This window comes from Salmo trutta, chromosome 18 (genome assembly GCF_901001165.1).
Source record: "Salmo trutta chromosome 18, fSalTru1.1, whole genome shotgun sequence".
NCBI lineage: Eukaryota > Metazoa > Chordata > Actinopteri > Salmoniformes > Salmonidae > Salmo > Salmo trutta.
Window position 1 is genome coordinate 35784996 of NC_042974.1, and position 72089 is coordinate 35857084.

The window sequence follows — 72089 nt, forward strand, 5'->3', positions numbered from 1 at the left end:
ATATTTTTTAAATACATATTCTATGATGTGCTCAAGTTATTCATGAATAAATTATGGACATATATGTAAATACATGTTGAATTCTCCCGCATATATGTACATATATTATAACACATAATATTGACTTCCTTAGCCACCAGCTTAGGATTTCAACTGCCTTGCTTTACTGTGTAGGGCGCTGTCCCTGGTGATGATATAGCGCAGCGTAGACTTAGTGCCAACCTGTCACTTCTTGGTTAAAACACTCAATGGTCTTGGCATTTGAACTTTGATGTTTGTTGTGATATAGCGTGACATAAACAAAATGTAATATAATTCCAATACAAGAATCCAAGTATAGCTACATATTGGTATGTTTCAACATAGAAATAGATACATTCTGTTATGGTTTTCTTGGTAGCCTATTTGTTTTCGTTGTTGTAAATGGAACTGTATTTACTGGAAATGTGTTTATGGAAGGCTGGCATTGCTTAATTGATTACATGTGTTGAATTCGATCCACAAAAGTATATTGTGCCATATCACAACATGAGCGGCATGATTTTCCATGTTTGAAGCAGGCCTATAGGCCTATTTATTTGGCAAGGCAGCTGTGCATAACTGCATCTCACTGTAGTAGACTGTATGCTTTGTTTTGGTTATTTAGATATCCATTTGTCTTTTGTTTACTGTGTTTGTTTACTGTTAATGTAACTAGCCTAAATATATCATGCCTTTATCGAGCTGATATTTTGTTTACTAGGCCTACTTGGTTTTGTTCTGTTCGCATTCATTCGTTCACATTCACAGTTGTGTCGCTATTCTAAACCAAACTACTTTTCAGTATTTTTGTTTGAATGCATGAATAACCAGGCTACTACTTTCGGCATTTAGTTTGCATTATTTTGGTAAGACAGCTGTGTGTACTGCTGCATTCACATAGGCTGTTTGTAATAGGTGAATTACCCTATCTTGTAGTCTGTATTCATTACCAAAACAACCTTGCTTTAGTGTGTAGGGCGCGGTCCATTGTGCTGACAATGCAGCGGAGATAAACTACAGGTTATGCATGATCCTTTCAGTTCAAAAGCACTTAATCAATTGTCTCGGAGTCTCGGCATTTGAACTTGATGTTTATTGTGGTTCAGCCTAATTCCAATACAAGTGCCTCTCAAAATTGTGCCCCCTCACCGGTTTCAACTGCCACCTTAGTCTTTTTATCCTGGTGCCAGGATTGTTTTTATAAGCTTAATATGCTTCTCTGCATATCTGCTAAAATCTGGGTAAAAGATTGAAAGGAATGTGCCTCCACAAATGGTTCCTGAGTTAATTAAGCAAGTAACATCCCTTCATGCTAAGGGTCATGTATTAAAATGCTGGGCAGGCCATTATTTTGTCTACCATAGCTATGCCCCATAGGATGAAAATGTCCCCATTCACAGGGCACGAGTGGTCACTGAATGGTTTGATGAGCATGAAAACGATGTAAACCATATGCAATGGTGGTCTTAGTCACCAGTTCTCAACCCAATTGAACACTTATGGGAGATTTTGGAGTGGTGCCCGAGACATCATTTTCCACCACTATCAACAGAACACCAAATTATGGAATTTCTTGTGGAAGAATGGTGCTGCACCCCTCCAATAGAGTTCTAGACACTTGCAGAATCTATGCCAAAGTGTATTGGATCTCTTCTGGCCCAAAGCCCTATTAAGACACTTTATGTTAGGTTCCTTTATTTTGGCAGTTACCTGTAGTTCGACAAGCTAGCTACTCTTACTCAGTGAGTCGGCAGGTAGCCTAGTGCTTAGAGCTTTGATGCCAGTTACCGAAAGGTTACTGGATCGAATCCCAGAGCTGACGTCTTCCCTGTGGCTAGGTTGGTAGAGCATGGTGTTTGCAACGCCAGCATGGTGTGTGCAACGCCAGGGTTGTGGGTTCGATTCCCATGGGGGGCCGGTACAAAAAAAAAAGAAATGTATGAATTGTATGCATTCACTACTGTAAGTTGCTCTGGATAAGAGTGTCTGCTAAATGACTAAAATGTAAAAAAAATAAAAATAAAAATGTACAAAAAATGACAAGGTTAAAAATCTGTTGTTCTGCTCCTTAGCAAGGCAGTTAACCCACTGTTCTCCAGGTGCTGTGAATGTCAATTAAGACAGCCCCCCCCCCAGCACCTCTCTGATTCAGAGGGGTTGGGTTAAATGTGGAAGACGCATTTCAGTTGAAGGCAATCAGTTATACAACTGGCTAGGTATCCCCCTTTCCCTCACTACTTTTTGGTAGATAGTTATGCGGTTGAGAGATTGGGAATTCCTAGGTGGCTAGTAGTATTACAGAGGAACAACAACATTCTTTTAAAAATTATGTACAGGACAAATCACGTGCCCCTGTGACCCCTATGGGTATCACACCTCTGTTTTCTCTGAGTACCATTTAACATAGAAATGCTCTTTCAACAGGATTCCCCAAATAACTACATTTGAATGAAAGGGGTTTATAACTCATAGAATTTTGCTATAGAAAAAATTATTCTGGTATTTGCATTGAAAGACAATATTCAAAACATCTGAGTGCAATGGTGATGCCTGTTCCTAGGCAACCAGGACCCCAAGACCAAAGGAGGATTTTTATGATAGAGATTGGCAGTAGTTGGCTAAAATTATAGCTTCGCTTGGTGTGCATAATGTTCATTAAAACTCATTAGAAGCATATTTCTCAAAATAAACTGCTTTTTTTTTTTAAGAAATAGCCTCAAGGGCCTCTGTGGTTCAAAATGAATTTTCCAGATTATTCTTCTTTATTCATTGTATTATCCTTATTCTTTTTAATTATGGACCATTGCGAATGTGTGCCCTGAAAAAGTTATTGCCAATGGACACACATTGTAATTTGATGCTATGCAATTCTCTGACAGCATCATACATACTACCGTGTCTTTGATGGCAGTTTTCTATGATATAACATCAACTGATCCACTGAATGAAACTTTAACAATCGGTTTTAAATCAAAGACACTTTGATTGCACAACTTCAAGCTGGCCACTGAATAAAACATAATTTTAGTTTTTCATATACATGCATCACTGCTGGACAGAAAGGTGACAAAAATCACATAGAACCTTGCAGTAGCCATCACTTTGGCTACCATTGTGTTGCACACTGAATGATGACAATGATGTCTGAAGCCCTGAAAACATATCCCACTAGCTTGTAACATATTAAGAAAGTGCTCCCTGCCAGTGAGTGTTTAGAGAAACTCTGGATACTGATGTAAATGATTGTGGGAGCTACAGTATTTTTGCTGTCCATGGTGCTAGTTTGGTCAACTGATGTGTGTGTATGCTGCTTGCAGAGTTCTACTTTGTGTGCATGTTGCTTGTATAGTTTGTGAGGTGCTGTCTATTGTGCTGATTTACTTAGACAAGCTAAAGAGGCATTTAGTAAACTCCTTTAAGGAAAGAAAAAACAATGGTCTTATGGATTGTTTGTCTCAACACGGATATATGTCTTATGGTTCAGGTATAAATATAGATAAGAGTCAGGAAAAGCCAAATAATGATAATGATAATTGCATATGAATCAATCCTATTTAGGGACTGCTCTGCTGTATGTATAATTCTCCTCCGACGTCACATAAACAATTTTTTTTATCAAAAACTACTGATTTCAGCACCTAAAGAAAAGCCCGCAATTACACACAACATTGTTCATTGTAATTGCGGGCTATTCTTTGGGTGCTGACATCAGTTGTTTTTTAACAAAACATAATTTTATGTGACGTCAGAGTCCCAGTCCGTCCACACTACTCGCCGCTCAACTCCATCATAAATCATGGAGTTGAGTTGAATCGGCTAGTCAGGTTCAAGACTGGCTATTCGCCAGTGATGATACATAATATTCTCTTACAAATCTACCCCTTGTGTGTGATGAACTTCATCTAATTGCTGAGCCAGGAGAACAAAGAAGTATCATCCAGCACTAATTAACTTTCATACGCAGAGTACCAGAGGAAATGACTACCAGGAAAACAGTCAGACTTCCATAACACTACTCCACTACTTCCTTGTTGCTTCTTCTGCACGCTATAAATTGAGACAGATATTTGGAGATTGAGTGGAAACTCTCATCAATGATTCTTTAGTACAATCTGTTGTTCTCAGCTGAGCTGCACTAAGCAGATCCTCAGTGACAGGTCTTAGAAACCATTCTACTGGATTTTGCACACATATTCCTCACAGCAGTTGTATCTTTGAGCAGATAATCAATGTTCCACAATCATTCATCTGCTACAGGAGAAGAGAGAGAGAGTGAGAGTAAGAGAGAGACAGAGAGTGGCAGAATGACGCAAAATCATACTCTTCAAACAGAACCATGATGTTTATGTGCAGATAAGTTCATAAAATATCTTGTATAATGACCATTTATATTATACTACTCCAGTCACAACAGTACTGTCTAATATACATGTCTAAGACGTATCTCACTCTCACATTCATCATGCTCTGATGATGAAGCTGCGAGGGTCAGCTCACAACAATCATCACAAATATCATAACATTTGGCCCAACCAGCAGTATAGTGTAAACAGGAGTATGTTATACTCTAGATGACGATACATGCATTAGACAAAAAAAAATGATCTGCACTCTACTTCTGCTCTTGTTTTGTTGAGATCTCTAAGTGAAAGTAAGCTGTAACATAAATCTTCAGACTTTAGACCTAGAGTAAATTGGTTTGTTGGAGCTCTGCCATTATATCAACTTCACTGTGGATCACTCCAGAAGGCCTAAAGGATGTCAGAGAGGTGGTATATTGAGCTCACATGGATGTGCCAGATTAAGTAACAATAATTTAATTTGGATTAAAGATAACATCTTTACACATGAGAAAACTACAATTCAATGATGGAGCATTGTGTGTTTGTGTGTGCTTGCATATGTACAGTGTGTGCGTGTCTGCCTGCCTGTGTATGTGAGATGTGCACTAGTTTGTATAATGTCATAAAATACAAAGATATTGTGTGTGAAGATGATACAGCATCTTCTCTTGCAAATCTACCTCTGGTGTGTGATGAACTTCCTCTAATTGCTGAGCTAGGAGAACAAAGAGGTGTCATCCAGCAGTAATTAACGTTCATATGCGGAGTACCACAGGAAATGATTACCAAGAAAACAGTCAGACTTCCATACCACCACTATAGCACACAAACTTTTATGACAACTTTAGTTTAATTAGTTATATTTTTATGCTGAACTACATGGATTCCCTTATAATTGGAATAGTCTGGAGTCTGATCATGATCATAAATAATGGCTTGAAGGAGATTTAAAGTAGGAGCAACAGAGCAGCATCAAGTCGTGATAAATAAAAAGTGTAATGTTGTTCACAAAAAACCACATATGCCTTTCCTTTCTGATCTAATGTAGTCAGCAAAGAAGAGAGTGGACTGATCTAATTTAGTCTGCAATGAGGAGAGTGGACTGATCTAATGTGGTCTGCAATGAGGAGAGTGGACTGATCTAATGTGGTCTGCACTGAGGAGAGTGGACTGATCTAATGTGGTCTGCACTGAGGAGAGTGGACTGATCTAATGTGGTCCGCAATGAGGTGAGTGGACTGATCTAATGCAGTCCGCAATGAGGAGACTGGACTGATCTAATGTAGTCCTCAATGAGGAGAGTGGACTGATCTAATCTAGTCTGCAATGAGGAGAATGGACTTGTATCTGACATAGAGTACCACCATCTCACCAGTCTCCATCAATCCAATGATGCATTCCTATTCTGAGAAGGAGTGGGGATGAAAGCTATTCTCCTCACCCTGTGCAGCTCTGCTATGACATTATCTCTCATAGACTCTGAAGGTAAAGTTACTCGTAACCAGATTAGAGAAAGACGCAGGCACTCAAGTGAAGGAACATCCTGTGTTGAGAGCTTCACCTGAGAACATGATATAAAGCACTTCATTTCGTTCAGGAAAGGTTGTGATGCTCATTCAGGCAAAAATACCTACTATATAATTCAATCAAACTGAGTTAGTGAGTTTCAGGCATACAGTGCATTCAGAAAGTATTCAGACCTCGTCCCTTTTTCCATATTTTGTTATGTTACAGACTTATTCTATAATAGATATAATATAATTTTTTACTCATCAATCTACAGACTATATCCCATAATGACAAAACGAAAACAGGTTTTCAGATATTTTAAGACATTTCTTAAAAATAAAAAACAGAAATACCTTATTTACATAAGTATTCAGACCCTTTGCTATGAGAATCGAAATTGAGTTCAGGTGCATCCTGTTTCCATTGATCATCCTTGAGATGTTTCTACAACTTGAATGGAATCCACCTTTAGTAAACTCAATTGATTGGACATGATTTGGAAAGGCACACACCTTTATATATAAGGTCCCACAGTTGACAGTGCATGTCAGAGCAAAAACCAAGCCATGTGTTCGAAGGAATTGTCCGTAGAGCTCCAAGACAGGATTGGGTCGAGGTACACATCTGGGGAAGGGTACCAAAAAATATCTGCAGCATTGAAGGTCCCCAAGAACACAGTGGCCCCCATCATTCTTAAATGGACGAAATTTGGAACCTTCCTGGAGCTGGCTGCCCGGCCAAACTGAGCAATCGGGGGAGAAGGGCCTTGGTCAGGGAGGTGATCAAGAAACCAATGGTCACTCTGACAGAGCTCCAGAGTTCCTCTGTGGAGATCTGAGAACCTTTCAGAAGGACAATAATCTCTGCAGTACTCCACCAATCAGGCCTTTATGGTAGAGTGGCCAGACGGAAGCCACTCCTTAGTAAAAGGCACATGACAGCCCACTTTTCCAAAAGGCACCTAAAGGACTCTCAGACCATGAGAAACAAGATTCTCTGGTCTGATGAAACCAAGATTGAACTCTTTGGCCAGAATGCCAAGCGTCACGTCTGGAAGAAACCTGGCACCATCCCTACGGTGAAGTATGGTGGTGGCAGCATCATTCTGTGGGGATGTTTTTCAGCGGCAGGGACTGGGAGACTAGTCAGGATAGAGGGAAAGATGAACGGAGTCAAGTACAGAGAGATCCTTGATGAAAACCTGCTCCAGAGCACTGAGGACCTAGGGCTGGGGCGAAGGTTCACCTTCCAACAGAACAATGACCCTAAGCACACAGCTAAGACAATGCAGGAGTGTCTTTGGGACAAGTATGTGAATGTCCTTGAGTGGCCCAGCCAGAGCCCAGACTTGAACCCGATCAAATATCTCTGGAGAGACCTGAAAATAGCTGTGCAACGACGCTCCCCATCCAACCTGACAGAGCTTGGGAGGATCTGCAGAGGAGAATGGATGAAACTCGCCAAATACAAGTGTGACTCGCTGCCAAATGTGCTTCAATAACGTACTGAGTAAAGGGTCTGAATAAGGTATTTATGTTCTATATTTTTAATACTGTTTTGTCATTATGGGGTATTGTGTGTAGATTAAAGAGAAAAAAAAATATTTAATCAATTTTAGAATAAGGCTGTAACATAACAACATGTGGAAGAAGGGAAGGGGTGTCACGTCCTGACCAGTATAGAGTATATTTGGTTATTGTAGTTTGGTCAGGACGTGGCAGAGGGGAGTTGTTGTATGTTTATGGGGTTTGTCACTGGTCTATGTCTGTGTGTCTATGTCTAGTTAATTGGGGTTGGACTCTCAATTGAAGGCAGGTGTGTTGAGTTGCCTTTGATTGGGAGTCCTATATAGTGGGGTGTGTTTGTCTTTGTGTTTCGTGGGTAGTTGATTTTGCACTGCTATACCTGAGTACCTAGCCTGTAAAACTGTCGGTCTGTTGTTCTCTTTTGTTTATTGTTTTTCTTCGTCTTTACGTGTATGGAATAAATGATCATGATGAACATGCAACCCGCTGCGCCTTGGTCTTCTCTCCAGTACGACAACTGTTACAGAACTACCCACCAAACTCGGACCAAGCAGCGGAGGAATATTTTTTTTGGGGGGGGGGCACAAGGGCAGTTTTGCGGGGCGAGGATGGAGCCCCAGGCCAGCTCCCCGCACTAGCCCTGAGGTGCGTCAGCCCAGTCTGCCAGTCAGGAGTCGCCCGCCAGTCAGGAGTCGCCAGAGCCGCCCGTCTGCCCGGAGCTGCCAGAGTGGCCCGTCTGCCCGAAGCTGCCAGAGTGGCCCGTCTGCCCGGGGCTGCCAGAGTGGCCCGTCTGCCCGGAGCTGCCAGAGTGGCCCGTCGTGCCGGATCTGCCAGAGTGGCCCGCCGCGCCGGATCTGCCAGAGTGGCCCGCCTCGCCGGATCTGCCAGAGTGGCCCGCCGCGCCGGATCTGCCAGTGGGCCCGCCTCGCAGGATCTGCCAGAGTGGCCCGCCGCGCCGGATCTGCCAGAGTGGCCCGCCGCGCCGGATCTGCCAGAGTGGCCGCCGCGCCGGATCTGCCAGAGTGGCCCGCCGTGCAGCTATCGCCGCCCGCCAGCCGGGCGCAGCAAGGGTTGCTCGCCAGCCGGGCGCAGCAAGGGTCGCCCGCCAGCTGGGCGCAGCATGAGACACCCGCCAGCCGGTCGCGGCAAGAATCGCCCGCCAGTCGGGCGAGGTCAGGGGCTCCATTTAAGTGGACTGCGTCAGGGATGGAGCGGAGTCCACGTCCCGCACCTGAGCCGCCTCCCATATAGGTGGGTTGGGGAGGGGGGGTGTAGCACTGTGCCGTCGTTGACGGCAGCCACCCTCACTTCCCTCCCTTTTTGTTTAGGGGATTTTTGTTGTTGTTGTTGTTTTGTTTTGTTTTTCTGTGTTTTGTGTAGGTGCATTCCGGGGTCTGCACCTTTGAGGGGGGGTACTGTCACGTCCTGACCAGTATAGAGTATATTTGGTTATTGTAGTTTGGTCAGGACGTGGCAGAGGGGAGTTGTTGTATGTTTATGGGGTTTGTCGCTGGTCTATGTCTGTGTGTCTATGTCTAGTTAATTGGGGTTGGACTCTCAATTGAAGGCAGGTGTGTTGAGTTGCCTTTGATTGGGAGTCCTATATAGTGGGGTGTGTTTGTCTTTGTGTTTCGTGGGTAGTTGATTTTGCACTGCTATACGTGAGTACCTAGCCTGTAAAACTGTCAGTCTGTCGTTCTCTTTTGTTTATTGTTTTTTTTCGTGTTCACGTGTATGGAATAAATGATCATGATGAACATGCAACCCGCTGCGCCTTGGTCTTCTCTCCAGTACGACAACTGTTACAAGGGCTCTGAATACATTTTCCGATTGCACTGTAAGTCCTAAACATTCTTCTTCCTGTTCTGCGAGAATTGGATTTAACAAATGCATGTTTTCACTGCTTAACAAAAATGTACTCAGCTGCAACTCAAACATTTTTAATTTATACATTTTTTATTTCACCTTTATTTAACCAGGTAGGCAAGTTGAGAACAAGTTCTCATTTACAATTGCAACCTGGCCAAGATAAAGCAAAGCAGTTCGACACATACAACAACACAGAGTTACACATGGAGTAAAACAAACATACAGTCAATAATACAGTAGAAAAATAGGTCTATATACAATGTGAGCAAATGAGGTGAGATAAGGGAGGTAAAAGCAAAAAAGGCCATGGTGGCAAAGTAAATACAATATAGCAAGTAAAACACTGGAATGGTAGATTTGTAGTGGAAGAAAGTGCAAAGTAGAAATAGAAATAATGGGGTGCAAAGGAGCAAAATAAATAAATACAGTAGGGGAATAGGAAGTTGTTTGGGCTAAATTATAGATGGGCTATGTACATGTGCAGTGATCTGTGAGCTGCTCTGACAGCTGGTGCTTAAAGCAAGTGAGGGAGATAAGTGTTTCCAGTTTCAGAGATTTTTGTAGTTCGTTCCAGTCATTGGCAGCAGAGAACTGGAAAGAGAGACAAAGGAGGAATTGGCTTTGGGGGTGACCAGAGAGATATACCTGCTGGAGCACGTGCTACAGGTGGGTGCTGCTATGGTGACCAGTGAGCGGAGATAAGGGGGGACTTTACCTAGTAGGGTCTTATAGATAACCTGGAGCCAGTGGGTTTGGCGACGAGTATGAAGCGAGGGCCAGCCAACGAGAGCATACAGGTCGCAGTGGTGGGTAGTATATTGGGGTTTGGTGACAAAACGAATGGCACTGTGATAGACTGCATCCAGTTTATTGAGTAGGGTATTGGAGGCTATTTTGTAAATGACATCGCCGAAGTCGAGGATCGGTAGGATGGTCAGTTTTATGAGGGTATGTTTGGCAGCATGAGTGAAGGATGCTTTGTTGCGAAATAGGAAGCCAATTCTACATTTAACTTTTGATTGGAGATGTTTGATGTGGGTCTGGAAGGAGAGCTTACGGTCTAACCAGACACCTAGGTATTTGTAGTTGTCCACATATTCTAAGTCAGAACCGTCCAGAGTAGTGATGCTGGACGGGCGGGCAGGTGCAGGCAGCGATCGGTTGAAGAGCATGCATTTAGTTTTACTTGTATTTAAGAGCAGTTGGAGGTCACGGAAGGAGAGTTGTATGGCATCGAAGCTCATCTGGAGGTTAGTTAACACAGTGTCCAAAGAAAGGCCAGAAGTATACAGAATGGTGTCGTCTGCGTCGAGGTGGATCAGAGACTCACCAGCAGCAAGAGCGACATCATTGATGTATACAGAGAAAAGAGTTGGCCCAATAATTGAACCCTGTGGCACCCCCATAGAGACTACCAGAGGCCAGCTCTATTGCTATGCTCTATTGCTAATTTAAAAGGTTTATTCAATTATAAACACAGGATCAGATTCACCCTCAAACAAACCAAAATGTAACTTTTAGTGGAAAAGTACCAAAACACCTCTGCATTCCTTATTGTGAACATAGCAAAAGAATCAAACAAACATTGTCCTTAAAAGCAGAGCACATTGCGATAGTTTTTGCAAAGGGAGACTATGCACCGTCCCATGCCACAGAGGTTCAGATCATCTGTCTCATTTTCTAAGTGTAGAGCTAGCCAGAGACAGGAATGGCTGTTGACACAGCTGAGGTAGTAAACAACGCCGTGGTTGTAAGACTATAATGAGTCCATCTGAGGCAGAATCTCTCACCAGAGACCATTACAGTGCTTCCCCACACCCCAAGGACACCAACGCTGTCATCACTGTTGTGAGTGCAGAAGAATGACTGTAACATCAACACTGATATCAGATCTATGGCCAGGGCTATGGAGACACGTGTCTATATGCAGGAACAGGAATTTTACCTGACCAGGAAAAGGCTTCAACAAGGGTTCAGAGTTTTTCTTATTCAGGTCCCATAGTCAGGGAAACCTCTATACTGGTTTGTATCACTGCATAAATCATCATGGCAAAAAGCCATTGCTATCAGATCGGAGCTTTTAACCACCAAAATGAAGATTGGACGGTAATTTTACAGTTTCTGATGTGGCACAGTTTCCACAAACGAGTTACTGTGTAAGTGTTTCTTCTTGTTTGTTTAAGCAGATAATCATTCCTCAAATGTTTACTCCATAAATCTAAACACTAAGTCTGTGTTCATATTCTAATCAGCTCTCCTTGTTCTGCACTAGTGGAATCCTTTAAATTAGTATAATAACAAAGTCCAACAGCATACCGCGCTGACAAACCTGAGCCTTGATCCTTACTCCTTGATGAGGAACATGACACTAGCATGATGAATAGGCGGACTGACTCCTCTGTGCGTAGATTTACAGTGCCTTCAGAAAGTATTCAAACCTCCGCCTGAATTTAAAATGTATTAAATTGAGATAATTTGGCACTGGCCTACACATAATACCCCACAATGTCATTTTTTCCAAATGTTTACTAATTTATTAAAAATGAAAGCTGGAATGCCTTGAGTCTATTAGTATTCAACCCCTTTGTTATGGCAAACCTAAATAAGTTCAGGAGTAAAAATGTGCTTAACAAGTCACATAATAAGTTGCATGGACTTACTCTGTGTGCAATAATAGTGTTTAACATGATTTTTGAATGACTACCTGATCTCTGTGCCCCAATTGTCTGTAAGGTCCCTCAGTTGAGCAGTGAATTTCAAACACAGATTCAACCACAAACACCAGGGAGCTTTTCCAATGCCTCGCAAAGAAGGGCACCTGTTGGTGCCCACAAAACTGCAATTTAATCAATTTTAAATTCAGGCTGTAAAAACAAAATGTGACTTTTTTCAGGGAACTAGGTAAAAAAGGTAAACATTTGTTTTTTTATCAAAATGAGTTTTTGAGCACAAATGCCTTCTGGAACATATGAACTTTCATGTGCCTTAATAACAAACGTGTATCTCATCTGTAAATATGAAAACAACTATTAAATTACGAGCCAAGTTGGTTTAGCCACGGAAAAAGAAGGGAACCTTCCCGCTAGCCAGGATTAGCTGAGATAACGGATGGGCTGAACATGCCGAGAGATGAGTTTGGCCATGAAGCACACTTCTGTTTATAACATGAGCTGCTCAGTATGTGTATGTAGTCCTTTCTAACGCAGCTTTATATATATATATTAGCAACACTTGCTAATGCTCTCCACTTTCTGGAGGACAGAGTTTTTAAATCAAATCAAATCCAATCAAATGTTATTTGTCACATGCGCCAAATACAACAGGTGTAGAACTTACAGTGAAATGCTTACTTACAAGCCCTTAACCAACAATGCAGTTTTAAGAAAATACCCCCCCCCCCACAAAAGGTAAGAGATAAGAATAACAAATAATTAAAGAGCAGCAGTGAATAACAATAACGGGGCTATATACAGGTGGTACCGGTACAGAGTCAATGTGTCAATGTGTGGGGCACCGGTGTCGAGATAATTGAGGTAATTATGTACATGTAGGTAGAGTTAATAAAATGACTGTGTATAGATAATAACAGGGAGTAGCAGCAGCGTGGGGGGGGCAATGCAAATAGTCTGGGTAGCCATTTGAGTCTTATGGCTTGGGGGTAGAAGCTGTTTAGAAGCCTCTTGGACCTAGACTGTTTAGAAGCCTCTTGGTACCCCTTGCCATGCGGTTGCAGAGAGGACAGTCTATGACTAGGGTGGCTGGAGTCTTTGACAATTTTTAGGGCCTTCCTCTGACACCGCCTGGTATACAGGTCCTTGATAGCAGGAAGCTTGGCCCTGGTGATGTACTGGGCCATACGCACTACGCTCTGTAGTGCCTTGCGGTCGGAGGCCGAGCAGTTGCCATACCAGGCAGTGATACAACCTGTCATGATGCCCCCGACCTTTCATTGACCTGTCAGTGGAATGCCCGGTGGAAGCAGAGTATGATAGCTACGTAGGTGGAGAAAATGTTGGAGTTTGATTGCAAATATGCGGAGGGAGTCAAAAAGAGAACACACTGAAGAAGGCTGTTGCATAAAACACCTGTCTCCGGATTACATCTTCAAACTAAGGGCAAACATGGCATCCGTGACAGAGAGGGAGAAGCGTTCACCCATGTATATGGGTAAGAGTGTCTAGATACATTTTCAGATATAGGTTTCTACATTTTTCATGAAGTTGTTTTCATTACAAGTTAAAGCGTGCTGTTAGCTAGCTAGCTAGCCATCGCTAGCTGGCTGGCTCACTTACTAACATTCCGTGTATGATCCAGATGAAGACAGTTTTGAAGTAACACAAGTTTATTACAGAAACAGGGGGGCAGGCAAATGACAGGTCAAGGGCAAGCAGAGGACAGTAGTCCAGAGCAGAGTCCAGAAGGTACAGAACGGCAGGCAGGCTCAGGGTCAGGGCAGGCAGAATGGTCAAAAACTTGGAAAGCTAGAAAACAGGAACTAGAGAAAGACAGAAGCACAGGAAAAATGCTGCTAGGCTTGACAAAACAAACAAACTGGGAATAGACAAACAGAGAACACAGATATAAGTACACTGTGGATAATGGGGAAGATGGGCAACACCTGGAGGGGGGTGGAGACAAGCACAAAGACAGGTCAAACAGATCAGGGTGTGACACTCAGAGGCATTTGCATTGCTAGTTATAACCTAATGTTAGCTAGCTAACATTGGATCTAGTCGGTTAGATTTAGCTACCTGCATATTCATGCAGGGTAGTAATGTTATAAATTGAGATTATGGTTAATTGTTTAGCTTGCTAGCTAGCTACATGCCTAAACAAAAGACTCCAGTATGCAAGTCACCATTTCACTGTACCCTTTACACTTTCTGTATCCTGTACATGTGACAAATAAACATTGATTTTATTTATATAGTGTGTGTTTACCAGAGACAGTAATGTGAAGAACATGACCTGCACCAAAGTCAAATTAGGATATAATGTTAGGCCAATGAGAGGGTTCCAAGTTCTCCAGTAGAATGCCCTAATTTAATTTCATCACACTCACAACTGTAAGCAGCGCCCCATTAACTTGTAAATAATGATCTTGTTGAGAGTTTATTTTCCTGTAATTCCTGAATACAAATTAGCTAAAGTTAAGATGTCAGCTATATGATATGATCATCCTTATTAGAGTGCAGTACAACTGCAGTATGCTGCAAATACTGCGTTCAACATAAAACATTTTACTGCAGTAATTTTGCAGTGTAACTGCAGTTAGAGTGCAGAATAACTGCAGTTCAAGTGCAGTATAACTGCAGTTCAAGTGCAGTACACTGCAGTTATTCTGTAATCACTGCGTCCAAAATATCACAGTTGAGTGCAGTTACTGCACTTTTACTGCAGTTTCAAAATTGCAATATTTTTTTGTGAGGGATGTCATGCAGCATGTCATTTTTGTGTTTATACTTTTCATAACGACAATGACAAGTTTGATGTCGGACGACAATACAATGTTAATGATGACACTGCAACAACTGTCTACAGACATATTGATAGATGTAATATAAAGTAAAGGTAGTAGGCTGAAGAAATTCAGCTTGGGCCCTAAGACCCTCACAAATTTTTACAGATATACAATTGAGAACATCCTGTCGGGCTGTATCACCGCCTCGAATGGCAACTGCACCGCCCGCAACCGCAGGGCTGTCCAAAGGGGGAATTAATCTGCCCAACGCATCACCGGGGGCACACCATGCCTGCCCTCCAGGACACCTACAGCACCGATGTCACAGGAAGCCAAAAAGGTAATCAAGGAAATCAACCACCTAAGCCACAGCCTGTTCACCCTGCTATCATCCAGAAGGCGAGGTCAGTACAGGTGCATCAAAGCTGGGACCGAGACACTGAAAAAGAGCTTCTATCTCAAGCACATCAGACTGTTAAATAGCCATCACTAGCCGGCTACCACCCGGTTACTCAACCCTGCACCTAAGAGGCTGCTACACTATATACATAGACATGAAATCTCTGGTCACTTTAAATTTAACACTAGTCACTTTAATAATGTTTACATACTGTTTTACTAATTTCATATCCTACAATCTAAACTTGATGCCCTCAATCTCACACAAATTATCAATGAACCTACCAGCTACAACCCCAAATCCGTAAACACGGGCACCTTCATAGATGTCATCCTAACTAACTTGCTCTCCAAATACACCTTTGCTGTTTTCAATCAAGATCTCAGCGATCACTGCCTCATTGCCTGCATCCGTAATGGGTCTGCGACCAAACGATCACCCCTCATCACTGTCAAACGCTCCTTAAAACACTTCTGCGGGCAGGCCTTTCTAATTGACCTGGCCGGGGTATCCTGGAATGACATTGACCTCATCCCGTCAGTAGATGATGCCTGGCTATTCTTTAAAAGTGCCTTCCTCACCATCTTAAATAATCATGCCCCACTCAAGAAATGTAGAACTAGGAATAGATATAGTCCTTGGTTCACTCCAGACCTGTCTGCCCTTGACCAGCACAAAAACATCCTGTGGTGTTCTGCATTAGCATCGAATAGCCCCCGTGATATGCAACTTTTCAGGGAAGTTAGGATTAAATATACACAGGCAGTTAGAAAAGCTAAGGCTAGCTTTTTCAAACAGAAATTTGCATCCTGTAGTACTAACTCAAAAAAGTTCTGGGACACTGTAAAGTCCATGGAGAATAAGAGCATCTCCTCCCAGCTGCCCACTGCTCTGAGGCTAGGAAACACTGTTACCACCGATAAATCCACTATAATTGAGAATTTCAATAAGCATTTCTCTACGGCTGGCCATGCTTTCCACCTGGCTACTCCTACCGCGGTCAACTGCCCGGCACCCTCCACAGCAACCCGCCAAAGCCCCCACCATTTCTCCTTCAACCAAATCCAGATAGCTGATGTTCTGAAAGAGCTGCAATATCTGGACCCATACAAATCAGCCGGGCTAGACAATCTGGACCCTCTCTTTCTAAAATTATCTGCCGAAATTGTTGCATCCCCTATTACTAGCCTGTTCAACCTCTCTTTCGTATTGTCTGAGATTCCCAAAGATTGGAAAGCTGCCGCGGTCATCCCCCTCTTCAAAGGGGGTGACACTCTAGACCCAAGCTGCTACAGACCTATATCTATCCTACCCTGTCTTTCTAAGTTCTTCGAAAGCCAAGTTAACAAACAGATTACCGACTATTTCGAATCCCACCGTACCTCCTCTGCTATGCAATCTGGTTTCAGAGCTGGTCATGGGTGCACCTCAGCCACGCTCAAGGTCCTAAACGAAATCATAACCGCCATCGATAAGAGACATTACTGTGCAGCCATATTCATCGGACTGGCCAAGGCTTTCGACTCTGTCAATCACCACATTCTTATTGGCAGACTCGACAGCCTTGGTTTCTCAAATGATTGCCTCGTCTGGTTTACCAACTACTTCTCTGATAGAGTTCAGTGTGCCAAATCGGAGGGCCTGTTGTCCGGACCTCTGGCAGTCTCTATGGGTGTGCCACAGTTCAATTCTTGGGCCAACTCTCTTCTCTGTATACATCAATGATGTTGCTCTTGTTGCTGGTGATTCTCTGATCCACCTCTACGCAGACGACACCATTCTGTATACTTCTGGCCCTTCTTTGGACACTGTGTTAACTAACCTCAAGACGAGCTTCAATGCCATACAACTCTCCTTCCGTGACCTCCAACTGCTCTTAAACGCAAGTAAAACTAAATGCATGCTATTCAATCGATCACTGCCTGCACCTGCTCGCCCGTCCAGAGTAGAATACGTGGACAACTACAAATACCTGGGTGTCTGGTTAGACTGTAAACTCTCCTTCCAGACTCACATTAAGCATCTCCAAACCAAAATTAAATCTAGAATCGGCTTCCTATATCGCAACAAAGCATCCTTCACTCATGCTGCCAAACATATCCTCGTAAAACTGACCATCTTACCGATCCTCGACTTCGGTGATGTCATCTATAAAATAGCCTCCGACACTCTACTCAACAAACTGGATGCAGTCTATCACAGTGCCATCCGTTTTGTCACCAAAGCCCCATATACTACCCACCATTGCGACCTGTATGCTCTCGTTGGCTGGCCCTCGCTTCATATTCATCGCCAAACCCACTGGCTCCAGGTCATCTATAAGTCTTTGCTAGGTAAAGCCCCGCCTTATCTCAGCTCACTGGTTACCATAGCAGCACCCACTCGTAGCACGTGCTCCAGCAGGTATATCTCACTGGTCACCCCCAAAGCCAATTCCTTTTTTGGTCATCTTTCCTTCCAGTTCTCTGCTGCCAATGACTGGAACGAACTGCAAAAATCTCTGAAGCTGGAGACTCATATCTCCCTCATTAGCTTTAAGCACCAGCTGTCAGAGCAGCTCACAGATCACTGCACCTGTACATAGCCCATCTGTAAACAGCCCATCTATCTACCTACCTCATCCCCATACTGTATTTATTTATCTTGCTTCTTTGCACCACAGTATCTCTACTTGCACATTCATCTTCTGCACATCTACCATTCCAGTGTTTAATTGCTTTATTGTAATTACTTCGCCACCATGGCCTATTTATTGCCTTAACTTACCTCATTTGCACTCACTGTATGTAGACTTTTTGTTTCCTTTTGTTCAACTGTATTATTGACTGTATGTTTCGTTCATTCCATGTGTAACTCTGTGATGTTGTATGTGACGAATTGCTATGCTTTATCTTGGCCAGGTCGCAGTTGCAAATGAGAACTTGTTCTCAACTAGCCTACCTGGTTAAATAAAGGTGAAATAAAAAAATAAAATAAAAATATGTATATACTGTATTCTACTGTATTTTAGTCAATGTCACCTGTACATCGCTGGTCTTAATATTTATATATTTCTTAATTTCATTATTTTCTTTTAGATTTGTGTGTATTGTTGTGAATTGTGAGATACAACTGCAATGTTGGACCTTGGAACACAAGCATTTCGCTACACCTGCAATAACATCTTCTAAATGTTTATGTGACCAATACAATTTGATTTGATATTGGTTGCCCTTATTTTGAAGATGAAATATGGAGACAGGTGTTTCATACAACAGCTTTCTATGTGTTTTCTTTTCGATTCCCTCCGCATATTTGCAATCAAAGCCAGATTTTTTTGTCATCTCCTTAGTTATCAGACTCTGCTTCCACTGGGCATTCCACTGATTTCAAAACTCTGTCCTCCAGAAAGTAGAGAGAAACACTTATTCGTGATATCTTTCAAAAACGCCATACACATACTGAGCAGCCCTTAGTTATAGATTGAAGCTAGCTATGGCAGAGCAGTCCCAACTCATCTCTCGGCATGTCCAGCCCATCCGTTTTCTCAGCCAATCATGGCTAGCGGGAAGGTTCCTGACTTTTTCCATGGCTAAACCAACTAGGCTCATAATTTAACAATTTTATCCGTATTTACAGATGGGATACAAGTTTGTTATTAAGGCACATGAAAGTTCACATCTTCCAGAAGGCATTTCTACCAACAACAAAAAAGATTTTGATTCAAATGCCTCGCCTGTGAAGCAGTGATGCGTGACATACACCTTGTTTCCTGAAACGAGTCGCATATGATGATCTTATGAATCCTTATTACATACTTTAAAAGTTGTTTATAAATGTGTGAATAACTAGCCTACTAACATTAACAAAGTGGGAGTAATGATTTATAAATGATGAATAAACTATTTACTAATCCATTATAAATGCTTTATTACGTTGAAAAAAATAATAAGAAAGTGTTACCCCCCTTGGAGTGAATAGGTTGGTGTAGGGGATAACTTAAAGGAGTAGTTCACTATTTTACAACATGATGTTAGATGGTACCTCATCCTGAAAGTAGGCTATGGCCCAGGATTAAGTTTTCTTTATTAACACTGCAGTGGGCTAAATCAGGGTCACAGAGAATGTTTCTTGGTAGTCTTCAACAAATCTACTTTGAAACAAAAGTGTACACCTCACACAGATGGTTATGGCCTTAAACAAGAAGGCACCTGTACCATGTCAGATAGAGAGTTGAATGTATTCAATTTTGAGTTTGCATCCCAATATTACACAATTTAAATAGATCACAGAAGACTGAAAAATAACAAAACTGTTTGACACAGAAACACTAGATAAAAAAGTGTATTAATTATGAGGCTGAGGAAACATGTAATATCATGTTGTAAAATAGTGAACAACTCCTTTAAATTAAAAACACAATTTCATGAAAATTGCATTTCATTCCATGTTTCTGACAAACACAGCCTGTTGACCTCAAATTATACATATCTACATTTTACATTTTACAAATTTACCAGATGCGCTTAACAGCAGGGTAACGTGCCTTGCTCAAGGGCACAGACAGATTCTTCACCTAGTCGGCTTGGGGATTCGAACCAGCTATCTTTCGGTTACTGGCCTCTCGTCTGTTACCATAAATAAACATTATAATTAATTAAAAATACACTTTTTATTTGCTCTGGTCCCCAACCTCTTAAGGATATGGCATACCCATGACATACCCAAATATAACTGCCTGTAGCTCAGACATTGAAGCAAGGATATGCATATTCTTGATATCATTTGAAAGGAAACACTTTTAAGTTTGTGGAAATGTGAAAGGAATGTAGGAGAGTATAACACATTAGATCTGGTAAAAGAAAATACAAAGAAAAAACCAAACATTTTTTTTGTATTGTTTTTGTACCATCATCTTTGAAATGCAAGAGAAAGGCCATAATGTATTATTCCAGCCCAGGCACAATTTAGATTTTGGCCACTAGATGGCAGCAGTGTATGTGCAAAGTTTTAGACTGAACCAATGAACCATTGTATTTCTGTTCAAAATGTTGTATCATGACTGCCCAAATGTGCCTAATTTGTATTTAAATACATTTTCGCGTTCATAACTGTGCACTCTCCTCAAACAATAGCATGGTATTCTTTCACTGTAATTGCTACTGTAAATTGGACAGTGCAGTTAGATTAACAAAAATGTAAGCTTTCTGACAATATCAGATATGTCTATGTCCTGGGAAATGTTCTTGTTACTTAGAAATTCATGCTAATCGCATTAACCAACATTAGCTCAATCGTCCCGTGGGGGACCCACCGATCCTGAAGAAGTTTTTTAATAACAACATAGGAAAAATGAATAATTTAGATAGAATTATAAATATTTCACCTAGGGATGTACATCTGAGAGATGCACTTGACAGCATACTTCCTCTCCTCTGAGCCTTTGAAGAGCGGAAAATTAACTGCCAAAACAAGTGGAATAAACACAATAACGTTGGCTACTGAACCTCAACAGAGTCCTCTCGCTCCCTAACTTCCCCTTATAATGTGCAAATACATGTTCCCTGTTCTCTGTAACCAGCTAAATGAGATCACTTTACAGTCAGTGTGTGCAGTGGCCTCCAAGGCGCAAACAGTCCCTGTGGGAATCTGACCATGAACAGTAAGACATACACTCACTATCCAGCCCTTGGCAGATCAATAAGTGGAGTGGAAGAGGGAAGAAGAGAGGGATATTCCTCCTTTCCTCCCGCTTGACTTTGAGTTGTTCCGATCATTAAACCTAGTCAATTTTATCTGGGCTTCAGGCTGATTGGGAGATCTGTTTCTGGGAGCGAGAGAGCAGAGCTTAACAAGTATTCCATGGTGTGGCGTAGTCAGGAAACATACAATTAAAGTCCAGGTAGCAGATAATGGACCCTATCAGATATTTATGTAGTTGGTGCTGTACAGTAACTAATATACATGGGTTCTAACTTGAAAACCACAAAGACTGACGGAAGGCCCTAAACGCAAGATCATAATTTCTTTGACAAGGTGGAAGAACAGATTGCCTGTAGTCTACTGTACATGGTAAACTGGTGCGCACCAAGTGGCACTTCCTTTTTAGTATGGGAACTGGCTGTGGAAATTTTTTGACAATATTCACAACATATTGACACAGGTACAACCTTTATAGAATATCAATTCATCAATTACATGTGGAACAACTTATTTCAGTGAACATTAGCAAGCCAGCAGCAGATGAAACAGAAAGTGAATTATCTCCTCCCTCTCTCCCTGGTTTTAGTTTGTGGCTATCAGTGGCTGGCTAGGTTTAGGATATTTACTAGCCCATACCAGTGACAAACTTTGGTATGTTATGGACTTATATGGCAGTACACAAACAAAACCTAGCTCACTTATTTTGCCAGCTAGAAAGAAATAGCCACACTAGCTATTATTACCAACTGCTCTTCAAGCAAATCACAAGTGGTACCATTAGTATGACAAGATAATAATACAGATCCTTCAGAAAGTATTCAGACCCCTTGACTTTGTCCACATTTTGATACGTTACAGCCTGATTCTAAAATGTATTGAATAAAACATTTTCCTCAGCAATGTACACACAATATACCATAATACAAAGCAACAACAGGATTTAGACATTTTTGCAAATGTATTAAAAATAAAAAATTGAAATTCCTTATTTACACAAGTATTCAGACCCTTTGCTTTGAGACAAAAAATGTTGCTCAGGTGTATCCTGTTTCCATTGGTCATCCGTGAGATGTTTCTACAACTGAATTGAAGTCCACCTGTGGTATATTCAATTGATTGGACATGATTTAGAAAGGCACACACCTGTCTATATAAAGCCCCACAGTTGACAGTGTATGTCAGAGCAAAACCAAGCAATGAGGTCGAAGGAGTAGAGCTCCGAGACAGGATTGTGTTGTCCTGACTACACATGAGGATCACATTGGGTCAGATCAGCTTGGCAAGGGCTGACAATCACCAGACCCTCTCCCACCCGCAAAGGGGAGGAGGGAATGGTGGAGTTTTTTGACACCTCCACACACTGGTCGTACATTTTATGCAGCAGAGGACTCCCTGGCTCTCTAGTATTGGGATGGGAATGTCTTTGTCTAGAGAGAGTTTTGCCAGCCCAAAACTCTTTTATCCAAAAAGTGAACGTTGGAACAATATTTCTAACATAAAGAATGTGGGAAATGGTCAGTGGGGACTTAAAGAATAATAATGTTGCTTTTCATTTTTTGATGTTATTAAAAACTGTATGAACCAAATACGGTAACTTAGGAAGGACACCCCCTCTAGCTGTCAAGTTTCCATCCAATATGTTTTCTATGTGATATGACAATTAATATAACTATTTTTTGTAAGATAGGAATGTGATTTTAGGAGTCATAAGAGATAACTTCTAATCATATCCTTTGCACATTAAGTAGCCACGCCCCGAATGAGGTCAGAGAGTTTGTCAGCGTGATGGAACTGCCCTTTTCGACCATAGTGCTTGACTAAGAATTAACAAATCATACCAGAAGACGTGAGACCGTGGTCCACACGTTGAAATGGTTAGAAACTCTGAAACTCTGAACCTCAACACTAGATAAGAAGATAACCTCACCTACCAGACCAGGAAACGTGGAGTGTTAGCTACATGTGGAAATAGTTGAAACAACACAAGGTGAAAAAGATAAACTCACCAGACTATACCCGAACATGAACAGATTGCAGCTGTCTGTGTAATGGGGTTAAAACTCTGACTATCCACACATGCTAAGAACAAGTTCTGAACAAAAACAGCCCATTGGAGACCAGGTAACTAAGAAGAATGACATTGTGACATCTGTTGGACAATCAGAGCATTGTACAAGTGGCATGTACAACGGCATTCAAACACGTAAATACATTCATTGCTTCTTATTCCAAAATGGGCGGTGGTTCGTGTGCAAAGTATATGATTAATGTGAAGAAAGTCCTAGAATGTATCCACGATAAATGTCCCTTTTTCTCCATCTCTCTATTTTACTCACCCCCCTTCTCCATCTCTGTGTAAAAAGCTGTCATATCTTGGTAGTCCACTAGGGACTTTTGTCTCATTTAAGTGTGTATGTGTATTCTGTGTTATTATTTAGTTAGTAAATAAATGATTAAACCAATTTGTGTAGTACTGAATGATGAGCAACGGTTGGGGTTCTTGCAGATCCAAGAAGGTTACGACTGTTCAGAATGAGACTGATATGAGGTAATTATTAATAAGTGACTGCTAGTGATACAAAACGTATATACATGTCTTCTAGAGTTTAATTTGGGAACTCGTTAAATAACTTTTTCTGTGGTGCCCCAAATGCCTAATGAGTTAATAGTTACATGGTTAATTGAATCGGGAAATAATTAAACATAGTTAGTGGATTAAATAAATATCAGATTAACGTAAGTCATATCACGACAGTGTCAAGGCACAGATATGGAGAAGGGTACCAAAACATTTTTGCAGCATTAAAGGTCCACAAGAACTCAGTGGCCTCCATCATTCTTAAATGGAAGAAGTTTGGAACCACCAAGACTCTTCCTAGAGCTGGACGCCCCGTCAAACTGAGCAATCGGTGGAGGGAGAAGGGCCTTGGTCAGGGAGGTGACCAAGAACCCGGTGGTCACTCTGACAGAGCTCTAAAGTTCCTCTGTGGAGATGGGAGAACCTTCCAGAAGGACAACCATCTCTGCAGTACTCCACCAATCAGGCCTTTATGGTAGAGTGGCCAGACGGAAGCCACTCCTCAGTAAAAGGCACATGACACCCCACTTGGAGTTTGCCAAAAGGCACCTAAAGACTCTCAGACCATGAGAAAAAAAATTCTCTGGTCTGATGAAACCAAGATTGAATTCTTTGGCCTGAAGTTGATTTAATCAATTTAATCAATTTTAGAATAAGGCTGTATTGTAACAAAATGTGGAAAAGCCAAGGGGTCTGAATACTTTCTGAAGGCACTGTATTCATTCAGAAACGGAGGAAGAGAATATCTAGCTTTTTACAACGGGTGGGTATAATCCTGAATTCTGATTGGTTAAAACTGCATTCCTGTCGGTGTCACGTTGGTATAAATGGGTCGGGAGACAGGCGCAGGAATGCGTAATAGGGGTTTTTATTTCCCAAATTACAGCGAGCCGTGTAAAGGCATGGGGACGAAGACCAAACAAACATGTTTACAAAACAGGGTAGAAACCCAAACAAAAGAGCGAGGAGTACCTCGAATAAATACACAATCGCACAATGATTATCACACGGGACGAGACCCGTAATCATCTGCACAATATACGTGGCATGAAAGCCAAAACAACATAGCACAGGTACTCACACGACCAACGGACATTGTAACAATAATCGAAAGGACAATGGTGAACAAAGGTCACATTTATACAATTACTAATCGATGAGAATAGGGGCCAGGTGTGCGTAATGAAAGGTCCGGAGGGATACGTGACAGTCGGTGTGTATTCTACAAGTTACCACCGGCTAAATCTATGACGTTAAAATGCCTATTTACTCTGTTCCATCTGACTGTGCAATCCACTGTCTCATCAGCCCAGCCAAGCAATGTATAAACTTAATCTACACTATAGAAAGTATCTAGACATTATCTCACATTTATTTTAGATGGGCAGGTAGCATTTCTCAGCCAGTTGAAATCATGAAATAGCTGGCATCAGTTTAATGGATATATACAAATAAATGTAAATTGAAAAAAGGTAACTCGAAATGAACTCCAGCTAGTTTGCAGTCTTTCCACCTTCAGTTTGAAGTAATTGAGTCAACTGTGTTGTTGGCTAGCTCCTCTGAACAATGAGCAAATTTTCTATGCCAGGCGACATCACGCTCATTGTTATGGATGTATCCAAATACAGTAAATGTCACAAGAAAACAGCGTGACTGTAATTTAGCCATAGTTGGCTAGCTAGCATGCAAGGGATAAGAACGTTGCATCCATAGATACAGAACAAAAAGACTGAACGACTGGGTCGCGTCTCTAGCAACAAAACCGAACAAATGACCAGCCGACTTGGGTTGCAACCCTAGATTTGTGTCGGGACTATATATAATAATAAATTCCTCAAAATAATGTTTTTAATGAAAATATGTCAATCATTATTTGAATATGTTGGTAACCCATTGTATAAAAGTGATAATGCACTGGAAGACAACACCCGTGCCAATACATCCTCCAAACACCGGCTTCGAGGGCATTATCACTTAATTATCAAGCTAACGTTAGCTGCTGTCTCATCAACAAGAAGCAACTGTGACAACATTAATCCTAACATTTAAAAAAAATAAAGGTTCCAATTGAGCAAAATCCACAATATACCCTTCCAAAGAAGGCCTGAGAAGCCCAGGAGCCAGGATATGGATCCACAATCGGATCTATGGCCTAAGTGTGGCATTTCAGTTTAGCCTGCACTTTGCAGGCTGTATAGAAAACTCCCCTTGAGCAACAGAATGGACGAATTACCTCAACGTGCAGCCCCAGTATATTCCATATTCTGTTGCTAAAATCTGCCATCAGTCCTGTGTAGGGAATATCTTTGAGATGCCCTAACGCATAGCAGATGTCTGCTGGAGATGTTGCATCAATCCACCAGACGAGCTATATCCACACACACAGTTTTGGCCCCAGCCATTGGGCTCTATACAGTAACATTGACCTCCGTAGCAGCCAAAAATACTCTTTCCCATCTTGTACTATCTAGAATATGACAGCACCAGCAATTAGCTATCGACAGCTGGCAGACATGTCGACATTTGGTTAGTTTTATCTGTCTTACTTAGATGGAAGACATGAGCTAAATGCGGTAGCTCTATAGCTAGTTAACTTTAGCATCGAGGTACCAAGCTACCTCTTTCACATACCCTTATCACTTCCATGCTCACTGAAGCCCGTGATCATTCTCATTTTCTGCTGGTGCAGCTGGCTGTTTGAGATGCTTTAGAAGCCACATTGATGGTAGGGACAACATCTACTTTGATAAGCAACTTCTTGTTGAAGCCCTCCTTTCATTGTTGATGACTGTGAAAGTTCTCAGGGATGAAATGTGCCCCTCAGATTGATGAGTAGATGCCCAATTTGCCCGCCTCATTCTCACACATTTTAAAGAATCTTTTCATTCACTGTGTGACGTTCACCACGGGGCATTGTGGGATTGTTTCCCGAAGTTAGTGCTGATTTGGAGAAAACCTCAAACCCAACTTTTAGAACAACATTACTATATTATAACAATTGATTTAAGAGTTTGTCATTTGTTAATGTTATCTTTGGGTGCTCTAAGTTACTATTATATGGATTTCTGGCATTGAGAAATAGGTGCTACACTCCCTTTAAATCAATAAGACAGCAGTCAGCAGATTACCATTCCACCTCCCCCTCAGCTCTTTGCAAGACAAACATTATTTGGAAAGCTTTTCTGCAGGTTGCTTACTCAAGCAAAGCACAGGCAAACTTTTAGTCACATTGGCTGAGAGCTCTCACAGCAGCCACATGTGGTGCCTTAGTGTCTCATTTCTGCTGTATTTCAATGTTGTTGTGCTGTAGCTTACACAGCAGAGGAAAACAAAACATACAATGGTGGAGGATTTTATTGTTTTGAAGATCCTTTCCAATCACATATCACCATCTTGATATATCACATATCACCCTCATGATATGCACACCACATTTCACTGCACAATATCTAGCGTGTATCACTGCCAACTGAGTTAAGTATTTCACAACCCACAGACAGAATGGAAGTATTGCCTGTGCACTGACCTTGAATGCAGAGAAAAATAATAGAACACTTTGCACCAATCAAAAACTCAAAGGGAGATGGGCTTTGATATACTGTAGGCGTTGTTTTTCTTGCTAGTATATGCAAATCCCAGTAATATGGTAACACAGCTGCAAGTCAAGTTCTCTTTGTGAGGTCAGCGATCAGCAGTAGACATGCAGAGTTGGATACAATTTATTAATTCTCCTTTTGTGTCCACATCTCTTCCTCTCTTGTTCTCTCCTTCCAGACTACAAACTAATACTCTCTCAACTCCTCTCTCTCCCCCAACGTTTCCTCTCCCTCTTTTTCTTCCTTCCCCCTCTGTCTCTTCTCTTCTCCTTTCACAAACAGGGTGTCAGATATCTAAAAGTAACGAGGGAAGGAAACATCCAATTAAAAACACAATGCATTATTATTTCAGAGCCTTCCCCACGGCATCTGGGAAGCCGTTCAGCCCCTCTGCCAGCTCAGAGGACATGATAAGGGGGTTTTTACTGTTAATGCATGAGCTCACCAGCTGTGGCAACTATGGACTTTCCCCAGCAGCTTGCGCTTTCCCCCTCTCTCACCCTCCCTAGCTCTCATCCTCCCTCTTTCCCCCTAACTCACCCTCCCTAGCTCTCATCCTCCCTCTTTCCCTCTCTCTTGCTCTCTCTCTCTCTCTCTCTCTCTCACTCACAAACACGCACACTCCCAAATGCACAGGGATTGCAGCAGCAGCGTGAGATGGAGATCTCCGTTGCGTGTACTGTACGAGTGCCTATTGCCGGTGAGTGCAGGAGCGGCAGCGGACGAGTGTCAGTGATGCTTGAATGAGATGAAAGAGAGAGAGAGTCAGACAGAGAGAGAGAAGTAGGGAGGACTTCATTGTGGACCTTATGGGGTTGGAGGCAGTTTTTTTTCTATCCTGAACCTTTGCCGATGTGCCACAACTATCCAGCTGTCACTGCAGTGGCTGTCTCTTTGGTACCCTATCCTCTCTCTGGACGGAGCTCTCTATGCTACTACATGAATGGATATGCACCGGCTCAGTGGGAGATCTCTGCTTTCTCATCCTTTGCTCCACTGATTTGTTTCTCAAGGTAAGTGTTTAACACTTAAGTCTGTATAGTAATAATGATAGGAAGTTAATGTAGAAACATAGGAGAATCTGCACTTAGTGTCAGTTTATCAGCTTTGATTTGTCAAGATACAGCAGGTGCCTGAGTGGTTTGAATGTCTTTACTGTATTTGCTCTGATATACTGTAGTGGTGTATGTTTGGTTGCTTTATTGTCTAGACGCTGATATGTGGAGGATTCAATGGGGGCATTCTAGCCAAGCAGTAAAAGGCTCACGATTTATCTGGAGAACGCAATGATGTTGTCTTTATGTTATCTGTTTCACTTTTGGCTGATACTATCTGATTTCCTGTTTAGAAAGTGTAATGAACAGATTACTGAACAAGGAAATGTTCAGATGAATATTCAGTTAGAATTTACATATTGATTTAGTCTTGTAGCATTGATCAATTGCACTTAAGGGTTGACCATTATTGCTCTTTTTCAATGGGTTAACACGTGATCATTGGCATTATATAATTTTTAGGGATATCAATGATAGTGCTCAAGTGCTTGTGACAGTGAGATGTAATTGGAGTTCAGTGTTGAACACATACCATAGCTACAGTAGTGCTGCTGAAAGTACAGTATCATGAGCGATGGATGTGTTCCTCAAGGCTTCATGTGACGAGGAGACAAGGATCCCACCTGGGACTCGCAACTTATCATGAGTAATGACGTGTGATCTTGATGCTCCCGGCAGAGCACTGCATCACATAGAGGGCAGATCAGATTTTCTCTCTCTCCTCTCTCTGTCTATTAAATACTGTTTCATAGTCATCCCACCCTTCTCTCTCTATAGCCCCGTTTATACCTGGTGCTAATATGCGTCCTTTGTCCTGATCTTGTCCACATTCTGATTGTGCCCAACTTTTTGGGCAGGTGTAGATGATTAAAAGACGCATTGTGATCTGATTGTGATGAGATCTTCCTGACCACCTCCGGAGGTAATCAGGGATCCAATATATCCAGATATTGATCAAGTGTAAACAAGGCTGGATGGTCAAGCCATTTAAATCATTATGCAAGCCTCTAAATTAATTGGCAGGTAGCACCACTGATGTATTGCATCAATAATTGTCAATAATTCATTTTCAAAATAATTACAGGGAGGCAAGAGGAAATCTGGCCACAATGCAGACATAGTGGACGGATAAGAGACACATTTTAATACCATGTGCTGATGTGACACTGATTGGATCATATTGATTAGATCACAAAATCCACATTAGCGCAAGGTGCAAACGAAGCTTCTGAAACCAGTTCAGAGAGTTTGTTCTCCCCCTGCCTCATTTCAAACCCATCTCTGTCTCTACAGAAACCTCTATCTTAGAAACCAGCTTATGGTGTGCCCAAACCATCTTCCATCCTAGGCCCCCACCTCTGTCCACATCAGTCTAATCAAATATTGTATTCTCCCTCGCCTCTGTTTATGAGAAACCACCCACTTAGTTCCTTCATCCTTTTCTGTTGTTGGAGCAATTCAAATGATCTTACTCTTTCTTTGAAACGTCAGCAGCCATACCCTCGTCAGTGAGTGAGTAAAAAGGGTGGCTCACAGTAACCTGTAAATATGGTACAATTGTGCAAGGAACAGCTACTGTAAGGCATGGGAACATAAACCAATCTGCCATCTCACTCTCCCCTGCTTCCGGGAAACACCCCTCAGTTCCTCACAGCTCTCCCTTGTAACCATGTCAATGCGTCAGGTATAATGCACTTCTCCTTGTCATGGCGATGCTAAACTTACTCTTCGGAAGATCCATTTCATAGCACTGGCTTTCAGTGAGCAGATGAGAAAATTGAGGCCTTTTTAAAAGCTCCCCTACTCCTCTGTAAAAGAAAGTGCTGTGCAGTGATGAATATTTTAACCCAATGCCATAAAGCACACTGTCTCAGGTGTATCCTGCAGCCCAGCAAGTTACTAAGAATTCACCAGACAGACAGAACCGAGATATGAGGATGTGCATTACTGGAGGATACCTAGCCAATAACTTGGGGGGAGTGTCAAAAAATATATAGTAAGTACCACACATATACTACAGTGTGTAGTATAGTATTCTACAGTATACAAAAAAATAATATAGCAAGTACTAAACATGATCGAGGGATACTGCAGTGTGGAGTATAGTATTCTACAGTATACTACAATTTGCTACAGAATTCTATAGTAAGTACTATAATATTCTATAGTAAACTGTAGTATTTCTTCATGTGGGGAAGGCCAGTATGATAATGATAAGAAAACCAATTCTTACAGATGTCCCCACATCACTCACATTATTCTCAAATCACATATTGTGCAATGGATGGCGAAGTGCTTCTGCTTAGGTAAACTTGCATGATCAAAGAGTAGATACAAAGTACCCAACAAAGAGTTATGGCCCCTCCTCTTTTGGCATCCTAGATGGGCTTAAAAAAGGGTGCCAATATGCTATGCAACACACACATCTGGCGTGTGTCCTCAGATATTCCCAATTATAAACTGGGTGGTTCGAGCCCTGAATGCTGATTGGCTGAAAGCCGTGGTACTGTATATCAGACCGTATACCAAGGGTGGACAAAACATTTATTTTTACTGCTCTAATTACATTGGTAACCAGTTTATAATAGCAATAAGGTACCTTGGGGGTTTGTGGTATATGGCCAATATACCTCAACTAAGTGCTATATCCAGACACACTGCGATGCGTCATGCGTAAGAACAGCCCTTAGCTGTGGTATATTAGCCTTATACCACACCATCTCAGGCCTTTTTTCTTAATTATCTCTCTCTGTATAATGGGTTTTTCCAAGATGGTGTCATGGGGGAATTGGTGCGTTGGGGCAGTCGAGGCTCCTCAGAGGAGCAAGGGGAGGACCATCATCCTCAGTGAATCAAATAAATAAATAGTGAAACATTAAAAAAGTTATATTTTTTTGATAATATTGAGAAACACCCTAGGTTTACAAGTAGCTTTTCCTTTTACCATTTAATTACCTTTAATTACCTGTCATAATTACCTGTCATACATATCATATTCTGCGATTAGGTTCTTCAGTATATAATGCTAATGATCTTTAATCCACAAATATAGTTGTGAAGTACTGTATGTTATATAAATGAACTTTGTTGTGAAAATAACACTTTCATGGTGCTGTGAGCAGTGCTCTGACTGTGCCATACACACTCAGTAAAAAGGGTATGGTTAGAGTACAGTATTGTTCCCTGGGGTACAAAAAGATCGAAATACACATAACGTACCTTCAGAGGTACACATAATGATCTCACATGGTACTGTTTGGTTCCTTTAAGGGTACATGTGTGGCAGTGGAGGCTCCTCAGAGCGGGAAGGGGAGGACCATCCTCCTCAGTGAATTTCATAAAAATAGAAATAGTGAAACATTAGAAAAGTTGTCCTTTTGAGATACAACTGTACTAAATATATTCATGTTACCAAAACATTGATTTTAAACACACTGTTTTTCAATGAAGGTCTACAGTAGCCTCAACAGCACTCTGTAGGGTAGCACCATGGTGTAGCCGTAGGACAGCTAGCTTCCGTCCTCCTGTGGGTACATTGATTTCAATACAAAAACCTAGGAGGCTCAGGCTCACCCCCTTCCATAGACTTACACAGTAATTATGACAACTTCTGGAGGATGTCCTCCAACCTATCAGAGCTCTTGCAGCATGAACTGACATGTTGTCCACCTAATCAAAGTATCAGAGAATGAATATAGGACTGAAAGCATAAGCTACAGCTAGCTAGCACTGCAGTGCATAAAATGTGGTGAGTAGTTGACTCAAAGAGAGATAAAGACAATAGATTTCTTAAAAAATGAAAGAGAAGCGAGAGAGAGAGAGGGCGTTAAAGAGAGAGCTATCTATAAGTCTATATTTTTCCTTTAACTTTCACTTACTTAGCTGGTGAATGCAGCTAGCTTGTTTAGCGTACTCAAACACCCAGCTTAAACAGAGAGGGATACTATGTTAGCTAGCTGGCTATGGCTATCCAACACTGGCACTCTTCCAAGTCAAAGTCCATTTTTGGTTGAATTAATTTATTGCCACCGGGGCCCGCTGGTGTAACTGCTAAGCTGCTTTGTCACAACGATGTAGGCTGTGTGTAGTGGTTAATGGTTATGATACGAAGGTTTGGCTTGGAAAGGTTTTTTCGCCTGGCCACAGACAACTGATGTGTTGTGTGCACTGAAGACCACAAGCAAAGGCAAAAGGTGAGAGAAGGAGAGCATGCAGATGTAAGAAGGATTTATACAACGAGCAAAGGGATCATACTGTTTGTATGTGGCTGCTATGAAAGTGAACTGTTTTGCGTGTATTCATTCTGCCAATTCTATTGAAAAACGTTTCTTATAAGGAAGCAAGCGGAATATAACGGGGATAAACTTACCAGAATTTGTCCAATAAAAACTCTTCTTTGCAACTGTTGGACTAATGATTACACTATAGATCAGCTACATGTAGGCAAGAGTGTGCAAGATGGTATTGAATCTGTCACTGTCACCTTGATCTAAAAAAAAACATCTCAACCTGTGCACCTACGCTGTAAACTTTCAATCATGGGCTAGGTTGTAGCAACGATGGGTATAGGGAAACTGAGTATAATGTACTAGCCTAAACCTATCAATGTTACATTGAGCTGGGTGAATGGAATATGAATGACAGCCATCCAATATGCTTAAACAGCACAAACCGCCACTGTGTTGGGGAATTAGTATATGGTGTCACAACATAAATATTATGGATTGTTATGATTTGATGCACTGAGAGAACATGCCTTGGCAGCAGATAAACAGCAAACTGCAAGTGAAATATGGTTTTCCATTCACTGATGATATGCATCACGTGTGCTGTGTCAAGGTCAATGCCATTGATAGTGCTGCTATCAATGCCTCTGTAATACCATTACTATACCATTTATGAGAGTGGATAGGCTGCATTTTAATCCTACAAACACGCCTTATCAGGAGAGCATGTCAATCACTACACCTCAAGAGAACCTCTCTAGAAGCATGTTCACATGCTGGAGCTGGAGGCAGAGCTGAATATCATAAGTCAGCAATGTTATAGATTTGCTAGCAGGGATAGTAATACACATATATATATAACCAGCCAGCTCAGTCCTATGTCCAAAGAACTGACAGAAAACATTAGATAATTATGGCGATGACCACTCAATCATAGCATCTGATGTGGAGTTTTCTATCTAACATTTTTGTATGAAGAACTGAAGGGCAAATATAACAGACAGCATGGTCTGCCAGAGTTCATAAGGAGATTTAAGAGGATTACTTTTGCAATTTTACATTCAATGCATTATTCATAATCTCCTGGATGGTTGGGGCCAAACCAGGGAAGGACCTCTGGTCATTAGCAACGATAGGTAGCCCTGGGAAGTAGGGAGTGAGTAGGAAGAGGAAAAGTAACTGGTTATTCAGAGGAGCTGTGGCGGTGACACATACTCAGTTGTCTTTAATATTATCATATGACACTCCAGGTTTGCTCAAGAGCCTTGAGGGAATGAGGATTTTTTAAATATACAGTATATATTCTCTATGTGTGAATTAGCATTTAGCTTCTTTACATGCTTTGGCTTGTGTCTAAATATGAAGTAAGGACGACTTGAGAGGACTTTGAATGAATGTAGATACAATTTCAATGGTTTGAGAAGAAAATATGTAAAAAGGCTTCCCTTTCATCTGTAGTCTGAGATACAAAAAAGGTCATAATGTCTAGGCCACAAGGTGAAACACCTGGCACGATTCCCAATGCATTCAGTTGGCCCTTTTATCAGCCCTTGTCCAATGCTATCTTAATATTGTGTGAATGAGAAGACCTCTCTGACTGAATACTAACAGACTCTCTTTAAAACGTTGGTAATGGGGCTTCCTTTCTTCCTTCTTTTATTCAGGTGACATTAGGGGTAGTGTGGTAGAATCAGTGCTCATATATTGCCCACATGAACAGAAGGCAATGCTAAGGCTAATACAGGCTCTTGTATAACTCCGAAATATTAATGACTTACATATGATTTTTCTACATAACCTCATTACAGTCTGTTTCATTATAAGCAAATTGTGCGGGATAGTGCTTTGGACTTTGGACTTATAAGGAGTTTGAGATGAAAAAACAGTATGTCACCAAGCATATTGATGGATTGACTACGTCTCAAAATGATTGAACGTGATTGCTTTCAGAGAAGTGACTGCCATGAAGGGCCTGCATTTGTGTAGTAACAAATGATGCATTTAGGTTTATTTATCACATAGTGTCTCATCGTATAAAGATGATGAACTAGCTCAGCTCTGATATTTCCTTTTAATGCAATTTCATTCCCTAAAACTGCTTTCCATGTTAGTCAGTTGGTAATCAAATCTATTACAAATCTCGTCCATTATTCCAATGATACAAAGTCAAACATTATTCAATGCAATACAGCCCCTTAAATACGACAGCTCTGAATGTGGAATATCTATAGAAATCTTTATTTGACATAAGAAAAATAACATAAAATAAGTCTGTGTCTGTGTGTGTCTCATCTGTGACATAAATCGTGATCTCGTATAAATACATCTCTGGGCCCGGTTGCATAAAACATTTTAAGTTATCTTTTCCCTTAAAGTTTCATTAACTTTAAGTCAGTTGCACAAAACATTTTAAGGTGAATTCCCCCCTTAAATTAAGTGGCAAAGTTAAGGATCCCCATGATGTACCTTAACTGCTTCATTCAGTATCGATTTCAATGTAAACGTCATTTGTGGAGTTGAATGTCGCTTTCATCTGCCCTGGTTACAAAAGGAAAACATTAACCAGCTAGCTACTTACCTAAACAATGGAAGGTGCACAAACCATGGCTACAAAGCTAGCTGGCTAGTTAGCTATCTACTCTGTAAGCTAGCTTGATGTGCTAGAAGGAAATAGAAACAAGTTGAGAAAAAAGTAAGTACAATAAACTTGGTTTATTATCTTCTGATGCAATTTGATTATCCTGTCTTGATTGTTGAAGTTCTGTTTTGCTATCTCACAAAATACATGTAATCTCTTTGAGGAAACATTGTCAGTGAATCAGGCCGTCTCCATGGTAACCAGATACTCTTTCAGCCGTACATGCCTTCAAACTACAGTAAAACCCCTTAAGTATGCTCTTACCTAAGGGAATATTTAGGGGATCTATTTAACACCCTTAAACAATTATCTTAGATAAGGGACAATTATTCCTTAAGGTGAACCCTTAAGGAAAACACTTAAGATGGTTTATGCAACCGGGCCCTGACAGTCTAGATGTTAGTTGCTCAGTAACAGAACAAAAAAGTAAATGTACTGTGATTAAACCCCAACATAATATGACATACACTGTATATTCTCTCCCTTCTCCCAGAAACCATGGTGAGCAAGGAGAGCAGCAGGGTCGTGCTCTCCAACTCAGAGTCAGATTCAGAGACAGGCCCGTCACATAGCTTGGAGGCACAATACGGTCCTGATGGCAAACAGCAGGTGAAGAAGAGGAACAAAGCCTTACAAGTCCGCTTCAAGGACATCTGTGACGCCCAGAACGAGCAGCGGGCAGGGGGGCGAGGAGCAAGGTCTATTTCCTGTAAAGTGGCATACAGGAAGTACATGGCGATGCCTGCGCGGCGCTCCATCCCCAATGTGACTAAGAGCACGGGTGTCCAGACGTCACCAGACCTTACGAAACACTACCAGACTTTCCCCTTCGAGCGAAAGAAAGGACACACGATCAAACACACGGCCTTGGTGGAGGACTACAAGGGTCAAAACAATGGGTTTTTGAGTGACTTGAAAGGTCAGGAGGAGGCCGTGAGTTTAGAGGAGTGCTCGTCATCTCAGTGTGCAGGGAAGCATGTGCGGCAGACGCAGGCACTGCTCCACCACAGGGACGACAGCAGTGGCACAGAGGATCTGTTATCTGGTGCCAACTGCGTAGACGGGCGTGCGTGCCCGGACCCCTCTCTCCTCACAAAGGACACAGAGTGCTTTGCAAATGATCCAACTCCCATGGGAGAGCCGGAGAACCAGGCTTCTAGCGTGAGGACCAAACACAAAGTATTATCCAAAGTGGACACGACGGGTGCCAACCCTTCTGCCAAACGCCAGTTGGCAAACTGCGAGGAACCCTTACAGGACACAAGATCAAAGGTCACAAGTCCTGTTGCCTGGAACTCCCTGACGCAAGTGGAGAGTCTAGGCCTAGGGAGTCCGTCGGTGCACCACAAACGCAAGAAGGCCATGCAGCCCAATAGACAACAGTCTCAGACACTGCCCCACCCCCACAGTGCTGGCTGCTCTGTGGTCAAGGTAAAGGCACATCAGTACCAATCAGGGACTTTACCAGCCCCAAGGAAAACACAGCCGGGCCTGGAGGACCAGGCTTGCCCCCCAGGACGGCAGGGTGCCTGTCAGCAGATAGTGCCCTTACCTGGGAATGGGGATATTAAGGGAAAGCTCCAGGCCATGGAAAACCTCATCAGCTCCAGTCAGGAGACCATCAAAGTTTTACTCGGGGTCATCCAAGAGCTGGAGAAGGGCGAGGCTCAAAGAGAAGGGTGAGTTGAACCATCCAATATGCATCAAATGTGTCTAAATTCCTCAAGGTGGGAGTTTGACTCTAGTTCTTACTTCACAGGAGGGTGGTTTGGAAATTAAATATATCGATTTTTTACGATTTTTTTGCGGAATTTCCTTCTTGAACATATGAACTTTCATGTGTCTTGATTACAAACTAGTATGTTATCTGTAAATATAGATACAAATGTTAAATTACAAGCCTAGTTAAACCAAGGAGAAAGCACTGAACTATATAGGGAGAAAGACAGGATCCGTCCTGGTTAGCCATGATTGGCTGAGATAATGGAGGGGCTGAAGATGCCAAGAGATCCTGATTGAGTCCTGATTGGTCTGTCATGTCACAGGCGTCTGTCTAAAACAGAAGGGGGGGTTACATGGTCAGTTTATAGATAATCTTGGCTATCACAGATTTTTGGAAAGCTATACAGATGAAGTCGGAAGTTTACATACACCTTAGCCAAAAATACATTTAAACTCAGTTTTTTACAATTCCTGACATTTAATCCTAGTAAAAATTCCCTGTCTTAGGTCAGTTGGGAACACCACTTTATTTTTATGATTGTGAAATGTCAGAATAATAGTAGAGAGAATTATTTATTTCAGCTTTTATTTCTTTCATCACATTCCCAGTGGGTCAGAAGTTTACATACACTCAATTAGTACTTGGAAGCATTGCCTTTAAATTGTTTAACTTGAGTCAAACGTTTTGGGTATCCTTCCACAAGCTTCCAACAATATGTTGGGTGAATTTTGGCCCATTCCTCCTGACAGAGCTGGTGTAACTGAGTCAGGTTTGTAGGCCTCCTTGCTTGCACAGGCTTTTTCAGTTCTGCCCACAAATTTTCTATAGGATTGAAGTCAGGGCTTTGTAATGGCCACTCCAATACCTTGACTTTGTTGTCCTTAAGCCATTTTGCAAAACTTTGGAAGTATGCTTGGGGTCATTGTCCATTTGGAAGACCCATTTGTGACCAAGCTTCCTGACTGATGTCTTGAGATGTTGCATTAATATATCCACATAATTTTTCGTCCTCATGATGCCATCTATTTTGTGAAGTGCTCCAGTCCCGCCTGCAGCAAAGCACTGCCACAACATGATGCTTCTACCCCCGTGCTTCACGGTTGGGATGGTGTTCTTCGACTTGCAAGCGTCCCCCTTTTCCCTCCAAACATAATGATGGTCATTATTGCCAAACAGTTCTATTTTTGTTTCATCAGACCAGAGGACATTTCTCCAAAAGGTACGATCTTTGTCCCCATGTGCAGTTGCAAACCGTAGTCTGGCATTTTTATGGTGGTTTTGGAGCAGTGGCTTCTTCCTTGCTGAGCGGCCTTTCAGGTTATGTCGATATAGGACTCGTTTTGCTGTGCATATAGATACTTTTGTACCTCTTTCCTCCAACATCTTCACAAGGTCCTTTGTTGTTGTTCTGGGATTGATTTGCACTTTTCGCACCAAAGTACGTTCATCTCTAGGAGACAGAATGTGTCTCCATCCTGAGTGGTATGACGGCTGCGTGGTCCCATGGTGTTTATACTTGGGTACTATTGTTTGTACAGATGAACGTGGTACCTTCAGGCGTTTGGAAATTTCTCTCAAGGATGAGGTCTTGGCTGATTTCTTTTGATTTTCCCAGGATGTCAAGCAAAGTTGCACTGAGTTTGAAGGTAGTCCTTGAAATACATCCACTGGTACACCTCCAATTGACTAAAATGGTGTCACTTAACCTATCAGAAACTTCTAAAGCCATGACATAATTTTCTGGAATTTTCTGTTTAAATCAAATCAAATCAAATTTTATTTATATAGCCCTTCGTATATCAGCTGAAATCTCAAAGTGCTGTACAGAAACCCAGCCTAAAACCCCAAACAGCAAGCAATGCATGTGAAAGAGGCACGGTGGCTAGGAAAAACTCCCTAGGAAAAACTCCCTAGAAAAGCCAAAAACCTAGGAAGAAACCTAGAGAGGAACCAGGCTATGAGGGGTGGCCAGTCCTCTTCTGGCTGTGCCGGGTGGATATTATAACAGAACATGGTCAAGATGTTAAAATGTTCATAAATGACCAGCATGGTCAAATAATAATAATCATTGTAGTTGTCGAGGGTGCAACAAGCACGTCCGGTGAACAGGTCAAAGGCACAGTCAACTTAGTGTTTTCTGGTCCACTGGAATTGTGATACAGTGAATTATAAGTGAAATAATCTGTCTGTAAACAATTGTTGGAAAAATTACTTGTGTCATGCACAAAGTAGATGTCCTAAACGACTTGCCAAAACTATAGTTTGTTAACATGAAAATTGTGGAGTGGTTGAAAAACGAGTTTTAATGACTCCAACCTAAGTGTATGTAAACTTCTGACTTCAACTGTAGCTATGGAAAAAGTGTTGCTACATCTCTCAACAACATTGCTGCCCTGAATTTAGCTGGTGCTATGGACAAAGCTCAGTTGTGAGATATTACTTTCTGGAGTACAATTCCATGCTGACTCGTGTCTTTACATGTCCATTTTTGAAGAGACGGGTGGCGCTAAGAGGGTGTGAACGATTTTGAATGGCTGTAAACAAAGAAGAGCTCCCTAGCAAGTGTGAAAATTGCAATAAAACTTAAAAGGGCTTTTCTCAAAAGTGGGTATCCAAGTTTATCAACTTTAAAAGCAGCATTACTTCCCCATTACTTTCTCCAATTGCAGTGTATGACATACCATTTTGTACTTTTCAGGTTCAGACATTAACGATGGTCCGTTGGCCTGGGGCCAGTAAAAACATGTTGGGCAAATGGATCTCGTTGTGCCAGTAACTTTTCAGAGAATCTTCGCATTCCAGTTCAACATTTACCTGCTCTGTTGCAGTCTACCATTGAAAACCAGACTACACAGAGAAAAGTTAGGCTATTGGTTTTTGAGGTATATGATTGGACACTCATTCTAGCACCACCACGTTCCCGCGAGTCATAACTTCTCGAGGGCTCGAACTGTATGTGAGTTGATGCCTTCATACAGCACACGCAAGCTGTCCAGAGCAAAAAGAAGCACCCATCAATCTACTCGAAGAGCTTATTTATTTTAGGTAAAGTTATTTTAAAAAGTAAACTTTCAATAGTGAACATACTGTACTAGCAATATGCTGGCTACTGTCGATAGTCTGCTAAAAGAAAGATACAAAAAGACACCTAGCATTCCTCTTAGCTAGCCTACTGTAGCCACGTTGATATTTGTTTTGTCTTAAAGGGTCAGCGTCCTATTTTTTTATGTAAAACACTACTGTACGTACAAATAAAATGATTTAATTAATAGAATGAATTAATACAATGCAATTCTAAAGAATAGAGTAATGGGCTCCAATGCATTTTAAAACATCACTATGACAAGCATTTCTCCACACCCGCAATAACATCTGCTAAATATTTGTATGTAACCAATACAATTTGATTTGATTTGATGTCCCAACCAGTAGAAATTCTGTCTGGGCCAGTAGATTTTTGGCCAACTGAGAAAAAAAGTCAACGTTGGACCCTGGTTTTATAAACTGTAAAGAACAGTTTGTCAAAAAAATTACAATAATCCTAGGATCCTGTAACCAGTCACATATGGAATTTACATAACTGACATACTCAAGTGAGCACATACATTGTGTGTGTGTGTGGTTCAGTCATCACTGAGATTTGATGTTCTTGGTAGTCCTGCAGCCCTTCAAACTGCTGTGGTCTAACAGTATGTGTAAGGTAAATTGAGCTTGTGAATACATACATCAAGGCTATCTGTGTCATCTCATTCCAATAGCAAGGAAGTAAGTGGTCTCTGAATGTACTGTAGATATCATTAAGTATATTTGCTCAGTTGTACAGAGGTACTAACAAGTGCATAAAGTTTATGTGCCAACTCCAAAAGGCCAAACCTCTTCAGCATTAGACTGAATGCAGATGGCTGTCTGCTCTGCTCCATCACTAAAATCCAGAGTGGCACAAAGCAAATTGCATTAAGCCTTCGCCATAGCCACCAGAGAACACGGTACTCCTGATGTCGCTCCTTGAAGCCTAGTTTAAAAGGACCAATTATCAACGCATCATAAAGCACTGGCTTTCATCTCCTCTGAAGTTTGGGCTCATATGGCCCTTTAGTATGTTTCACCCCTATTATTAGAGCCTGCTAGTCACCACAAGGCCCCAGCATCTCAGCTCCCTCCCCACCTTCTCGCTCCCTGCCAAGCCATTCTAAAGCTGTCTGTCTTTAAAGTGATGGTCACAGATTTCTGGTGGAACAGAATAGTGTCTGAAAGCCAGTCTTATTCTCACCGGGATAAAGGCATTACGGTATGTGGATGGATTTCTCAGGTGAAAGCTCTGCTTTTAGCGCACACAGTGATGTGGAAGTCAGCGCTATAGGGACGGTGAGGATATCTTATTTGCACAGTGAGGACGAGCAAATAACACTGGAGTGAGCCTGTGCCAGCAAACAGTGGCACAGCTTAGAGATGACTTATAGAGTCAGAGCTTAGAGAATGACTTTCCGACACAGTGTCCTCACATGAAGTCATCTGGCCTAACACAACATTGGTACATTGCTAGATTAACTGAAAATAGAGTTCAGTAAATACAATTGTAGTTTAGATTTACAGTAGACGAGGTCGTGCTAGAAATGTGATGACCTTGATTATGATGGTAACACTCAAATATCTCAACAAAAAACCTCCCTTCTTTTTGTGTGACTCAAAGAGTTATTGTGTATTCAGGCCCTCAACTCCACATTCAAGAGCAACCTCTAAGGTGACATGGACAGATGAACTTGGTGACCTTGCATTCCCATCAGCAATTTCGATCCATCCAAGACAGATAAGGTCATCCTTATGACATGGTGAGCAGCAGAGTTCAACCCCTCTAGTTCTCATCCATCATCCCCCAGTGACAATAAGCAATTACATGTCCTGGTGGACCCAGTTGCCCCTTCTGCTTTCCAGTTGACCACTCCCTACCAGTGGAGGCTGGTGGGAGGTGCTATAGGAGGACAGGCTCATTGTAATGGTTGGAATGGAATAAATGGAACGGTTTCTAACACATCAAACATATGGAAACCACGTTTGACTCCTTTCCTTTCATTCCATTCAAGCCATTACAATGAGCCTGTCCTCCTATAGCTCCTCCCACCAGCCTCCACTGCTTCCTACACATCCTCTGAACAAAATGAATAAGAAATCCCAACACTGCCACCAACGTATGTGACATGATGGACGGGACTGTTGGCGCTAGGAGAGTACTGGAGAGATTTATATATATGCCATCAAATCTCCATGCATGTTCAGTTCACACTTTTGTCTGCTTACTGTAAGTATGCCTCTGAGATGCCTCAGGAGCAGAATGTACATACAATTGTGCCGAAGATGGAGGAAGCATAGCAGTCTAAGTAATGACAAGACAATACAGGGCGGAGACTGGGCTTTAGGGCTCTTTGGAATGCCATAAAGAACACAGACAGCATTTGTCATGTTGATTGTCTTTTTCCTCCCTAAATCTCATTTTTTTCTGAACACATTCAGTTGGATGGAGCACAGAGAGATCACATATATTGATTTTTATTTAGTATTCATAAACATGGTTATTAATGCATTAGTTATGTTAGAAAGTCTGGCGAAAAACAATATTATGAAAACCACTTGTATACTGTGTCATAAGGATAGAGATGAGCATATTACATCTAGTGTCTATCACCTGACCAAACCAATCTCACAAAAGACTAGCATTATTAACACAAATCCATGTCAGTTTGAAAAGTAGATAAATGAAAATGAAACAAATGCATCATCCATTCTTTCACCTCTCCCCAGGCTCTCCTACCGAACGGGACAGGACACAGCCAACTGCGACACGTGTCGAAACAGTGCCTGCATCATTTATAGGTGAGTACTTGTTTACAGCTTGTTTACAGCTTGAAAGGTCACTTACACCTGCAATGGCACGACATGGCATGAGAGATGCTTATATGTATGTGTGAGGTGAGGTGATATACTGTAATGTGGCAAACCAAGTGCTAAGAGTCAATTGAGTAGAATGTGTTTTCCGGTAATGAGTAGAATAGAAAACTTTACAGAACTCAGAGGATATCATTCTTCTCACTGCATGGTATTAATGGTATTACATGAAGTATTAATGGGCATAGCTCGATTGTGAAACAATAATGACAATTGATAGAATACTTCTGTCAGAGTGAGATCAATTTATTGAGCACCATCCATGTGAATCTGAGGTGGAAATAAGTACTAGGAAATGGTGTGACTGAGATCAATGATAAGTTTACTGAAGGAGAAGAGAACACTCCTATCTGGGTCAGATCAATAGACATCATCAACTCTTATTTCAGAATCTGTTGAGTATTTAAATAGAGGAATGTGGTGAATGTAGAAAGGAATTAACTCATAAGCTGAATTAGAAGCAGCAAATTGAGTTTAATTTCTAGATACAGGTTGTGCAGATATAGCATTGTCATTGTTGAAGGTAATAAAAGAAAGAAAGAAAACTATAGATGTTCTGACTTCTCCACTCGTCTGAGAGATATAAATGATCCTCAGGCAGATTGCAAATACGTTCACACTGTGACTCCATTTTTCCCAAGAGTCTAATTCCTTCACTGTAACTTTGCCTTCAGAGACAAGAATAAAACATCCATCTCAGAGATCGACTCCAATTGAAACAATATACAATATTACAGAATATACTGAAGCATACCATCTGAATCATGGTACTGAGCCTCCAAAGTTTGTCACCATTAAGATGTTAGTTGTTTTTGTACCCTAGTGTGCCAGCAAGCACCTTCCATTCAGCAAGCTGCTTCTTCAGCTGTACGGCTTGTTCCAGCCTTACAGGCAGGGAAAGACTCACAGGGGAAAACATCAGATAGCAGGGTTTGTGACGTCACTGAGTCGCAAATAAACACCATAACAGGGACTGCTATAGCAGAGATCCAAATTAAAAAAGTGAACCAATTTCAACAAATATTTTCATGTCCATTTTTTGCACTCATTATCGTCATCTTAGTAAACAACTCATGCTTAAGTACATCCACTTTATCCAATGACAAAACAGCATGCATTTGTTTTACTTTGGCTAAGAGAACTTCTAAATAATTTGACCAGGTATAGACTCTAGTCTAGTCCCCAATTACTAGAGTTGATATTAGATGTTAGATAAGGTTTCTATTGCTAACAGAGTGACCTGAACATTGAGTGGTTATCATCTAGTTGTCCTCTCAATAGGAAGCTTCTTACCGGGACTAATGACTGGAACATGACCTAGGTTATCACTCAACCAACTAGAATGTATATCAATAGTAATGGATCTGTGACATCCACTTACAGTTGAAGTTGGAAGTTTACATACACTTAGGTTGGAGTCATTAAAACTCGTTTTTCAACCACTCCACAAATTTCTTGTTAACAAACTATAGTTTTGGCAAGTCGGTTAGGACATCTACTTTGTGCATAACACAAGTAATTTTTCCAACAATTGTTTACAGACAGATTATTTCACTTATAATTCACTGTATCACAATTCCAGTGGGTCAGAAGTTAACATACACTAAGTTGACTGTGCCTTTAAACAGCTTGGAAAATTCCAGAAAATGATGTCATGGCTTTAGAAGCTTCTGATAGGCTAATTGACGTCATTTGAGTCAATTGGAGATGCACCTGTGGATGTATTTCAAGGCCTACCTTCAAACTCAGTGCCTCTTTGCTTGACATCATGGGAAAATCAAAAGAAATCAGCCAAGACCTCAGAAAAAAAATGGTACACCTCCACAAGTCTGGTTCATCCTTGGGAGCAATTTCCAAACGCCTGAAGCTACCACGTTCATCTGTACAAACAATAGTACGCAAGTATAAACACCATGGGACCACGCAGCCGTCATACCGCTCAGGAAGGAGACGCTTTCTGTCTCCTAGAGATGAACGTACATTGGTGAGAAAAGTGCAAAACAATCCCAGAACAACAGCAAAGGACCTTGTGAAGATGCTGGAGGAAACAGGTACAAAAGTATCTATATCCACAGTAAATCCTATATTGAAATCACAGTAAAACCTATATTGACATAACCTGAAAGTCCGCTCAGCAAGGAAGAAGTCACTGCTCCAAAACTGCCATAAAAAAAAGCCAGACTGCGGTTTGCACATGGGGACAAAGATCATACTTTTTGGAGAAATGTCCTCCGGTCTGATGAAACAAATTTAGAACTGTTTGGCCATACTGACCATCGTCATGTTTAGATGAAAAAGGGGGATGCTTGCAAGCCGAAGAACACCATCCCAACCGTGAAGCATGGGGTGGCAGCATCATGTTGTGGGGGTGCTTTACTGCAGGAGGGACTGGTGCACTTCACAAAATAGATGGCATCATGAGGTGGGAAAATTATGTGGATATATTGAAGCAACATCTCAAGACATCAGTCAGGAAGTTAAAGCTTGGTCGCAAATGGGTCTTCCAAATGGACAATGACTCCAAGCATACTTCCAAATTTGTGTCAAAATTAAGGACAACAAAGTCAAGGTATTGGAGTGGCCATCACAAAGCCCTGACCTCAGTCCTATAGAACATTTGTGGGCAGAACTGAAAAGGTGTATGCGAGGAACGAGGCCTACAAACCTGATTCAGTTACACCAGCTCTGTCGGGAGGAATGGGTCAAAATTCACCCAACTTATTGTTGGAAGCTTGTGGAAGGCTCCCCGAAATGTTTGACCCAAGTTTAACAATTTAAAGGCAATGCTACCAAATACTAATTGAGTGTATGTCAACTTTTGACCCACTAGGAATGTGATGAAAGAAATAAAGGCTGAATTATATCATTCTCTCTACTATTATTGTGAAATTTCACAATCTTTAAAGTGGTGACCCTAACTGACTTAAGACAGGTACTTTTTACTAGGATTAAATGTCAGGAATTATGAAAAACTGAGTTTAAATGTATTTGGCTAAGGTGTATGTAAACTTACGACTTCAACTGTATATTGATCATATATTTACTAATGCTGCAGAGTTTTGTTCCAAAGCAATATCAGCTCCCATTGGCTGTAATGACCATAGCATTGTGGCAATAATAAGGAAAGCCAAAGTAAAAAGGGAAGGGCTAAGGTTATTTGTAAGAGATCATACATAATGTTTTATCAGGAATTGTTTGTTGAAGATATTTATGCCTTTCTGATTTGTATAAATAAGGAGGAGAATCTAGATGCAGCACTTGGAGTATTTGTAAAAATGTTCTTGCCAATTGATGACAAACATGTACCTGTTAAGAAACTAACTGTGAAAACTGTTAGAACCCCCTGGATCAATGATGAATTCAAAAATGGTATTGCTCAAATAAATTATGCAAAAAAAGGTGCTCAACATGTCAGGCTGCTCAGCTGATTGGTTGACATACTGTCAATTGAGAAATGTTATGACTAAACGTAATAAAAAATTAAGAAATTATATTCCAATAACAAGATAAATGGCATAAAAAACTATGGAAAAGACACTAGAGCAGCTTAAGTTATAATTTGGGCAGAAAACCAAATTCATCTACATTATACATTTAAATTGATGGGTCGTTAGTAACAAACCTTTTGATATAGCCAATCATTTCAATTACTATTTCACTGGTAAAGTGGACAAACTGGGAAATGAAATGACATTTGACAGTGAACCATCATATTTGTATATTGAAGCTCTAATATTTAAAAACTTCTTCGGGATCGGTGTCCCTTCCACGGGACGGTTGAGCTAACGTAGAATGGTAGCAGACTGTATTGCCACCACTATTTACCATGTCTTTAAACAAAAGGAGTGTGTGTGTCCACAGGCTTGGAAGGAAGCTAAAGTAATTCCACTGCCTAAAAATAGTAAAGCCCCTTTTACTGGGCTCTAACAGCCCACCAGTCAGTTTGCTGCATGTTCTCCGTAAACTGATGGAGAACAAATACAATTCAATTTTTCAAAGAACAAGTTAACTACTGACTTTCAGCATGTATATAGTGAAGCGCACGCAACTTGTACTGCACTGACTCAAGTGACTCTCAAATTAACAACAAGATGATAGTTGGATCTGTATTGTTAGATTTCAGTGCAGCCTTTCAGTGCAGCCTTAGATGTTATTGACCATAATTTGTTACTGAACAAACAAACTTGTTATGGCTTTACATCACCTGTCATCACATGGTTGGAAAGTTACTTATCCATTAGAACTCAGAGAGTATTTTTCAATGGAAGCTTCTCTAGCATCAGATATGTACAGTACAGTATCCCTCAGGGCAGTTGCCTTGGGTTGTTACACTTCTCTATTGTTTTTTTTACAAATGATTTGCCACTTGTCTTACAAGAAACTATAATGACAATGTATGCTAATGACTGCACACTCTACACAGGTTCATTAAATTGTACCCACAAAACACAAGTCTCAACGGCAACAGTGAAGAGGTGACTCCAGGATGCAGGCCTTCTAGGCAGAGTTGCAAAGAAAAAGCCATATCTCAGACTGGCCGATAAAAATAAAAGGTTAAGATGGGCAAATTAACACAGACGCTGGACAGAGGAACTCTGCCTAGAAGGCCAGCATCCCAGAGTCGCCTCTTCACTGTTGATGTTGAGACTAGTGTTTTGCGGGTACTATTTAATGAAGCTGCCAGTTGAGGACTTGTGATGCGTCTATTTCTCAAACTAGACACTCTAATGTACTTGTCCTCTTGCTCAGTTGTGCACCGGGGCCTCCCACTTCTCTTTCTATTCTGGTTAGTGCCAGTTTGTGCTGTTCTGTAAAGGGAGTAGTACACAGCATTGTACGAGATCTTCAGTTTCTTGGTAATTTCTCGCATGGAATAGCCTTCATTTCTCAGAACAAGAATAGACTGACGAGTTTCAGAAGAAAGGTCTTTGTTTCTGACCATTTTGAGCCTGTAATCGAACCCACAAATGCTGATGCTCCAGATACTCACCTAGTCTTTTGCTTTTCTTTCAAAAACTAGGACATTTCTAAGTGACCCCAAACTTTTGAATGGTAGTGTATACTAAATAATATATGTGTGAAATTTGTTTTGAATTAGAATGGACCATTATCATGCACCTGTATCGAAACATTGGCATCAACGCACTTAAAAAGCGAATGGAGGATGCTTTTCCCGTGGTTCATTTTCATGCCAGCTAGGTAGGCTATACTCCTGTTGTAAATATAAGCAATTTGCTTAATATTAGGAAAGTTGAGAAGTAAGTATTGTATGTCTATAGAAAGCTGATGGGATCCTTCTCTGTTTAGTAGACGCCATCACTCTGTTTTCGCGCACAATTGCATAGCCTATAGAAATGTTGCTCAACATGAGGTCATTGGCTCTCATGAAGTGTTAGCACTCAATTGTCCCTCTAATCACTCTGACAGCAATACAAATGTAATCAAAAATCTAATCAGAGTACCAGGCATTTAGCAAGTTTGGTAGGCTACTAATGACCAGCATCAGCATCAGACCTTGGAGAAGCCTAATTACTGTGACTAAACGGTCATCTGGAATTTGTAGGCCTTCATGACTCGTGACAGCCGGTGTGGGGTCCCGAGCGCTCTGGAGGAGGTTTTCATCAAGGATCTCTCTGTACTTTGCTCCCTTCATCTTTCCCTCGATCCCGACTAGTCTCCCAGTGCCTGCCACTAAAAAACATCCCCACAGCATGATGCTACCACCACCATGCTTCACCGTAGGGATGGTGCCAGGGTTCCTCCAGACGTGATACTTGGAATTCAGGCCGAATAGTTTAATCTTGGTTTCATCAGACCAGAGAATCTTGTTTCTCATGGTCTGAGTCCTTTAGGTGCCTTTTGGACAACTCCAAGCGGGCGGTCATGTGCCTTTCACTGAGGTGAGGCTTACGTCTGGCCACTCTACTGAAAAGGTGTGATTGGTAGAGTGCTGCAGAGAGGGTTGACCTTCTGGAAGGTTCTCCCATCTCCACAGAGGAACTGGAGCTCTTTCAGAGTGATCATTGGGTTCATGGTCACCTCCCTAATCAAGGCCCTTCTCCCTCGATTGCACAGTTTGGCCGGGCGGCCAGCTTTATGAAGAATCTTGGCGGTTCCAAACTTCTTCCATTTAAGAATGATGGAGGCCACTGTCTTCTTGGGGACCTTCAATGCTGCAGAATTGTTTTGGTACCCTTCCTTAGATCTATGCCTCGACACAATCCTGTTTCGGAGCTCTACGGACAATTCCTTCGACCTCATGGCTTGGTTTTTGCTCTGACATGCACTGTCAACTGAGGGACCTTATATAGACAGATGTGTGCCTTTCCAAATCATGTCCAATTAATTGAATTTACCACATGTGGACTCCAATCAAGTTGTAGAAACATCTCAAGGATGATCAATGGAAACAGGATGCACCTAAATTTAATGTTGTGTCTTATAGCAAAGGGTCTGAATACTTCTGTAAATAAGGTATATGTTTTTGATTTTTATAAATTAGCAAAAATGTCTAAAAACCTGTTTTTTCTCTGTCATTATGTGGTATTCTGTGCAGATTGGTGAGGGCAAAAAAATCTATTTAATACATTTTAGAATAAGGCTGTAACGTAACAAAATGTGGATAAAGTCAAGGGTTCTGAATACTATCCAAATGCACTGTATATGGACCCCAGGAAGAGTAGCTGCTGCATGTGCAGTAGCTCATGGGGATCCTAATAAATTAAACTAGAAGTTAATCTCCATCTTAACCTGAGTTAACCTAATCAGTACCTAATCAATGAATGTTCTTATCCAGTCAAAGCCTCTAATTTTGTTCAGCTGTAAAGAGTCAGTGTGTAGCGGGTCGGACGAAGTCAGGCGCAGGACACAGAACTGAGTAAAAACACAACTTTACTTGAAATAAACCAACAATAAATTCCACACTGGGAAACCGACCAGCTCACAGAAGTACTGACCACTTCACAACGAATAAACACGCACAAAAAACATGGGGAAAACAGAGGTTAAATAATGAACATGTAATTGGGGAATTGAAACCAGGTATGTAAAACAAAGACAAAACAAAAAGGAAAATGAAAAGTGGATCGGCGATGGCTAGAAGGCCGGTAACGTCGATTGTCGAACGCCGCCCGAGCAAGGAGAGGGACCGACTTCGGCGGAAGTCGTGACATCAGCCCTGTGCGTAAATAATGCATCATGTAACAGCCATGGTGTCAGAGTAAGGAAACTGACATGCAGGAATGATTCATGTAATGATGTGTTTTTTCTTGCAACGTAGTCTCATGAGCAATATGTTCCATCTTCTTAAGCGATGATCTATAATCTGAGATAACTAATGTGACAAATCACATTTGCTAGTACAGTATCTAACTGAAGACTAGTATGGTATGAAAGAGGATTTGAAATGATTCAATTTCTACCATAAATGCTGCTATGAGTCACATTGCTTCGTGTAGTCTTCCTGATTTACAACCTATGTAATCTAATTAGTTAATGTATGAGCCGTTGTGTGCTAACAAAGTGATTACAGCCGTTGATGTCTCACAATGATTCAACAAGAATGCTCCTTCTTATTTGTGATGCTATGCATTTGGTGTGATATCATTATGGGATTACTTAAAATAAACACTGTTTCCACAGTAATACTAGACTGCATGTCAAAACAGGAAAAAACAGAACAGATACAGGATATATGCTTATCGGTGGGTAATACTGTATGTATGTAGGCAGCCTAAAGTCCTTTGGGTATGTGGAGTGTATGTACTAACTAAAAGAACAAACGATGTGTTGAAAAACACTTGTAATTCCGGGAATATAAGAGGGGATAAACATATCTACACACTTTGCTCATTTATTCATGAACCTTGGTTGGAGATATGTAAAGATGTTACATGAATTATGAATAGCTTTGCTTCAGTAGAGGTTGATTGTAAGTGAAAGCCTGAAGTGGTGTTTGATTTAAGTCACAAGGTCACATGAAAGGAAGCAAATAATATACTGTTTACCAACACTGCAGATGACTTAGAGTACATCACACCATAAACACTATTGGGACAGAGATACATAAATCAAACAAACAAGGACTAAACTAAACAATATACAGCCAGGAAGGATAAAGGGCAGAGAAGGAAAACTGCTTTGATAGAGACAAAAATATTTGTATCTTTATTAATGCACTGATCACAGAGAGACAACAGCTTTACGCTGACCCAGGTCTAGAATGCATGATAATTATGCTCATAACTTGAGATTATCAATAGATAGCTCTCAATCCCTAAAAAGGAAAATACATTTTCCACTGGAAGTGCCAGGATGTAACCTAAACACAGCCGTTCCATGAAAAGTCTATGCAAATGATTCATTTTGTTATTAGAAAAAGACCTGTGGAATGCATACAAAGGAAATGATTATCATTCCATCTGTATTCAATAGGTTTTTCAGCTCCTAAATTGTGTGCCTCTGCGTTTTTTTGACTGTCCTTGAATAGGACTTGGAAAATGAAAGCAAGACGACCATCTATCAAGTGCTATCTGTCTCTGCCAGCAAAATGGGCAGTAAATATATCAAAAAACTTTGCAAATGGTCTTAGTTCGTTTTTTTCTCTGAAGTATCCCCTTACTCCTTCTTGCTGATTTACAGACTGGATTGAGCGTCACACCCAATCCTCCAATATATATTTTTAAAGTCTACAAGGCGAATGATGATTCTTTCTACGGGTGTTTACCATTTTCTTATATCATTCATTTTATTTACTTCACATGTTACAGTGTATACTTTATGTTAGCGCTAGCTATGTGAATACAAATAGATATTCAACCTAAAATGGACAAACAGTAGAGGTTTGAGTAGACCATTCTTTGTTATGACAGGCCTATTCCTGCCAGGGCCTGTGGTGGTGACTCATAGTGCTGATAGGGCAGCCAGCAATAATCACCTTGCTGGGCACACCATTCTTTGCTTCCACTTAATGAGCTGGCCTGGGTACAGTGAGCAGAATTAAAAAGAGCCAAACTAAAAAAAAGTCTGAACCAAAAGGCCAATTATTCCTCAAACTTGGACAGTAACTGCTCATTGCCAAGATTAGCAGCAGCAGAGATGTGGCCTCTAATTCCGAACAGCAAGTCAGTTCCAATATGGCTAATCAATCCAAGTCTTGGGCTCCTGCAGGTGCCCAGTTGAGCTGAGGTAGTCAATCTACAAGCCCTACCCAGAATTCAACTCCCGCCCGACACTCCCAGCCCCTCCCCTTTGTATACTGCAGCATCCAATGCATCACTGCTACTGATACAAACAGAGCAGAGAGAGGGACAGGGGGATGGAGAGGGAGGGAGATGAGAGAGCGCATAAATGCCTCACTGCTGTAGTCACATCACATCCCATTGAAAAGCAGGCTGGGGAAACAAATGCAAAAAACCCTGAGAAAACAGTGGACGTAGAGATTATGGCCCATAGTGTCTAACCTCTGCTCTATACAGTTCCCAGCCATGCTAATGTCCTTCTGGAGCTTAGGGTTCTATTCAGTCTGTATCACTGAAGTGTTACAGATTGCGCAATAGAAATGTAAAGGTCATTTCTGACTGAGCCGACATATGCAGTGTTTACCATGAATGCAGTCGCCGCCAATTCGGCAACATTGCCTTTAAATTTCAATCACGCTGTAACACTGAACTTCCGCGATGCGAATTGAATAGATCCCTTAGACTACTTAGTATGGCTCTGCAGTAACATCAACAGTAGTAAACAGTACAGGGTCTTTGCCCATATTTCATACTAGGGGAGCACAGATGAAAAGCCTGATTTCTGATGCACACCCACACGGATTTGGTTACTAGTTCTAGTTACCAGTTACTAGTTCATAATGCATAACATAGGTACAAGAATCAGAATTCAAAAAGAAGGTGAGGGTTGAATCTTGTTTGCAGGGATTTTTTATAAGGCTAATTTGAGGCTAATAATGACTTCACAAATCAGTGCTAATGCAGTTCCTGCTTGTATGAGTTGGGTTTAATGAAGATGTTATATAATTACTCTTAAGAGCAAGTAGCTAATTAGGTTAGCGTGTATGCCCCCTGCTTTTAGCAAAGATGCAGTAGTTTCATTGGTGTTGAGAGGGCTTGTAGTATCGATGTGTTCAATAAAGTATGTGTCTGTCATTCTGTGTGCACATGACTGTGTTACTGTAAGGCAGTCAACCATTAAATAGAGCTGGACCTTAGCTGACATTTTAACAAAGAAAGTACTATCAAAATGGCACCTTGTCAGTCAAAGATAAATATGTTCAGTGGTTCCAAGTGAGTCATTTGTACTCTGGTGATTTAAATAAATAAATGTAGGCAATTGAAGTATATTAGTTAGATATTTTTTTATTTTTTTTTGGGGGGGTGCTTGCACAATTCATGTCGGTAGCCCAGAAGGAAAGACAAATAAGGAGCATTGTATAATATACTGTATTCTGGAGGTGATATGGGAAGGGGAGAAAATATTGAGAACATTTACATCTTCATTTAGCAGATTATCAGAATAAAACCTACAGTAATAGTAAAGTAATGTGGTACCAAACCATCAACATTATAGATTTATAAACCAACCAGAGAAGGAGGACAGTGAGAGCATGTAGGAGACAACATCTGCCATCACCACCCTCCTATGAAGAACAATCATTAAACAATGTTCACTCCACCGGGATCACAGCTAAACAATCAGGCACCAATGATCACACACACAGCTATTCACAGACCGTAGCTAAACAGATGATTAATCTGCTTGTGAATAATTGAAAATGCTATACCCCATCTCTAGCTGTCCCAATCTGTTGGCAATGAGATGATCTGAGATCTGTGGTCTTTGTTTACTTAGTCACCTACTCCCCAGGGCCACCCGCACAGTACAGTGTGCCTCGGGCTCCCTGATGAGCCAATTGTCCACAGCATACAGTAATTGCAGCTCTCTGCCAAGTGATTCATTGCTTAATAAGTGCCAAGACCATTCCATAGTGTGCTGCGCTGTTGTGCTTTGTGCTGTTTTCTAGCGAAAGCTTGGCATCAACAAGAGCCCTGAAATGCTGAGCTTTCAGAATGGCTCTAGAAATACTGGATAATAAGAGGACGTCTTCTGTACATATACAAAGCGTGCAACTCATTTCAAAGTTGTGGCAATTCAATCTTGATGGAAGTAAGAAGCAACTGACCGATGTAAAATCTCGACAACCAAAAACAGAGGTACAGTATGTGCTGGCACATACTACGTCATTGAAGTGCTCATCATTTCACAATTCTGTTTTGGGGGAAAAGTTCAAGTATTAACTACCTGTATATATTCAAGATTGTATTTATAGTCATGTTTATATTCCTGTAATCAGACCTTTATTGATTGATTCAATCTTCTGCACCGCCAAATTCCTGTCTGGCACCATGTATCATTTTCTCTGAAGGTTGTCATAGAGTTGAATAACTGACACTTATCTTAAGGGTAAGGGCACTTCCTAAGATTCATTCTGTCATTTTTGAGCAGAGCATCTCCTTCAGAAAACTAATTGGACTGCCTGTCATGCCGGTGATTGTGAAAAGGGCTGAACAGGGCATTGTACATCCATCTGTCTGCCTACACTGAGTAAACTTATGTTTGACCTTGGAGGGTGTTAATGTAATTTCAGAAGGTTTGGCTCCTCTTTAACTTCCATCTGTTTGACTGGCAAAAATATGCCACTTCAAATTGTTTTACGCTTTCAATAAAACAATTTATCAACGATAAATAAGATCAGTCTTAGACAACATTGTGTGATAAGGTTAATAATGTTACTTGCCTGTTGGAAAACGAAACTTTCTGCTACTGGTACTATTTCTACTGTTGCTTTTAGTACTGTACAACCAAACATTGCAATCTTCAGAGAATGGATGTTTTTGATTAAATTGCAGAGGCCTGGAAAATATAATGACTTTGGGGGAAATATTTTTTATCAACATGTATTAAATTGGCAGTCAGGTATGACAGTATGAATCATACTTTACTCATTCCAAAGTAGTATTTTCCATATTTATTACACATGCCAATGATAATACGTAAATAAATAGATTAACTTAATCAATAGCTATAGATGTAGTACGTCTGGGCCTGCTCGGGTTGTGAATGATTTCATTTGGTTGGGATAAAGCTCTGTGGTTCTCCCAGCAGTGAGATATTTAGTCTCAGTGCCCGAATGGAATCGGATGATGGCAGCCAGGGATTAAAGCAGAGGATGAGGAAATCAGACATCAGAAACGACCCACATCCCAACTACTAGATGGACATACTGTATCATGTCAGGGAATACCCTTCACTATGCACTGAAACATACAGATGTTCATACTTTTTATATACATTAGTCTGATGTCACACCCAGTACACATGGTCTTCCCTGTGGCTCAGTTGGTAGAGCATGGTGTTTGCAACGCCAGCATGGTGTGTGCAACGCCAGGGTTGTGGGTCCGATTCCCACGGGGGGCCAGTACAAGAAAAAAATGCATGAAATGAAATGTATGTATTCACTAATGTAAGTCGCTCTGGATAAGAGCGTCTGCTAAATGACTAAAATGTAAATGTAAAATGTAAATTTCAGTGTTAGAGGAAATGATTTGCGGTGCTATGAGAATTATCAGACTGTACTGTGCACTCCCCAAACAATCCATCTGGAGCCTATGGCTAGCGACTGCCCTGGATTATAAACGGACAAATTGAATGCCGGCGAATTGGCAGTACTCCTGAATCATATTATTAACTTAAAATCACTTTTATGGGATCAAAATCCAATGTACCAGATTGTGCAGAGTCATGGTTCATATTTGAGCTGCTTCATTCATGTTCAATTTGTGATACCCACAATTAAGACTGGTTTGAATGTTAATCCATCTCTTAAATTCTGGTACTCTAAAAGCTTAAACGAAAAAGGATTGAACCATCTTTCCACAGTAGCTTCAAATTCTAGTATTTTCCGTCTCTAAGAGAAGGAAAATATCACAGAACATTTGTGGCACCTTAATTGGGGAGTATGTGGACACCTGCTCGTCGAACATCTCATTCCAAAATCATGGGCATTAATATGGAGTTGGTCCCCCCTTTAATGCTATAACAGCCTACACTCTTCTGGGAAGGCTTTCCATTAGATGCTGGAACATTGTTGCGGGGACTTGCTTCCGTTCAGCCACAAGAGCATTAGTGAGGTCGGGCACTGATGTTGGGTGATTAGGCCTGGCTCACAGTCGGCATTCCAATTCATCCCAAAGGTGTTTGATGGGGTTGAGGTCAGGGCTCTGTGCAGGCCAGTCAAGTTCTTCCCACCTATCTCAACAAACCATTTCTGTGTGGATCTTGCTTTGTGCACAGGGCCATTGTCATGCTGAAACAGGAAAGGACCTTCTCCAAACAGGAAAGGACCTTCCGCAAACTGTTGCCACAAAGTTGGAAGCACAGAATTGTCCAGAACATCATTGTATGCTATAATTTAAGATTGTGTTTTATTATATGTTATTGTGTTAACTCAATGTGATTGTGTTGTTTGTGTTGCAGTGTGGAGCTGGACTTCAAGCAGCAGGAGGACAAGTTACAGCCCCTGATTAAGAGACTGTGCCCCTTGGACAACTCTCAATACCCTGCTCTGCCTTACCCCCACGAGGTGTTCACCTCAACCCCCAAACGCAAGTCCAAGACAGAGTCCAAAAAGCATGGTCGCTGGAAACTCTGGTTCCTTTAACTTAGGGAAGACCTTGGCTTTTGGAATGGCCTTTTGGATCTGTTTTTACACATCTACTATCTTCCCTCAAAGGGATCTATCACAACAGTAGATGTTCTGCTACTGGAAATGGATAATCAGATAACAGTAAATTATCTAAATCAGGATTCTAAGTTGGAACTGCACTAGAAATCAACGGGGGATTTTTTTTAAACAATCTTAGCTCATGGAGGTTTAGAGTCTGCCAAGCCTTCAGTTTTTGGTTCAAAACCGGAGAAGGTCAACTTATACCCTGGCTAAAGGTTAGCAGAACTACATAGTGAGACTGGATATATTTTTGTCATCATGAAATGTAGCCCAAAATATGAAGATGGATATTATTTATTTACTCGGCAAATGTTTCTCTCACTTTTTTAAAATGATTTCCAATGGCACACCTTTTTGGTCTCTGCTTGACCAGAAGAGGAATCACCATGTGGAAGGCCTGTTTCTCTGAAAAGCTACTTTAATCGTACATCAGCCTGTTGGAAAAGCACAAACATTTGGAGACTGAGAACATCATGGAAGAAGAAGTTATATACAGTACATTACACTATATTAGTGAACCGACTCTACATGAACCCTTCTTGCCTCTTCTCTCCAGTCTTGAGAGAGCCCAGTTACTCTCTCTCCCCTTTCTTTCCCTTTCTCTCTTTCCCTTTTTCTGTCTGTCTCGCTCTCTCTCTTTCTCTTTCTCTGCACACAGACATGCACTTCAGGAGTATGTAAAGGAAGATTGCGATATATGGGATCCTAGACTGTTTTGTTTTTTAGAAACAGGATATAGTCAAGGTTATAGTTCTCCTCAAAGCTGTTCTAATCCATCAATGTGCAGAAATAGGGGTTGAATCCAAGCTTTGACTATTGCATATAGAAAAAATATAGACTTATTTTAACATATTAAAGTTTCTTGATTATATTATATAACATATTCAAGTTTCTTATTACTGTGTTATTCAACATGCAGCAGACTATTTTATGAAAATACCTTAAGAGCTTTTTATTGAATTTCAGTTGAAAAAGTAAGCATGGTTTTGACACTTCTTTATCAATTTACATGCACAAAGCTGTCATTGCCTTTCACTTACACACAGGTTAACATCTCATTAACTTACTCTAACCCATAGAAAGGAAATGTACTGTAAGGACAAGACGAAATGCATCACTATTCTCTCTGGAATATGCATTTCACATTATAAACTGGGTGATTCGAGCCCTGAATGCTGATTGGCTGACAGCCGTGGTATATCAGACCGTATACCACGGGTATGACAAAACATTTATTTTTACTGCTCTTATTAGGTTGGTAACCAGTTTATAATAGCAATAAGGCACCTCGGGGCTTCGTGGTTTATGGCCAATGTACCACGGCTAAGGGCTGTATGGAACGGCCCTTAGCCGTGGTATAATGGCCTTATTGCTTAATTCTAACTCACTTGACTCAACTGATCATCATCACAGAACATATGGTCCTTCACAAATGCTATAATTCTGCAACTCACCAATAATTTTGATTAACATTGATCAGCACCAAACACCTTTGATTACTATCTCCTATATGATTACATTAGGGTTGAAATCAACTCACGACCCAGAAGAAGCAATCCATGCACTGAAATTACAACAATAAAGAAGGGCTATTTACAGTATACATAAGCATGTAGGGTATTCAATCTTTATATTTCTAGGCCTTTGACGAATAGTGACTTTGGATCAGATGGATTCATTTGATGTAGCAATTTAAACCATCCACTTATTGCACCTAATATTTATGGTTAATAATTTCAATCTCACATAAAAAATGTCACACTGACAAAAACTGATTCAATCACACATTTGTTATTTTTGACTGGGTTACCAAGTCCTTCAATATTACTGTACAGATGTAGGAACTTAATTTGAGCAAGTTTGCTACTGATGGAAAATACACCTGCAGAAACAGGCAATGTGAATTATTATGTGGATTATAATTAATAAACATTTTTGTAGGAGTTGATAGATTTTTCATTAGGCAAATCAAGTCTGACATTTTAAAGTGGATATTACAAACTTTAGAAGCCTTTTTAAACCTCAAATACACAACAAGTGTACATTTCTTGCTGTGCAGGAAAGTTCTCCGCAACAAAACAGTGATCAAATTAAGATCCTACATTTGTAGCATATTGAAGGACAGACACATAGCTTAAGGAAGTGCAATTCATTGATTTGCAATATTATGCATTTTGTACTGTTTTTACCTTAAAACAAATGCATTTTCAATAAAAACCAATATAATTATAAGAGGTGTGCTGACATTATTCTAAGGTATACTATGTGAATTGCAAGGCAATGACAATATGATACAACACAATGTTGACGGAACATACAGTTGAATAAGGTGAATGCACCAATTTGTAAGTCGCTCTGGATAAGAGCGTCTGCTAAATGACTTAAATGTAAATGTAAGTCGGGAAGTTTACATACACTTAGGTTGGAGTCATTAAAACTCGTTTTTCAACCACTCCACAAATTTCTTGTAAACAAACTATAGTTTTGGCAAGTCGGTTAGGACATCTACTTTGTGCATGACACAAGTAATTTTTCCAACAATTGTTTACAGACAGATTATTTCACTTATAATTCACTGTATCACAATTCCAGTGGGTCAGAAGTTTACATACACTAAGTTCACTGTGCCTTTGAACAGCTTAGAAAATTCCGGAAAAGTATGTCATGGCTTTAGAAGCTTCTGATAGGCTAATTGACATCATTTGAGTCAATTGGAGGTGTACCTGTGGATGTATTTCAAGGCCTACCTTCAAACTCAGTGCCTCTTTGCTTGACATCATGGGAAAATTAAAAGAAATCAGCCAAGACCTCAGAAAATAAATTGTAGACCTCCACAAGTCTGGTTCATCCTTGGGAGCAATTTCCAAACGCCTGAAGGTACCACGCTCATCTGTACAAACAATATTACACCATGGGACCAGGTAGTCGTCACACCGCTCGGGAAGGAGACGCATTCTGTCTCCTAGAGATGAACATACAGTGGGGCAAAAAAGTATTTAGTCAGCCACCAATTGTGCAAGTTCTCCCACTTAAAAAGATGAGAGAGGCCTGTAATTTAATTCATCATAGGTACACGTCAACTATGACAGACAAAATGAGAAAAAGAAATCCAGAAAATCACATTGTAGGATTTTTTATGAATTTATTTGCAAATTATGGTGGAAAATAAGTATTTGGTCATCTACAAACAAGCAAGATTTCTGGCTCTCACAGACCTGTAACTTCTTCTTTAAGAGGCTCCTCTGTCGTCCACTCGTTACCTTTATTAATGGCACCTGTTTGAACTTGTTATCAGTATAAAAGACACCTGTCCACAACCTAAAACAGTCACACTCCAAACTCCACTATGGCCAAGACCAAAGAGCTGTCAAAGGACACCAGAAACAAAATTGTAGACCTGCACCAGGCTGGGAAGACTGAATCTGCAATAGGTAAGCAGCTTGGTTTGAAGAAATCAACTGTGGGAGCAATTATTAGGAAATGGAAGACATACAAGACCACTGATAATCTCCCTCGATCTGGGGCTCCACGCAAGGTCTCACCCCGTGGGGTCAAAATGATCACAAGAACGGTGAGCAAAAATCCCAGAACCACACGGGGGGACCTAGTGAATGACCTGCAGAGAGCTGGGACCAAAGTAACAAAGTCTACCATCAGTAACACACTACGCCGCCAGGGACTCAAATCCTGCAGTGCCAGACGTGTCCCCCTGCTTAAGCCAGTACATGTCCAGGCCCGTCTGAAGTTTGCTAGAGAGCATTTGGATGATCCAGAAGAGGATTGGGAGAATGTCATATGGTCAGATGAAACCAAAATAGAACTTTTTGGTAAAAACTCAACTCGTCGTGTTTGGAGGACAAAGAATGCTGAGTTGCATCCAAAGAACACCATACCTATTGTGAAGAATGGGGGTGGAAACATCATGCTTTGGGGCTGTTTTTCTGCAAAGGGACCAGGACGACTGATCCGTGTAAAGGAAAGAATGAATGGGGCCATGTATCGTGAGATTTTGAGTGAAAACCTCCTTCCATCAGCAAGGGCATTGAAGACGAAACGTGGCTGGGTCTTTCAGCATGACAATGATCCCAAACACACCGCCCGGGCAATGAAGGAGTGGCTTCGCAAGAAGCATTTCAAGGTCCTGGAGTGGCCTACCCAGTCTCCAGATCTCAACCCCATAGAAAATCTTTGGAGGGAGTTGAAAGTCCGTGTTGCCCAGCGACAGCCCCAAAACATCACTGCTCTAGAGGAGATCTGCATGGAGGAATGGGCCAAAATACCAGCAACAGTGTGTGAAAACCTTGTGAAGACTTACAGAAAACGTTTGACCTGTGTCATTGCCAACAAAGGGTATATAACAAAGTATTGAGATAAACTTTTATTATTGACCAACTACTTATTTTACACCATAATTTGCAAATAAATTAATTAAAAATCCTACAAAGAGATTTCTGGATTTTTTTTTTCATTTTGTCTGTCATAGTTGAAGTGTACCTATGATGAAGATTACAGGCCTCTCTCATCTTTTTAAGTGGGAGAACTTGCACAATTGGTGGATGACTAAATACTTTTTTGCCCCAGTGTACTTTGGTGCGAAAAGTGCAAATCAATCACAGAACAACAGCAAAGGACCTTGTGAAGATGCTGGAGAAAAGAGGTACAAAAGTATCTACATCCACAGTAAAATGAGTCCTATATCGACATAACCTGAAAGGCTGCTCAGCAAGGAAGAAGCCACTGCTCAAAAACCGCGATGAAAAAGCCAGACTACGGTTTGCAACTGCACATGGGACAAAGATCGTACTTTTTGGAGAAATGTCCTCTGGTCTGATGAAACAAAAATAGAACTGTTTGGCCATACTGACCATCGTCATGTTTGGAGGAAAAAGGGGGAGGCTTGCAAGCCGAAGAACACCATCCCAACCGTGAAGCACGGGGGTGGCAGCATCATGTTGTGGGGGTGCTTTGCTGCAGGAGGGACTGGTGCACTTCACAAAATAGATGGCATCATGAGGTAGAAAAATTACGTGGATATATTGAAGCGACATCTCAAGACAATAGTCAGGAAGTTAAAGCTTGATCGCAAATGGGTCTTCCAAATGGACAATGACCCCAAGCATACTTCCAAAGTTGTGTCAAAATGGCTTAAGGATAATAAAGTCAAGGTATTGGAGGGGCCATCACAAAGCCATGACCTCAAACCTATTGAAAATTTGTGGGCAGAACGGAAAAGCGTGTGTGATCAAGTAGGCCAACAAACCTGACTCAGTTACACCAGCTCTGTCACGTTCAACTTACTGTGGGAAGCTTGTGGAAGGCTACCTGAAATGTTTGACTCAAGTTAAACAATTTAAAAGCAATGCTACCAAATACTAATTCAGTTTATGCTAACTTCTGACCCACTGGGATTGTGATGAAAGAAATAAAAGCTGAAATAAATGATATTTCACATTCTTAAAAAAAAGTGTTGATCCTAACTGACCTAAGACAGGGACTACATACAGTATTTAGACCACCTGAGAACCAATTGGTACATCAACATGCTACTGTACAGCTCCTAATCCATGCTCCTTTCCCTGTCTTGTTGATAAAGACTCCTAGCATGAACAGGGCTCGGCTGCAGTGTTGGATTGCTTTGAGGTCTGCCTAGTCACTCTCAGAAGTCTCTCTCTTTCTCTAAATGTGATTGGCTCATTCTCTGGCAGGGCCACAACTGGCATGCCCTGAGGTTGGCCAGTTTCCAGCCTGCCACTTGCAGCCCAGATGCCGTCAGCTTGGACGACTAAACTCAAGGGTGTAATTTCCCTCTCTCTACCTCTCTACCTTCCTTCCTATATCACCCCATCCCTCACTTCCCCCAGCTACAGTACAGTGAAACCATGGTTACCATGGTGAAACAGGTTGGATCATTGACACAAGCTCAGTGGCTCAGGTCCCTAAGAACCATTATAGTGTCTGAGTTAAGCTGGGCTTTTTTACGTGTTACCTTTCCAAGCAAAATAAAATGGAATAGAAAATCGCCCTTCATCACCCACATCCCCGCAATTGGAGGTTAAAGTCAGGCAATGATGACATGTCTGCCCATCCTCGCTCTATCCACTACCGGGATATCTAGGGCTCTATTCAATCAGATCTGCTTTAACGACATCAGCATAGCGGTTGTTTTGACAGTGTCAGAGGTAGAATTGCGTTAGAGCTGTCCAATCCACAATTGGCTCCTGGTATTATACCTAAAGCAGACATTGCCATTGGCTGCACAGAGTCGCATTGAGAGAAATCCCATAGAGCCATTACAAGTTTGAACACCGTAATGTGAAATGTAATTTAGGGAAGAGTGGGGTAAATTTTGCATTTTTTTACAGTCAGCATCACTCCATCAAGGGAAATATAGTATTCTTTCTAACAAGGACATCTACATATACACTGCTCAAAAAAATAAAGGGAACACTTAAACAACACAATGTAACTCCAAGTCAATCACACTGCTGTGAAATCAAACTGTCCACTTAGGAAGCAACACTGATTGACAATAAATTTCACATGCTGTTGTGCAAATGGAATAGACAACAGGTGGAAATTATAGGCAATTAGCAAGACACCCCCAATAAAGGAGTGGTTTGGCAGGTAGTGACCACAGACCACTTCTCAGTTCTTATGCTTCCTGGCTGATGTTTTGGTCACTTTTGAATGCTGGCGGTGCTTTCACTCTAGTGGTAGCATGAGACGGAGTCTACAACCCACACAAGTGGCTCAGGTAGTGCAGCTCATTCAGGATGGCACATCAATGCGAGCTGTGGCAAGAAGGTTGCTGTGTCTGTCAGCGTAGTGTCCAGAGCATGGAGGCGCTACCAGGAGACAGGCCAGTACATCAGGAGACGTGGAGGAGGCCGTAGGAGGGCAACAACCCAGCAGCAGGACCGCTACCTCCGCCTTTGTGCAAGGAGGAGCAGGAGGAGCACTGCCAGAGCCCTGCAAAATGACCTTCAGCAGGCCACAAATGTGCATGTGTCTGCTCAAACGGTCAAAAACAGACTCCGTGAGGGTGGTATGAGGGCCCGACGTCCACAGGTGGGGGTTGTGCTTACAGTCCAACACCGTGCAGGACGTTTGGCATTTGCCAGAGAACACCAAGATTGGCAAATTCGCCACTGGCGCCCTGTGCTCTTCACAGATGAAGCAGGTTCACTCTGAGCACATGTGACAGACGTGACAGAGTCTGGAGACGCAGTGGAGAATGTTCTGCTGCCTGCAACATCCTCCAGCATGACCGGTTTGGTGGTGGGTCAGTCATGGTGTGGGGTGGCATTTCTTTGGGGGGCCGCATAGCCCTCCATGTGCTCGCCAGAGGTAGCCTGACTGCCATTAGGTACCGAGATGAGATCCTCAGACCTCTTGTGAGACCATATGCTGGTGCGGTTGGCCCTGGGTTCCTCCTAATGCAAGACAATGCTAGACCTCATGTGGCTGGAGTGTGTCAGCAGTTCCTGCAAGAGGAAGGCATTGATGCTATGGACTGGCCCGCCCGTTCCCCAGACCTGAATCCAATTGAGCACATCTGGGACATCATGTCTCGCTCCATCCACCAACGCCACGTTGCACCACAGACTGTCCAGGAGTTGGCGGATGCTTTAATCCAGGTCTGGGAGGAGATCCCTCAGGAGACCATCCGCCACCTCATCAGGAGCATGCCCAGGCGTTGTAGGGAGGTCATACAGGCACGTGGAGGCAACACACACTACTGAGCCTCATTTTGACTTGTTTTAAGGACATTACATCAAAGTTGGATCAGCCTGTAGTGTGTTTTTCCACTTTAATTGTGAGTGTGACTCCAAATCCAGACCTCCATGGGTTGATACATTGGATTTCCATTGATTATTTTTGTGTGATTTTGTTGTCAGCACATTCAACTATGTAAAGAAAAAAGTATTTAATAAGATTATTTCATTCATTCAGATCTAGGATGTGTTATTTTAGTGTTCCCTTTATTTTTTTGAGCAGTATATTTCAGGATGTTGTGTATCCCTGGAAATAATCAGAATTGATGTATACATTACAGTTCTGAAAATATAGCTTTTTGGGGGGGATATATTGATCCGCGAGAGAGGGAAAATTAATCCGCCGACAAATTTCTGTACTGACTAAAATATGACCACTAACTTTTTAAAACTTTATTTCCCCAAAACAATTTAACACTATCGCTTTTTGGTCTTTTACATTTTTTAAGCATCTTTTAACACAGGCAAAACTTTTAACATAAGCCATGCACTTTAATTTGCTCAACTCTCCATTGACTCAGCCATTGGCTCAATTTACCCGAAGGCAAACATTTTGACTATATTAACCCACACAGCTACAAGGATGCACTTTCATGCAAGGTTTAGGACCTCATATTGAATCTTATAGAGACCCAACCTGATGTATAGAACAAGCTTAATGTTATCTACTTTGGTTTAGATTCAAGCATCATGAAACCTCAACACAATACATTTATTCATTTGACTTGGTGAAATCAGTTATTGGGACCTAACTTCCTAGCCACTTTTTCCATGTGGTTTCTTCCTTCACAGACTCCATGAAATTATGACCGCTTCCTAATTATTCGGTCAAATTATGCACTTTGTGTATGGTTTCAATTTTAGCGTAATTATTTCTATAGCTTACACTTTCTTGTTTTTGAATTCTGATGCGAGTAGGACGGGTGTGGTTTTGTGACAATGATCAAGAGCAGCGGCTCACCAATTTGACAGCTCCAATGCAGTTACACCTCAAACACCTCCAAAACATCAGCTATGAAGGTGTCGGCTATCGCCGGTTAACGCTTGATCTGAATCTAGTCATAAAGGCTACTGGATAAGGGAAGACCTCTCAAACTGCGTACTGATATTTAGAGTTGAAATGTGAAGCAATGCTGAGGCATGTAGCCAACTGCAGTTTACCACATCAGTGAAGGATTTGTATTGGCATCAGCCAGGTCTCCTATCCTGTTAGTGTCCTGTGAACATCACAGTACCATTCACTTTCAATCTCTTTTACCAAGCCGACCCAGTACCATGGCCACTACTGCACAGAGATAACCATAACACACATCAGTTAATAAACATTATTTGGGGGCCATTTGAGACCCCATACAAAAGCATGGCTGGTAAATCCATGTGGTCTATCTACTGTAAGCCAGCCTACATCACACCGAAGGGTTTCTACTCAAGCATAGAATCCCATAACTACTAGCAGGTTAAGATGCACTTTGGGTAGAGTTGGAGCCCCACAATGGAGGTAACAAGACAAAGTAGTTTACAATTCAATACCTATGACAGAAACCACCACTATAGTGTCACACAACAAAGCATCAATGTTTTCCCATTTCTGTCTGGTATGCTTTTTTTTATTTAACCATTATTTAACTAGGCAAATCAGTTAAGAACACATTCTTATTTACAATGACAGCCCACCAGGGAACAGTGGGTTAACTGCATTGTTCAGGGGCAGAATGACAGATTTTTACCTTGTCTGCTCAGGGATTCGATCCAGCAACCTTTCGGTTACAGGCTCAACGCTCCACTAGGCTACCTGCCGCCACCCTTACGCTAGTGTGGAGATGAATGTCTTAGGTTGTCATTTTTCCACAACCATAAAGTTGTGTTGTTAGGTCATAAATAACTGGCATATAAGGCATTTAACTGTGTCGGCTTAGTTGATAGCGCTACATCGTTTGCTTGGTTATTCCTAGTAAAGTAGATCATCTTACACAAATGCCCCAGGCAGTGTTGGAAGTGGGTCGACCCTTGCCAGAACTTGATTTCCAACTAGTTTGAGTAATAATATTGAGAAGAACTATGTAGTGTTTACCTAAGCAAGAAAACTGAAGTTATAGTCAAGCATTGGATGACACTGGCACCGGCGGCTCCAGGGCACTGCCCTTGTTAAAGAGTATACGTGATGCCACCCAGAGAGCACTTGTCACGACTTCCGCTGAAGTCGGCTCCTCTCCTTGTTCGGGCGGCGTTCGGTGGTCGACGTCACTGGCTTTCTAGCCATCGCCGCTCCATTTTTTCATTGTTCCATTTGTTTTGTCTTGTTCCCTGCACACCTATTCCTCTGTTCCCCCCCATGTCTTTGAGTGAAATTGTTTTTGTTACGTGTTTCTTGTTACGCGCCAGGCTGGTTTTCCCCCTGTATTTCAGTGGTATTTCACGAAGGATGTTTAATTGTTAAACATTTGCTTATTTTTGTGACTGTTTCGCACCTTGCACATTTTACCTTTGGCTGGAGGTTTTTACGCATTGGCGTCTGTCTGTTTTATTGCCTCTGCCTAAATAAAGTGTGCGCCTGTTCACAACTCTCTGCTCTCCTGCACCTGACTCCTCCACCAGTAGCGCACAACCTTGACAGCACTGATCTCACAGACATGACTTACACACAGTCAACACTGAAATGGATACATCACTAACTTTCGGTTACATATAAACAGTATATACATATATGCAGTACCAATCAAAAGTTTGGACATTCAAAGGTTTTTCTTTATATTTACTAATGTCTACATTGTAGAATAATAGTGAAGACATCAAAACTATGAAATAACACATATGAAATCATGTAGTAACCAAAAAAGTATTAAACCAATCAAAATATATTTTCTTTTTGAGATTCTTCAAAGTAGCCATTGATTACAGCTTCGCACACTCTTCACATGCCTTAAAACAGAATTTTCCAAAAATTATGTCATGGCTTTAGAAGCTTCTGATAGGCTAAGTGACATCATTTGAGTCAATTGGAGGTGTACCTGTGGATGTATTACTCAGTGCCTCTTTGCTTGACATCATGGGAAAATCAAAAGAAATCAGACCTCCACATGTCTGGTTCATCCTTGGTAGCAATTTCCAAACGCCTGAAGGTACCACGTTCATCTGTACAAACAATAGTATGCAGGTATAAACACCATGGGACCACGAATCCATCATACCGCTCAGGAAGGAGACGCGTTCTGTCTCCTAGAGATGAACGTACTTTGGTGCGAAAAGTGCAAATCAATCACAGAACAACAGCAAAGGACCTTGTGAAGATGCTGGAGGAAAGAGGTACAAAAGTATCTATATCCACAGTAAAACAAGTCCTATATCGACATAACCTGAAAGGCCGCTCAGCAAGGAAGAAGCCACTGCTCCAGAACCGCCATAAAAACGCCAGACTACGGTTTGCAACTGCACATGGGGACAAAGATCGTACTTTTTGGAGAAATGTCCTCTGGTCTGATGAAACAAAAATAGAACTGTTTGGCCATACTGACCATTGTTATGTTTGGAGGAAAAAGGTGGAGGCTTGCAAGCCAAAGAACACCATCCCAACTGTGAAGCACGGGGTGGCAGCATCATGTTGTGGGGGTGCTTTGCTGCAGGAAGGACCGGTGCACATCACAAAATAGAAGGCATCATGAGGAAAGGAAAATTCTGTGGATATATTGAAGCAACATCTCATCCCTACAAATCAGCCGGGCTAGACAATCTGGACCCTCTCTTTCTAAAATTATCTGCTGAAATGTTTGCAACCCCTATTACTAGCCTGTTCAACCTCTCTTTCGTATCGTCTGAGATTCCCAAAGATTGGAAAGCTGCTGCGGTCATACCCTCTTCAAAGGGGGTGACACTCTAGACTCAAACTGCTACAGACCTATATATATCCTACCCTGTCTTTCTAAGGTCTTCGAAAGCCAAGTTAACAAACAGATTACCGACCATTTCGAATCCCACCGTACCTTCTCCGCTATGCAATCTGGTTTCAGAGCTGGTCATGGGTGCACCTCAGCCACGCTCAAGGTCCTAAACGACATCATAACCGCCATCGATAAGAGACATTACTGTGCAGCCGTATTCTATCGACCTGGCCAAGGCTTTCGACTCTGTCAATCACTACATTCTTATTGGCAGACTCGACAGCCTTGGTTTCTCAAATGATTGCCTCGCATGGTTTACCAACTACTTCTCTGATAGAGTTCAGTGTGTCAAATCGGAGGGCCTGTTGTCCGGACCGCTGGCAGTCTCTATGGGGGTACCACAGGGTTCAATTCTCAGGCCGACTCTCTTCTCTGTATACATCAATAATGTTGGTCTTGAGCTGGTGATTCTCTGATCCACCTCTACGCAGACGACACCATTCTGTATACTTCTGGCCCCTCTTTGGACACTGTGTTAACTAACCTCCAGACGAGCTTCAATGCCATACAACTCTCCTTCCGTGGCCTCCAACTGCTCTTAAATGCAAGTAAAACTAAATACATGCTATTCAATCGATCACTTCCCGCACCTGCCCGCCCGTCCAGCATCACTACTCTGAACGGCTCTGACTTAGAATACGTGGGCAACTACAAATACCTAGGTGTGTGATTAGACTGTAAACTCTCCTTCCAGACTCACATTAAGCATCTCCAATCCAAAATGAAATCTAAAATAGGCTTTCTATATCGCAACAAAGCATCCTTCACTCATGCTGCCAAACATACCCTCGTAAAACTGACCATCCTACTGATCCTCGACTTCGGCGATGTCATCTATAAAATAGCCTCCAACACTCTACTCAACAAATTGGATGCAGTCTATCACAGTGCCATCCATTTTGTCACCAAAGCCCCATACACTACCCACCACTGTGACCTGTACGCTCTCGTTGGTTAGCCCTTGCTTCATACTCGTCGCCAAACCCACTGGCTACAGGTTATCTACAAGTCTCTGCTAGGTAATGCCCCGCCTTATCTCAGCTCACTGGTCACCATAGCAGCACCCACTCGTAGCACGCGCTCCAGCAGGTATATGTCACTGGTCACCCCCAAAGCCAATTCCTCCTTTGGTCAACTTTCCTTCCCGTTCTCTGCTGCCAATGACTGGAACTGCAAAAAAACTGCAAAAATCACTGAAGCTGGAGACTCAAATCTCCCTCACTAGCTTTAAGCACCTGCCATCAGAGTAGCTGGTGCTCACAGATCACTGCACCTGAACATAGCCCATCTGTAAACAGCCCATCTATCTACCTCTTCCCCATGCTGTATTTATTTATTTATCTTGCTCCTTTGCACCCCAGTATCTCTACTTGCACATTCATCTTCTGCACATCTACCATTCCAGTGTTTAATTGCTATATTGTAATTACTTCGCCACCATGGCCTATTTATTGCCTTAACTTACCTCATTTGCACTCACTGTATATAGACTTTTTGTTTTCTTTTTTCTACTGTATTATTGACTGTATGTTTTGTTTATTCCATGTGTAACTCTGTGTTGTTGTATGTGTCGAATTGCTATGCTTTATCTTGGCCAGGTCGCAGTTGCAAATAAGAACTTGTTCTCAACGAGCCTACCTGGTTAAATAAAGGTGAAATAATTATATATTTTTTTAAATGGTGGAACTCTGTGCAGCACTTCCCCCTGACAACATCATTGATTCATCCCCCACACCCTCATTCAGCAGCCCTCCTGAAGCATGGGGTTATCACTCCATCTACGATAGCACTATACAGAGTTACACTATATATACAAAAGTATGTGGACACCCCTTGAAATTAGTGGATTTGTCTATTTCAGCCACACCCGTTGCTGTCAGGTGTTTAAAATCGAGCACACAGCCATGACATCTCCATAGACAAATGTTGGCAGTAGAATGACCTGAGTGAAGAGCTCAGTGACTATCAACGTGGCACAGTCATAGGATGCCACCTGTCTAGAAGCAACAATGGCTCAGCCACGAAGTGGTAGGCCACACAAGCTCACAGAACGGGACCGCTGAGTCCTGAAGCATGTAGCGCGTAAAAATCATCTGTCCTTTGATGCAACATTCACTACTAAGTTCCAAACTGCCTCTGGAAGCAACATCAGCACAAGAACTGTTAGTGGGGAGCTTCATGAAATGGGTTTCCATGTCCGAGCAGTCGTATACAAGCCTAAGATCACAATACGCAATGCCAAGCACCAGCTGGAGTGGTGTAAAGCCCACCACCATTGGACTCTGGAGCAGTGAAGTGATGAATCACTCTTCACCATCTGGCAGTCCTACAGACATATCTGGGTTTGGCGGATGCCAGGAATACGCTACTTGCCTGAATGCATAGTGCCAACTGTAAAGTTTGGTGGAGGAGGAATAATGGTCTGGGGCTGTTTTTCATGGTTCGGGCTAGGCTCATTAGTTCCAGTGAAGAGAAATCAACGCTATAGCATATAATAACATTCTAGACAGTTCTGTGCTTCCAACTTTGTGGCAACAGTTTGGGGAAGGCCCTTTCCTGTTTCAGCGTGACAATGCCCCCGTGCACAAAGCGAGGTCCTTACAGAAATTGTTTGTTGAGATCCATGTGGAAGAACTTGACTGGCCAGCACAAAGCCCTGATTTCAACCCCTGTGGGATGAATCTAGTGGAAAGCCTTCCCACAAGAGTGGAGGCTGTTATAGCAGAAAAGGGGGAGCCAAGTCCCCCGAAAAATGATGTCCCCCCACCTCTAAAACCAAAGTTGCACCCTTGCTGAAGAGATCACAAAGACAGAAAGAGACAGAGGGAGAAACAGGGTTACAATGAGAAAGTCAGAGAGATACAAAGTCTGTGAGAGATACATAGATAGAGTCAGATAAAGAGAAAGAAAGACAGAGACACACATATACTTTCTTGTATTCCTGAGCCAGCAACCCTCTCCATCAAGAGAGAGACCAGGAAGAAGCCTTTACAGCTTTCTCCCCCATGGAAATAGAACAGTGTATCCAAGTTCCTATATTCAAAACCACATGAATATTGCATGGAAACCACATAAAAACAGAACCGAAAACAGGAATTTACAGGAGATAAATTCAAATGTACTTGTCATGATAGTGTATCTGTCATATTCACCTAATCTCCATGTCCCTGAAATGACAAGTTTAAGAAAGAATGTCAATCAGTGGAGGCTCCTCAGAGGAGGAAGGGGAGGACCACCCAAAAAGTTATCATTTTTAAATAAAACTATATTAAATATATTCATATGTCACCAAATAATTGATTACATCATTTTTTTGCAATGAAGGTCTACAGTAACTTCAACAGCACTGTCTGGGGTAGCACCATGGTGCAGCCAGAGGACAGCTAGCTTTCGTCCTCCTCTAGCTACATTGACATCAATACAAAACCTAAGAGGCTCGTAGGCCTCACCCCCTTCCATAGACATACATGGTAATTATGAGCACTTCCGGGGGACGTCCTCCAACCAATCAAAGCTTTTGCAGTATGACTTGACATCCAATCATAGAATTAGGATCAGAGAATGAACCTATTGAGTTGTATTGGGATTGTGCCACAGAGCATTATGGGGGTTCTATGTTGAGAATTTGGTTACATTGTTGGATAGAGATTAGGAGTGAAAGGTGATAGTTGAGCATTTTTTGGTTATTATTCAATTCAAATTAGTTATTTCAAATTACAGTAGACTGAATAGGTATATTATAAATTGTTTTATTGGTTTTAGAATTGTATTTTTGTGTCCAGTTAGTGCAATTGCCTTGCTAACCAGCGCAAGTGTGCAGTTTTCTGTGCCAGAATGACCAACGCTGCCGAAAATGTTGTGGACTTTTTGATGAAGAACCCCTTTCATTCTCTGGCGTACATGGAAAAGGTGCGAATTAAAAGCGAGGGTCGACCTCTGCCTGAGATCAGTTTCATGAAGAAAGATGAAAAGGTGAGGGCGTTCAATATCACCTGGTATCAAAAGTTTAGCTGGTTAACA

At 41.5% G+C, this 72089-nt stretch overlaps 1 protein-coding gene across 1 annotated transcript; it reads left to right on the forward strand.

The window, feature by feature from the left end:
* Nucleotides 1-27613: 27613 nt before the first annotated feature.
* LOC115153239 (inhibitory synaptic factor 2A-like) lies at nucleotides 27614-58590 on the forward strand. The gene is made up of 4 exons (XM_029698469.1): nucleotides 27614-27998; nucleotides 35398-36583; nucleotides 42424-42495; nucleotides 56110-58590. The coding sequence occupies exons 2-4, from the start codon at nucleotides 35403-35405 to the stop codon at nucleotides 56291-56293; spliced, it is 1437 nt and encodes a 478-aa protein (XP_029554329.1). The 5' UTR covers nucleotides 27614-27998; nucleotides 35398-35402; the 3' UTR covers nucleotides 56294-58590.
* The last annotated feature ends 13499 nt before the right edge of the window (nucleotides 58591-72089 follow it).

Coding starts and splice junctions, on each gene's coding strand:
- LOC115153239 (XM_029698469.1), top strand. CDS start 35,403: ATGGTGAGCAAGGAGAGCAGCAGGGTCGTGCTCTCCAACTCAGAGTCA. Junction 36,584..42,423: donor GGCGAGGCTCAAAGAGAAGG/GTGAGTTGAACC, acceptor ACCTCTCCCCAG/GCTCTCCTACCGAACGGGAC. Junction 42,496..56,109: donor AGTGCCTGCATCATTTATAG/GTGAGTACTTGT, acceptor TTTGTGTTGCAG/TGTGGAGCTGGACTTCAAGC.